The 71,244-nt window shown below is 43.4% G+C and overlaps 4 protein-coding genes and 1 long non-coding RNA gene across 6 annotated transcripts in view; 3 read left to right on the top strand and 2 right to left on the bottom strand.

Moving 5' to 3' along the window:
• The window catches only part of LOC114607229 (phthioceranic/hydroxyphthioceranic acid synthase-like), a 16,056-nt gene extending 13,157 nt beyond the window's left edge, over positions 1–2,899 (top strand). For both annotated transcript variants that reach the window (XM_077936823.1, XM_077936824.1), the window contains one exon: positions 1–2,899. This exon is cut by the window's left edge and continues 3,459 nt beyond it. In XM_077936823.1, the coding sequence (XP_077792949.1) occupies positions 1–2,085 (2,085 nt within the window). In that variant the 3' untranslated portion in view covers positions 2,086–2,899.
• A 10,477-nt stretch (positions 2,900–13,376) lies between these two features.
• On the top strand, positions 13,377–24,469 carry LOC144329303 (mycocerosic acid synthase-like polyketide synthase). The gene is made up of 6 exons (XM_077936822.1): positions 13,377–13,557; positions 14,513–14,666; positions 16,009–16,169; positions 17,000–17,203; positions 17,806–17,987; positions 18,880–24,469. The coding sequence occupies exons 1-6, from the start codon at positions 13,503–13,505 to the stop codon at positions 24,424–24,426; spliced, it is 6,303 nt and encodes a 2,100-aa protein (XP_077792948.1). The 5' UTR covers positions 13,377–13,502; the 3' UTR covers positions 24,427–24,469.
• A 1,815-nt stretch (positions 24,470–26,284) lies between these two features.
• On the bottom strand, positions 26,285–35,905 carry LOC114607410 (patched domain-containing protein 3-like). Its single transcript, XM_028750565.2, has 4 exons — positions 34,097–35,905; positions 30,902–31,023; positions 28,410–28,555; positions 26,285–28,183 (listed from the first exon to the last, which is right to left on the bottom strand). The coding sequence occupies exons 1-4, from the start codon at positions 34,874–34,876 to the stop codon at positions 26,598–26,600; spliced, it is 2,634 nt and encodes an 877-aa protein (XP_028606398.2). The 5' UTR covers positions 34,877–35,905; the 3' UTR covers positions 26,285–26,597.
• A 3,677-nt stretch (positions 35,906–39,582) lies between these two features.
• LOC144329304 (uncharacterized) lies at positions 39,583–41,296 on the top strand. The gene is made up of 2 exons (XR_013394792.1): positions 39,583–39,948; positions 41,013–41,296. It is a non-coding gene; the product is annotated as an uncharacterized LOC144329304 (long non-coding RNA).
• A 2,893-nt stretch (positions 41,297–44,189) lies between these two features.
• Positions 44,190–58,072, bottom strand: LOC114607649 (patched domain-containing protein 3-like). Its single transcript, XM_077936821.1, has 4 exons — positions 56,961–58,072; positions 47,681–47,802; positions 46,304–46,449; positions 44,190–46,083 (listed from the first exon to the last, which is right to left on the bottom strand). The coding sequence occupies exons 1-4, from the start codon at positions 57,741–57,743 to the stop codon at positions 44,498–44,500; spliced, it is 2,637 nt and encodes an 878-aa protein (XP_077792947.1). The 5' UTR covers positions 57,744–58,072; the 3' UTR covers positions 44,190–44,497.
• Between the last annotated feature and the right edge of the window lie 13,172 nt (positions 58,073–71,244).

Genomic DNA, 71,244 nt, shown 5'->3' with positions numbered 1-71,244 from the left:
GAGCCTCATGAAGTAAGAAATCTATTTGCTGAGCCAGCTGACCACATTGAGATTTCTCCTGATAATCACAATGTTGAAGTGCAAGTTGAGAAAATAAGTATCCATTCTGAAGACTATTATCCTGTTAGTGTTTCCAGCTGTAACTTTGGAAACACATTATACTGGAATTCACAGACCATTGATAAATACAGGTTCTTGGCTCTGGACTACAGTGGGTCGGTGGTTGCAACAGGCAGTGATGTAAAAAAGATCAAAGTGGGAGATCATATTGTTTCATGCTACCCAGTGGCTGCATCTTCAAGAATCAGGATTCCAGAAGCAGTGTGTTTCAAAACCCAGAAATTTCCATGTTTTCAAACTGTACCCTGTGTCTCCTTCTTCAGGATAGGATGGGAAATTTTGCACCAGATGTTACCAAAGATGAAACGGAATAGATTTTTAGGCATTATTTCTGATGAACCACAGTCGGTTTTGTGTAAAGTGCTTGCTTTGTCCGCTCAGGAACTGGGCTGGAACACCTTATGTACAGCACTTGACAGCAGCCTGGAAAAAAGAGTAGCTCAATGCAACGCCCTTGTCTTTCTGCCCTTCCTAGAAAGATTACCCAAAGACGTCTTAGCCCGTCTTTCACATCTTCAGGATGTTGTGGTAATCGATGGCAACCACCATTCTGAACACTTGCGATCTCTAATTGGAAGCGGTCATGAAAACTTTCAAATTCATATTCTCAGTCTTGCAACCATTTTCCAGAAATCATCGCTGAAACATTCCCACAAGCCTTTCAGTGACTGGTTGAAATCAATGCAACGCAGGCAATTCAAGGACTTGCCTTGTTCCGTTTTTCAGCCGACAGAAAACAGTGAGAGCATAGACACGATAACATCCTACTTTACCTGTAAGGCTGTCTCATTTGCTGTGCTGAAAAGCAATGGGCAGAACAGGTGTATTTCTGACATACCAGTGCGTGAAGCAAAGCGGAAGATGTTTAAGCAGAATGCTGTTTACATAGTCATAGGAGGACTCACTGGGCTTGGCTATGAAACTGTTAGATTTATTGCTCAAAATGGAGGAGGATGCATCGCGATCCTTTCAAGGAGAAAGCCCAGCATTGAAAAGCAGAAGGAAATAAGTGATTTGCAGATTCAGAACAAGTGGAGCAAGGTCATCAGTCTGCAGTGCAATGTGACTTTTTGGCCTGAGGTTGAGAAAACAATCAGTTCAATCAGCAAAATCTTTCCAAAGTGTCCAATCAAAGGTGTTTTCCACAGTGCTGTGGTTTTGCATGATGGGCGCATTGAAAATATGACGCTCTCTAGCTTTGAGAAAGTTTTAAGCCCAAAGGTTGCTGGTGCCATCAATCTGCACCACGCCACTCAGGGACAGGCTCTTGATTATTTTGTATGTTATTCATCTGTTGCTTCCTTAATTGGAAATCCATTGCAAGCAAACTATGCTGCTGCCAATTCCTTCCTGGACCTTTTCTGCCAATTCAGAAGAAACTGTGGACTGTCAGGACAATCCATCAACTGGGGTGCCTTGAATCTGGGGCTACTGGACGGTAAAAATCAACTTCAAAAATTGGTGGAATCAAAGGGTATATCAATTCTGCAAGTGGATGAGATCCATGAGAATCTTAAAGCAAGCTTAACTCTGAACCACCCTCAGCAAGCTGTCGTGAAGCTGAACTTCAAAACAATGCTCAACACTTACTATCGTCAAGTTCCAGCAATCAGAAGTCGCCTGCATACAATTATGATAGAACATTTTGGCAGTCAGGCTGAGGTTTTTGAACAAGTCATGTCCAAGGATTTGGCTGCACTAAACATTGAAGACTATATCATATCATTGGTGAGTCAGCTCATTAGTACAGATCCAAGTGACATTGCAATGAATACACCCCTTTTGTCCCTTGGTATAGATTCCATGTTGGCCATGACTCTGCGCAATCTCATTTATATAGAACATAAGGTTGATATACCACTTGTGAAAATTCTTGATCCTCATAGCACAGTGCTTAGTTTAGCACTGCTTTTAGAAGAATGTTCTAAGGAACCTGGGGAACCTACTGTATGTACTCGAGTATAAGCTGACCCGAATATAAGCCGAGGCACCAAATTTTAGCACAAAAAACTGGGGGAACTTATTGACTTGAGTATAAGCCGGTTCACTACACCACAAACCTGGTGGCGGCAGCAGCAGTGGAGGAAGAAAGGGCTGCTTTCGGACTGCTCGTTCCTCCTCCGCCGCCGCTACCAAGAGCCTCCCTATAAAACGAAAAGAAGATCCTATTATGGAAAAACTAATATTGAACCATCTTCAATAAAAGCATCCTGGGCCGCTCGTCCTTCTGCCACCGCCTTTGCCGCTCGCAAGAGCAGGCATAGGAGCCGCGGTTGGGAGAGGCACAGCACAGTTCCTGTGCCTGCCCTTGCGAGACATGGGCGGCGGCGGCGGCAGGACTGGCGGCGAGAAAGGGCTCCTTTCGGGCCGCTCGTCCCTCCGCCACTACTGCCTCACTCAAGTATAAACCGAGGGGGGCTTTTCCAGCATAAAAATATGTGCTGAAAAAGTTGGCTTATACTCGAGTATATACGGTAAGTGATTCCTGAGGGGAAAATGAACTGTGAAGTAGAAACCTGAAATATCTTTTCCTAGCTTCAGTGTTGATTTTATTTGCGTCATTAAAAAAAAATCTAATTTTTCTATTAATAGTGACCCTCAACAAGAACCATAATTTGGATTAACTAAATAGATGTAATTATAGTCTTAGTTAGTGCCAGCTGCTATTTCACCACAATCATTTAAATCTGCTGACAGTTAAGCTTTTCATGTGAGGACTTATCCATACTTACCTTGTGCCCCACAGGTTCGTGCTTTAAAGCTCTGTCTCCAAGCATGTGTGGTTTTTGCTCTGGAGCTTTCCCTGCAAAAAACCCACTCTTTAGCTCTCAGTAGGTGCAAATGTCAATTCAGGCTTTCAGTGGGTTGAAGTTTGCTCTGATTGAGTGCTAAAATGCAGGTTTTCATGGGGAAAGCTCCACAGCAAAAAAATAAAGGGGTGCTGGGACATGGAGCTTTAAAGTACAGCATGGAAAGAGCAGAGGAAAGGTTGATAAGCCCAGAGGCTCCTGAAACAGCTTACTCTGAACCATTTTGGGGCATTCTTGGTTTGCCCTTCCTAATGTTTTAGCATGCTTAAGACAAAGTGGTTTACGGGGATCACTTGCCCTTTATGAGAGGGTGCAGAGGCTGAGCTTGAGTTTGAACATTAAACACAGGATTTTAAAATGAATGTAAAATGTGTTTCTGATTGTTTTGTAATCTACAAGTCATTTGCTCCACTACAGTATGTTTTGTATGTTTATCCTTTCCCTTTTGAAAACTGATCAAGGAAATTCAAACAACCATTACAATACATAGCATTTTTCACTGTGATCTCACAGTTTCCAAGGGAGACACGACATAGAGCTTTGCTTCTGCCTCTCCTGGGTCTTTTAAAAAGTGAACTGAGCAAAGGGCTGTATTTGGAGTTCAGTCCTCACTGCCATTGGCTGCCTTCATTCCCAGGTCTGTATGCAGTATAATTAACATTACACTTTATATTTGCAGACTTTGGAGGTTAGTTAAGTACCATATTAGTTAACTTTGCATATCATGTTTAAAATTGTGAAGTACATATCCCCCCCCCCGATTTTTAATATGAAAGATGTTTTTACCTTCATTACTACTTTGTACTTGCATATTTTATAATTTTATGCTATACAGTGAAGTCTTTTTGCTTTATTACTACTTTGCATCAAAAATAACCATTATTACTCTTTGTGTTCAAATAAAGTACATTGTTTTTAATCAGTTAATAAAGGTGTACTTTTATGTGACTAAATGGAAAGTTTATTCTTAATACAAAAAGGGGGGGTGTTGTTTCAGATTTTTGTTGAAGGGGGACAAGACTCTCAGCATGTTTTAAAGATTCTTTGTAGGTATATTTAATATTACTTTAGTAAGAATTCTTGCATTAGAAAATATATTTCATTTTTTTCCAGCTGATACATATAGATTCTTATACATGTGAGTGTACAAGGAATAAATTTATGTTTAGTGCTGAACAGGGTTGGGAAACCTGCAGCTCTTCAGCTATTGCTGGACTCCAATTCTTAGAATCATAGAATCATAGAGTTGGAAAAGACCACAAGGGCCATCGAGTCCAACCCCCTGCCAAGCAGGAAACACCATCAGAGCACTCCTGACATATGGTTGTCAAGCCTCTGCTTAAAGACCTCCAAAGACGGAGACTCCACCACACTCCTTGGCAGCAAATTCCACTGTCGAACAGCTCTTACTGTCAGGAAGTTCTTCCTAATGTTTAGGTGGAATCTTCTTTCTTGTAGTTTGGATCCATTGCTCCGTGTCCGCTTCTCTGGAGCAGCAGAAAACAACCTTTCTCCCTCCTCTATGTGACATCCTTTTAGATATTTGAACATGGCTATCATATCACCCCTTAACCTCCTCTTCTCCAGGCTAAACATGCCCAGCTCCCTTAGCCGTTCCTCATAAGGCATCGTTTCCAGGCCTTTGACCATTTTGGTTGCCCTCCTCTTATCTGCTCCAGCCAGCAGGGTCAATGGTCAAGGCTGATGGGAGTTGAAGCTCAGCAATGCCAGGGTGGGAACCAGCTCCCCATCCTTGCTGTAGGACTTGTGAGCTGACCATGGCCCTAGCGGGGATTCCTTCTGCATCTCAGTCAGGGTACTCATTCCTGAGGGTGGCTCATACACTGAAGCCTCTTAACAGTGAGTATGTCTGTTCCATTACAGTGGATTTGATAATGGTTTACCAAGTTTGTAACATGCCCTGAGTCCTCCTTTATAATGGAGAAAGGCAGCCGTGAAATGGAAAAAGTCACATTGTGTCATTGATATGCCAAATGTGGGTGGAATAAGGCCTACTTACTGAGGACAGAGTGCAGCAGGGCTTATTCTAAACTACCCCCCCCCTGCAATAGTAGTTCCCCCTCCTCAAACTTTTAGTAAACAAAAGGAAGGGAAAGGAAGGGGTGGACAAATGAAAATTATCAGCAAAATAAAGGAAGAAATAGACTGCAAGGCTGAGGAAATCATTGGTGGCAAGGAAAAGATAGGTACATAAAAGAAGAATTCACTGGATGCGAAGATACAGGTTTGGGGCAAGTTCTCTTTGGTTCACTCATATGTTGAAGGAAGATGAGGACAGGTGACCTCACCTAGGCCCAAAGTCACCCCCCCACCAAAGCAGGCTCAAAGCTTCTCAAAGCTTTTCAAAATCATTTTCTCAGCATCAGAAACATTCTGCTCTGCTGTAACAAAGGTAGAGAACAGTCCATTGCTTCTCAGGCCTTTCTCATGCCTTCTGGCCTTGCTAAAGAACCACATTGCAACTTACTTTCTGTCCGGGAACCATGCCAGAACAAGAGATTGAAACATATCTGAACACTCTGAAACCCCCTTCCTGGGAAGAGTCCAATAGTCCCAAGACAGCTTTCTGTTCATGCTCAGAGGAACTCATGGGGCAGGACTCTGGGAGAAAGCAGGAGGGAACTGGAAAGGGGTATATATGCTTGTGCACATGACTGTGAACTCCGTGCATGCTTTTTGTGACTTATCACACTTGCTCCTTCTACCAGTTCATGGATGGTAGAAATAAAAACCTTTTTCTCCGAAACTATTCCTTGAGTGTCTGTTGACTCCCACTTCCCTTTCCCAGGCGCAATATTTTTCCCACCCGAGGGCAAAACCTACAATGTGACCTGCACAAAAAATTATTTCACACTCTTCCTCTTTTTCTTCTTCTACACAGCACAAAATGTGTCTAGCTGCATGTTAGAATAAATCATGCATAAGTTACAGCACACAGATGACTTGATCATGGCCAGATCAATGTTTTCTAAGACATGTTCCTTTAGATGTCTAATTAAGGCCCAGTCAACCAGTCATTTCTAGTAAAGTGGCTTGAAAACATGTAAACAATATGAATATACAGATAGTCTGTTCTGATATGACCATAGCTGTCAACTTTCAAATTTGAAAATAAGGGATCAGCAACCTCAAAAATAAGGCATCAGCAGCCTCACCTGTCCCGGGGACAGTCTACGGGATATCTAACAATCCGGGATAGCAGCGGGAAGCAGCAGGAAAGGGCACTGGAATAAGGGAATTTCCCGCAAAAAAAGGGAAGGTTGACAGCTATGGAGATGACTGACATTTTTTGTTCCACTGAACATCATAGGAGAGGTATGTTAGTGAACATTGGACTTATTAGTTAACTTTTATGTGCACAGAAATTCACCCCTAAATGCCAGACACTGAATAAAAACAACAGAGGATGTGCAGTGCCTATGTACTCTGTTCTTGATGTTACCAGAGAGATCTGTGCAGCTGCATAATTTTTGTGGTAGTATGAAGATTTATAAGAGTGGAGTGGGGGATATAACTTGTTTGTCTCCTTTTTTGCTATAAACCCATATCTCATCACATATTGCTCTAATTAATTTCTTAATTTTCTGACACCCTGAGTAAAGAATTACTTTAAAGTGTCAGTACTATTTGTAAACTGATAGGTTTATGGTACTTATGCAACCAAAAAGTCCCAAGTTCTCAGAAAAGTACTTTTATACAAAGCTAGTAAATGCATATTAATAATGGTGAATATAACAACAGACACAACGAAAGGGGGGGGGGTGCGCACTGTGGCCAACAGAAAATACCTGTATACAAACCTGACACTTAGATTTACGTGGACAGGCGGAGTCCCCCAAACCCTGGGCGGCCCCCGTGTGAAATAACGACTCAAAACAACGTGCTATGGGATTAAAATTGGCCACAACTTTATTATGTTTCAGATGAGTGTAGACCTTGGCTCAGGCATTGGGCATTTATCCCTCCCAGTCCCCCACCTGGGATCTGGGGAACATCAGGGTTATCCAGAGTGTGGTGGGGGGATAGGCTGGCTCTGGAGAACACATGTTCAAGCAGAGATAACCCACCCCCATTACGCCGCCATCGCAGGGGAGAGCAATGACGACATCTAGACGTACAGCCAAAGCCTCCCCTCAAAACAACTCCTTTAACGGAGAACCCTGGGATTGCCGCTGCAAAGAGAAGGGGGGGTCACCGCTACACGCCCACCCCCATTTAGGGAAGATAGACTAAAGGATTCCGCCCAAGGCCTGATACCGCCAGAGTTGTGACGTTTTGCCACAGGAAAGGCAAACCTGCCAATGCTGGAGAATTCCTTTCCGGCCCTTCAACAGTGACCTGGCCGTAGCAGCACCCGCGTACCTGTGGAGAAAAGGTTCGCCTGCAAAAGAAGTCTTAACTGAGGATGGGTAGGGTGGGAGCTCTGGAGCCAACTGACAATTCCCAGATAAGATCCTCCCCCTATTGTGTGGGCAGGGTGATCCCTCCCCCTACCTGGCCTCCCCAGACGGGATTGGGCAACTGGCTGAGGTAGGCGGAGACCTCCAGGTATCCCACCTGGGGAAGGCGAAGCCAAGCCCGTGCTAATGGTGTCCAGGGGGCTGCGCACGACCATGCAAAGGGCGCCCCCATTTAATGTGGGGAGCATTCATTCTGACAACAAGCAGAGACTGAAATGGAACCTATAGGTTTCTTTGTGCTGTTCCAAGAGACTGAGGCTATGTACACATTAGTGGCTTAGACTCATAGAATTATAGAGCTGAAAGGGCTCTTAGGGTCATCTAGTCCAACCCCCTGCAATGCAGGAATCTCAACTCAAGCATCCATAACAGATGGCCACCCAACCATAAAAGTTTGCCCCACCATCTCTGCATTTCAAGTGACGTTTGCATGTTTCTGTGCACACCAGAGACAGGGCAGAGATGTCTTTATCCAATGTGCATTACCTGTTTGGACTCCCCATGTCTGCAACCCCTCCCCCTCGCCACTTCTAATCATGAAGCTGTCATCTGCACATGCACAATGTTGGTCTCAAATGCGCACACCTCAGCTTAACTGCGAAGTAAATATGGTGTTTCAACTAGGTGGAAGCTAGTTTGAGGGAAAGCAGACCAAACTACAAAAGTGGCTGGGTGGGGTGGGGGGGAAGGAGGTGGCCTGTGTGTTTTTCTGTGCTTGTATGAATTGATGTTTGTGGGGTGTGGGGCAGAATGGATGACTAGGCTGGGAGTCACAGGGAGGAGGGTGGGGCAGGGAGAGGGAGGGAGAACAAGCAGGGGCGGAGGAAGGGGGCGCGACAGGGGCGGGTCGGCCCGGGTGTCACCACTGAGGGGATGACAAAATGCCGGGCGGCACTCAGCGCAGGGCCTGCAGTGCACCCGAGCCACACGTCTCCTGGGAGTGACGCAGTGGCTTGGGTGTCCACAGGATCAGTGCTGCCCCAAACAGTCCGCCCACCACCTCCCCCTCAGCTGTAGGGTGGCTGAGTGGGAGGAGGCAGACAGACTCCTTGGAGGCCCCGCAGGTGACTGTCCCCACCCCCATGGGCAACTGGCTCTATCCTGCGGTCATGAGCGCTGCCCCAGGCACCTGATCGGCTTGCTCCACCACTGAGAGCAAGCATGAGGAGGGAAATATAAATGGATAGCTGCTGACTACTATGTGAGTCCCACCACTAGGGGCAAAACTAGGCTTTATTTCACCCAGGTCAAAGACCCAGTTTGGCACCCCCCATACACACACACACACACACACACACACACACACACACACACACACACAGGCCAGGAGCCTCAATTGTGTCCCTCTGGAGGCTTCGCCTGGGGCAAACAACCTGGGTAGTCCCCCCTGTGGCTACAGCTCTGCCCACAACCACCACTTTCCCCCAAGGGATGCAACCCTCAACCCACAAAAAGTTGATTACTTCTTATTTTAAAAACAGGGACATGACTGGCAATTATACATTTAGCATCCTAACTAGTTTGACACTGAGGAATGCTTTCAGTTGGTCAGGGTGGAGATGACATATACTGACAACTGGCTCTCTTTCTGTAGCTCCCTTAACATATATGAGTTACAGCAACTGACCAGTAAAACCAATCTCTGCCTATTACAATATGGGACACTTATAATTATGGTAGTGTTATCCACTGTGCTAAAAAAGTAAGATTTATTTATCTTGCCTAGGATGTCATAATTCATTTGGTGGTCTGAGGCTGTTGCTTCTGCCACGGCAATTTTATCTTTCTAAATCTTATTCATGTTTCATTAGCTTCTGTGATCTCCGACTGTTGAAAGACAGTGTACAAAACCATGTGTTGTTTACTTGCCAATTAAGCATGATGCCTGTTCTGGTATAACCAGACAGCCTAGCCTGAATGCGTCTAGAAAATATGAAGAACAACTAAGGGAGCCATAGACTTTTGTACAGAGAGTAAGGACTGGGGATTCATTGACAGTGTAACTGATAACTGATCCTTATAAAGAGCACATGGAACCTGGGAAATCCATGCCTAAGGTAGGTGTTATTAAACAGAGGAAGTATTTGTTGCAGAAACAAACAAAATGGAGAAGTGCACTAAAAAAAAAAAGCATGGGCTTTATATATATGTGCTTGTGTTTGTTGTTGGTATATCTTAAATATGTAAACTGAATGCTTCCAAGTTGTTCTATATACTACTATTGTACATCTTTCAAGCTTTTGGTTTATGTGAGTATCCGCTTATAAAGTTTGGTGTGTATATGTGTGTATGTGTGTGTGTGTGTGTGTGTGTGTGTGCGTGTGTAATGTAGATTGAACAATTCAGCCTTTTCTCCTTGGAAAAGATAACATTCTGTTCTGTAGCTGATTAATTTGAACATAACTTTTATTGACAATGTTTTGGAGAAATGGGCACCCAGGACCAGTCTGCCCCCATCACACATAGGTGGTGTATACCGTATATCTCTAATGCATGCACACCTGAAGTTATCTGAAATCATAAAGTCGTTGAGCAGTTAATATTTTACTTGTGTGTTGCTAACTGCTTATAGAAACTTACAGAATGTGCTTTATTTACACCTACAAAGTTATTCAGCTGCTTTTTTTCAATGTGCCCAGGATGCTTCTATTGAAGATGGTTCAGTATTAGTTTTTCCATAATAAGATCTTCTTTTCGTTTTATAGTGAGGCATAACTGTTTCATAATTTCCATAAGGATATTGGGCATGAATCCAGCCAAACTGAGTACTGGTACCTTATTTTTCTTTAATAAAAGCACTGGTCTTAATGCTTAATGATATACTTAGGATAAATATGCATATTTGCCGGCATGTGTGTCCCAGAGAACATGAGTAGAGCAAGTGGAATTACCCCTTAGCTGAAGCGTGTTACTTCAGGAATTTCAAAGCCTGGTGCCTTTACGTATTTGTAGGTGCCAGGTGAAAACATCCCTCTTCACCCAGGCCCTTTGAACTGTGTGGGGCCAGAGCGCCAGCTCCTTGGGGTCAAGGCACTAGGGGGGGGGCGGATCTTTTTTTTAAGGAGCTGGGCCCCCTCACTGGTCAGATGACTTTCTCAATCCGCAAAAGGTGAGAGGCAGGGGTATTGCTTTGTTTGTTATTACATTATGTACTTTTGTGTTTTTATATTGTAAATTGCTCTGTGATCCCTGTAGGTATATACATTTAATCAATAAATCAATAAGTAGGTATATACATTTAATCAATAAATTATTCCGCACTTTCCAGTGCAATTGCCCATCAATCCCCTTATCCCAAAATTCTACCTTTTCTGGTGTGTGGGGAGGGGGGGAGTGGGTTTGTTGCGCAAGAGCACCCTATCAACTTTAATTGTGTAGCCTGAATTTTTTGGTATGTGACTGAAGCCTATCCAGAAATAGCAAATCTGGAATAACTCCTGGTACAGTTTTACAAAACTTTCCAGAGGCATCTGATTAGCCACAGTCAGAAACAAAATGCTGGTGTGCAAACAGGAGAGCTTCTGTGCTCTTCTGAAAACATCTTATTTGTGTGGGAGCTGGGAGGATCCTCAGGTTCATTACGCTGTGACTACATTGTTAGTCATCAGTTAATGGAAGAGACTCTGTGCGTTCCATCTCAAAGGGAGGATGCCTCCGTCCCCTGCTCTTGCCGTAGCAGAACTGCTGCATTCCTAAACTGTTGGTAGCTGTTTCTGCAAACTGGTTCCGATAATCATCTCACGCCTTAATGTACTGATACTCAATTACGATTTGTCATTATAGAAAAATTGTCCTGGGGAGTAAGGAATTAAAATTGTTGTTTTAAATGTCAATAGCACAATGCAGAAATAGACCAGGTTGAAATTTCTGCAAAGGGCAAAGTATAGGCGCTTACACAACAATTGCTTAACATTAACATAAACAGCCTGTTGCAAACAATGCAAGTGTGAAATACTTCACAGAGGGATGGGATGTGAGTGGGATATTTTTATTTTTATTGGACTTTCTTCGATAGCTCCTAATAAAAGAGAAAAGCTCATTTTACATAGGAACATCTTTTGCAAGGAGTAAAGTGAGTGCAGCTGCTCAGTTTATATATCTAGGCCAGCCAAAACAGGATGTTTATAAACAGAAGCTGGAAATAATTGGGGAGAAAACTCAAAAAGCTGGAGGCTTACTCCGTCTTATAAGAAGAAGTATGAAATCTAACCCCATAAAGACCAGATGACTACATTCCTACCCAAATGTAGCTTTCTGCCCTTCAAATAATTAGGACCACTTCATTGTCTCACTTGATGACAGCCAATGTCCACAACAGGATTCTCCTTTGCTGTGAAGACTTAGCCATCTCTGGCTTCCTGTTTATTAAAAATCCATCTTGATTTGTTTGAAGGGAGATTATGCACTGGCTTTTCATTGAGCTTCCATTGTGATTTGTTTGCAGGGAATAAATAAATGAGGATGGATCCTGGGGTGGGAAGCATATCAGTACAGTGGTACCTTGGTTCTCAAACTTAATCCGTCCCAGAAGTCCGTTCCAAAACCAAAGCATTCCAAAACCAAGGTGCGCTTTCCCATAGAAAGTAATGCAAAATGGATTAATCCGCTCCAGACTTTTAAAAACCCCTAAAACAGCAATTTAACATGAATTTCACTAACAATACAATTGATCCATAAAATGAAAGCAATAATCAACTGTACTATAAAATAAATAAGTTTTGTAGATGATAAAAATTAAAATTATTATTTTTTCTTACCTGCACTGATGGTTGTCATTGTTTGGATGGGTGTGGGTGTGTTATCCATTTCCGCAGTCACTCACTCACTCACTCACTCACTCACTCAATCAATCAGTAGCTGAACTGGGTTCCACACAGTCAGAAAAACAAATTAACCGAAAAAGCCTCATAAACAAAAACGCAAAAGAAATAGCGAAAACAAAAGTACCAAACTTAATCTGTTCCAGAAGTCCATTTGACTTCTCAAATGTTCAAAAACCAAGGCGCAGCTTCTGATTGGTGCAGGCGCCCCGGAAACAGCAGCCGACAGCCACATTGGACGTTCGGCTTCCCAAAAACACTTACTTCCGGGTTTTTCGGCATTTGGGAACCAAGGCGTTTGAGTACCAAGGCGTTTGAGAACTAAGGTACCACGGTAATAGAAACATTTTATTTTATTTTTAAAAGGTTAGATGTTATGTGAGAGGCACCAGGTCCCCCCCCCAAGACTGGTGTATGTGTGTCAGTGTGTGTTGCACCAGTCTCCCTCAACATTGGGGGGGGGGGGCGCTGGGTGCCTTCAAACAAATATTGAGGGGGCTGAAAACACCTAAACCCCCTAGAATTGGCATACCTGTAGTACGTCAAGTGTAAGTTACCTCACGCGCTCTAGAGCACTTTCCCCATTATACTCCTTATTAAAAAGAGAGGTAAGAGGGATTTATTGTTTCGCCGCACTGAGAGGTGTAGCGGCGTGAGGGGAATAAGGGTCTCTCGGCAAGCACTACTGACAGGATCCTTTGGGGGATGCTATGACTGTTTAATGGGGCAAGATTCTGCTTTAAATGTAAAGTGGAAGGTGGGGCCTTAGAATTCCCCTCAGTACTCGCAGTCTGGCCCTCAGGAGAGTCTGAAGTCTCGAAACATTGACTTCCTCTTCAGCAGCCAACTCATGTCTGCGTATCAATCTTTATGGAACTGCCTACTTTTCTTACACAGGATTTGGATGTCAGTCCTCTTTCTTTGACCTCCACAATATACCTTGAACTTTCCCTCCATCTGTGCTTGGTTGCCCAGGTGACCTGTAGGTTGCTGCCTGCTGTTCTGTTTGTTTATTGCAATAGGATCACATCTGAATCTCAATGTACCTCAGAGATTGGTACTGTATAGATATATAGTACACACACACACACACACATTTATGAACTGATCTGCTCTTCATCGAAGAATATTACTCTGCGGTCATCACAAAGGGTTGCTTATATTTCAAGGAGTAGGCACCAATTAAAAATAAATACTTACAACTCTGCCTTCTTTTCCACAGGACGATTGCCTTATTCAGTGACCAACACAAGTAGAAAAATAAAATAAAGATGGCATGTGAGAATGAAATAGCTATTGTGGGTATAGGATGCAACTTTCCTGGAGGTAAGTCTTTGAGGGGGGGGAGTGATATAAGAAAAGTTATCCATGTTTCTTTCACTCTTTTTATTGTTCTATGGCATAAAGCTTTCTCGTGATTTAAAGTAAGAGTAAACTAAGAACTCAGCACTAGTTATTGGGAGATACCAATACAGTGGTACCTCGGGTTACATACGCTTCAGGTAACATACGCTTCAGGTTACACACTCCGCTAACCCAGAAATAGTGCTTCAGGTTAAGAACTTTGCTTCAGGATAAGAACAGAAATCGTGCTCCGGCAGCGCAGCAGCAGCAGGAGGCCCCATTAGCTAAAGTGGTGCTTCAGGTTAAGAACAGTTTCAGGTTAAGAACGGACCTCCGGAACGACTTAAGTACTTAACCTGAGGTACCACTGTATTTAAATTCTTGCTAGAAATATTTTTAATATGTCCCTGTCATGAACATGGAGAAGTGAATGTCTGTGATATTATGAAGTCCACTGGAAATTCAGGTTTGTTACATGACAGATCTTGGAATTTTGCATCTCATCAATACTCTTTAAATGTCTGATCTAACTTCCACAACAAGCAGAATAGCACATATCAATTTAATTATGTATTTTGCCTTCCTGAACTTGGAATATGCTAACCTAAACCTTATGCCTTCACAACTAGATGGCTCTCATCTGTGAGATGCCATCCAAACAAATATGGTAACAGCTGAATGCAATTTTCATAAGAACATCATGCAGAAAAATTACAGACAGTATGATGAGATTGTGTGATTTAGGAAAGGTCCAATTTTCTATGAAATTTGAAATTTTGTAGCACTTGAAATGCAAATTTAATTTGTATCGCATTTTGAAAGTTGGATTTCTCATGTAAGTTCAGATAAACTGAACAAGGCAGGTTTGACATTTTGAAAACGAAAACAGTATATTTTAATACATCTAAAAATGTATATTTAAATCTTCATGCAACAGGTGAAGGAATTGACAGTTTCTGGAAAGTGTTAGAGAATGGCAGAAACTGCACTACAGAAATACCTCCAGAAAGATTTAACATTAGAGAGTGGTATGATCCAGGTGACCACAAACCAGGTAAAATACGTACAACTCGTGCTGCTCTTCTTGATGAGTAAGTCATATATTTTGCTAATAAATCCTTCAGACTTACGGGAGCTGCTTTGGGTGCAAATCTTATGCTGAAATTGTACACTATATGAACTTCACAAAAAAAGGTGATGTCATCATAATACTAATGTCCCTCCACATTCTGCTCATCAGCTACAATTTCGAGTGTGGGTATTAATCTCTTTTCCAACTACATGATCGGAAGGCCTTGAGGGCAGGACTCGTGCTGAGGTGGTGTTGGTGAGCAGCATGAGCAGAGGCACATTTTAAGCCTCTTTGAGTTCTTTTTTTCTGAAAAAGTGACTAGTTAATAATCGCCACAACAATAATAAATTCATTATTATCATTATTATTTCCTTACACTTTATACCCCTCCTTCCATCATGGAATCCAAGTTCCCAGGCAGTCACCAACCCAGGTACATCTGGACCTGCTTAGCTTCAGTAAGGAGATGTCCCTAAGTGCCTTCAGACCAGATGTTGTCTCTGTGCTCCTCCAAATGTCCCATAAATCACAGCCAGTGTGCCCAACAAATGCCTCATTTTTGCTTCAGATCATACCCTGGAACTAAGGCAGCTATAACCCATTTTAGGACTGTTGTCTCCCACATGAGAGTTATCCTCATGTGGATATTCCCAGAGCTCTTTTTCTAGAAAAAGAGGTGGTGGAACTCACAATGAACACCTCCCTTGTCCTCTTATAATGACAATGGTGCCCACCTGAGATGTGCCAAACTGAGTTCCAGTGAGTTCTGGTGAGGGAGGGGGAGCCCTGATTATACTGCAGTGCAGCTTTTCCTGGTGCAATAGTTTCAAGCCATGGTGTTTCACTGCTATTTCCACCAGCTTCATACAGTGGTACCTTGGTTTAAGAACAGCTTAGTTTATGAACAACTTGGATTTAGAATGCTGCAAACCTGGAAGGTGTTTTGGTTTGTGAACTTTGCCTTGGAAGCAGAACATGTTCCGCTTCCCGTTGAGTGTGTTTCATTTGTAAATTGAGTCCCTGCTGCTATGGGAAAGCACACCTTGGTTTAAGAACAGACTAAGGTACCACTGTGCTATGAAATGACATGGGCACAGTGTCCTATTTGCTGTGTCCTATCTTGACAATTTATGTGCTGGAAGCTGTACGCCGGCTCCCTTGGCCAATAAAGCGAGATGAGCGCCGCAACCCCAGAGTCGGTGACGACTGGACCTAATGGTCAGGGGTCCCTTTACCTTTAACTTACAACATGTAGTATTAGGCTTCAATGAATTTTAAGTATATCTTATCAGAGCATGTTGGATTAAGCAGTATGTGGATCACACCGTATATCATGTCATACCTCCATTTAATTTTTTTAGATTGAATGCATTCGATAACAAGCTGTTTGGCATCAGCAATGAGGAAGCTGAGCGTATGGATCCTCAGCAAAAGTTACTCATGGAATGTACCTACAGAGCGCTGGAAGATGCAGGAGTCACTCCTGAAAACATTAGTGGTACCAAAACAGGGGTTTTTGTTGGTAAGATAATAGCTATGATGCAGAAGATTTTGTATATTTACATTGCATACCATATATCTGCTTTAGAGGTGGCCACACGATTGGTAACATCACATCTATATGGGCGTTTACACGTGGCAATTCCAAATAAAATGATGTTGGAAGGCCCTAGATAATTGCTTTGTCAGAATTGACAATATTGGATAATATTGTTAGGCCTTTAAAATATGTCTTTCCAAGTGAGTTCCTAAATTCCTCTATTCCCCAGCATAGGAAAAGGCCATAAGTTTGGTAATTTAAAAATTGGTTTACTTACAAACTCATCAAATATCAGCTTCATGTGCTTTTCCATACGTTCATCAGAAAACATCGCACAGGCAGGAAAACTTAGCTTAGTTACAAAGTGGTAAAAGTTCCTAGATTTATTGGAATATGAACACAAGGGTGGCTGGTGAGAGCCATGTGGCTGAGCTAGAACAAGCATCTCAAACCTCCTCACACACTGAGTTTCTCAAGTACCATAGATGGGACAATAAGCCTGATTACCTATCTCATCCCAAGGACAGGGGAAGTGACATAGCTAAGCTTGGCAGGAGAGCTCACTCTGAGTTTTTAACCCCTTCATGCATTAATAAAACTTAAGCATGTTGGCTGTGCAAGGCTGGTTATCAGATTTACTGTGAAGGGAAACTGAGATGGGGAAACACATGCTGCTTAAGTGCCTTAGAAGAAACACAGAATAAAAGTGAAATAATAAATAATTGTAGGATAGGAGGTGAAGAATAAAAACCAGTACTAGATGTAGATTTGAGTGTAAATTGACCTTAAAAACAAATGTTCTGTATTTACAGGCCTGATGAATCGAGACTATGAATCTATAACCAGCAGGGCAGTTGCTGAAATAAACCATTATGATGCCACAGGGGCAGCAATGAGTACAGCTGCTCATCGGATTTCATACAGTTTTAATTTGACTGGACCATCAATTGCCATTGATACAGCTTGTTCATCTTTTCTCTCTGCTTTGGACCTTGGTTACAAAGCCATTAAACAAGGTATTCTTGGTTACTAGGTTTCTTATGCATACCATTAACCGTGATTCCCAAACTTCCCCCACCCTCCCAAAGACCACTTGAAAATTGCTGAGGGTCTTAGTGGATCACTAAATGATTTTTCTGTGTATTATATCAACTGTAATGCACTGTGCTAGGTGGTGCGTGGAACCTCGGTTGTCAAACACTTCGGAAGTTGAAGGTTGCGGCTTTCAAACGCTGACAACCCGGAAGTGAATGCTTCCATTTTTTAACGCGCCTTGGAAGTCGAATGGCTTCTGAGGTGCATTTCTCCATTTTTTCAGTGGATTTTGCCGACCAGCAATTGCGCCTCAGTTGTTGAACGTTTTGGAAGTCAAATGGTCTTCCAGAACAGATTACGTTCGACAACCAACGTTCCACTGCTTATGCCCTGCCTGACCCAGGAGAGGCTAGTTTAAAACTTGGAGATGAGAGACAAAGATATGCCCAACAAAGGATTTTGCAAGAGAAATCACCATGAAGACACCGATGGTATCAACACCTCGTGGCTATGTGAATGAAATATCCGTTTTTCCCCTTTCATGATTTCAGGCTCGTTCTGTTTTTCTGTACCTTTGCTATAGGAGACTGCGAATCTGCTATCTGTGGAGGAATAAATTGCATCATAGAGCCTTGGAAGTTTGTATCTCTGAGTAAAGCAAACCTTTTATCACCTGACGGAATTAGTAAACCCTTCTCTAAACATGCAGGTGGCTATGGAAGAGGAGAAGGATGTGGCGTTCTTCTATTAAAGCCACTGGTAAAGGTAGGGTGTTTATACTGAACTCTCAATTTCCAAATGTCCCAGGGATGTTCATTGGGTCTAGTGTGCTTTGGAAAGGAGAACACCAGAGACTTGCTGTCTTTGTAATATTTGCTTTTTTAAAAAATATGCTCAAGCAGAACCTAAGTGGAGGCAAACAGGCATTCCTTCAAGGTAGCACTGATGCTACTCTGTCTCAAATCTCCAGAAACAGTTCCAGAAAGATTCTCTGCCTATGTCACTAAGCTTTCAAAATGGCCATCTACCTTTGGCTGCTCTTTCTTGGCATGATCCCCTGAACTAGAGGTTTTAACCTCCAAATTTTGATTGATATCTAAATTAGAAGTTATTGGAGAGATTCCCAATTATCATGAGACTCTCTTCTAAACAGATACTATTTATTTATTATATTTATAGCCTGTCTTTCTTCAAAGGAACTCAAGGTGTCATACATACATTGTGCTCTACCCTGTTATCCAATGACTGAAAGATGGTCATTGATCTAAAGCCACACGATTAGATTAATGACTGAAAGCGGATTTGAAACTTGATCTTCCCAGTACTAGTCTCACATTCTGATTACACCAGACTGACCCCTTAATTTACTCACTAATGAAGTATTCTAAACTATTAACCAGAAAACAGTCCAACAAGAAATAGTTAGCCACTAAAAAATGCCTAACTGCCACATAATAATTACAAATTTCCCCAATATCCCTCGAAATAAATGGCTGGAATAACCTGCTGCTCTTGTACTGTAAGTAATGCTTAAGAGTAATACCATGGTGCAGAAAAAAAGTGAATTCAGGATAAAGCTGTTAAAACAAATCTAAATATAATCATGCTGCATTAGTTAATGTTTGATAACATTGTGTATTCCATTGTCCACAAATAGGCACAGGAAGAATTCAACAAAATATGGGGCATCATCAGCATCACGGCAATCAACCAGAATGGAAGTTCTGTTGCTCCAGGCATGCGATCATCTCAAGCAGCACAAGAGAAGTTGTTACTTAACATTTATCCAACGTATATTGATCCTTCAGCTGTTCAGTACATTGAAACAAATGGTCTAGGAATCCCTAATGAAGATGCCACTGAAGCAGAGAGCTTAGGCAATGTCATTGGCAGAAAAAGGCCTCCCGATTTGCCCCCTCTCAAGATTGGCTCCGTTAAAGGGAACATTGGGCACACAGAGTCAGCTGCTGGGGCAGCAGGCTTAATCAAAGTTCTTCTCATGATGCACCATGGGAAGATAGTCCCATCCTTGCACTTTTCAGAGAGCACCAGCAGCATAAATACAGGGAAACTGAATCTCTCCATCCCAACAACAGTGGAGAAGTGGGAGGAGCCTGGTGAATATGGCAGAGTTGCTGGGATCAACTGTTTTGGATTTGGGGGCACCAATGCCCATGTGGTTGTCAGACAGTTTAAACAAACCCAGGTTATTTCTCCAGTCCGAAGGCCCGTTGAATTATTTGTCATTTCGGCAGCTTTAAGGAGTTCTCTCAAACGGGCGATAGAAGACACAGCTAGGTACCTTAATACCAGTGAATCAGCGACACTCCCAAATCTGGCCTACACATCTGCTTGTAGAAGAAGTCACATAAACTACAAATACAGAAAAGCGTTTGTGGCATCCTCTCTCCAGCACTTACAGCAACAGCTTAATTCAACTGAAATGGAAACTGTGTCACGGAAAAAGCCTGCAGAATTGATCTTTGTGTTCTCCGGTAATGGTTTGCATTTCAAAGGGATATGTAGAATCCTGCTGAAATCTGAGCCTGTCTTCAGAGACAAATGTATTGAAATCAAGCAATTATTTCAACAGCTTTCACCCACTGGAATTTTGAATTTAACAGAAAGTGGGCACAATGATTTGCCCAGGCCTGAAGTTGCCCAGCCCTTACTCTTTACACTGCAGGTGGCCTTGGTTACACTCCTGCAACACTGGGGCGTTAAGCCAATTGCTGCTGTTGGCCATTCAGTTGGTGAAGTAGCTGCTGCCCATTGTGCTGGCTTGATTTCCCTGGAAGATGCTGTCAAAGTCATCTACCACAGGAGCAGGCTGCAGGCTAAAGTCACTGGAGGCAGAATGCTGGTGGTTGACAACATTCCCGTTGCAGAAGTGTCAGCAGCCCTTGGTGCATATTCAGGGAAAGTCTGCGTTGCAGCGTTTAACAGTCCTTTGTCTTGCACCTTATCAGGAGATGAAGCATCTATCCACGCCATTCATAAAGATTTAGCTGAGCACTTCAGTAAAAGAAACATATTTCTTCATACCTTAGATGGGCCAGCTGCATATCACAGCCACATGATAGAACCAGTACTAACAGAACTCTCAGAAAGCCTATCAGAATTAAAGAAAGGGAAGCCAGAGATTGAGCTAATTTCGACAGCAACAGGGAAGGCCATTTCAGATGGTGATTTTGTTACAGGCACCTACTGGGCCAGACAGGTTCGGGATCCTGTTTCTTTTGCAGAGGCCATAATGACATCAGTAAAAGGCAAGGACAACGTTGCATTTGTGGAAATAGGTCCTCAAAGAGCTTTGCAGAGATACATCGTTGAGACATTAGGGACGCAAACCAGAGTTTTTAATTCTTTGCAAACGGATAGGGAATATGTGACTCTTCTTAATCTAGTGAAAGATCTTTTTGAATTGGGATTGAATGTGAATTGGCAGCATTTTTATGAAGGTTATCAAAGTGTACCATCAGCTTATCCCAGGTATCACTTTGATCATCAGAAACTCATGCTGCATCAGAAAGCAAACAGCAGAGCTGTAAGCTCAAGCCATTCTTTAATTTGCAGTACAAATAAGGATAACTCAGAATTCATTTGTTCTATCTCTGAGGCTCTGAAACCACATTTATATGAGCACAAGAACTACTGTGCTGCATTAATTCCTGTAGCTGTTTTGGTGGAACTTGCTCTGGCAGCCGTGATGACGAGCTCAAGGCCAAAAGTACCCCTAAGTTATTGTCAAATGAATATATTTTTCCCTGCACCATGTGTTTTAAATGAAAATCTCCATGCTTTGAAGATAAAGGTTGAGCCACAACAAACAGTGTCAAAGTTCAGAATACAATCAGGTTCAGCTAATACAGTTTATGCTTCGGGACAAGTCAGAAAGAACCCTGAAACATCAATTGAAGAAAAGAAGATTTCTTTAAAAGACATTTTTCAGAGGTGTAGATCTGTTGTTAGCGAAGATGAGGTTTATGAAACATTGGCTCAGTCTGGATCCAACTATGATGCTACTTTCAGGCAGCTAAGTAATGTATTTTATTGTGAAGACTTGAAAGAAGCTGTGAGAACTGTTACAGTGAAGAGACAAACAGTAGAAGAAATGTACGAGTATTATATCCATCCAGTCCTTTTAGATTGTTTTCTGCAAATGGTAGGTATTCTGGCTGCAGTTACTTCCAATAACAAAGTAGTTTTACCTTCTGGTATAAGTAGTCTTGCAGTTGCTCGCTCATTGGAAGAGGAAATGATTATATATTTAAAAACAACCAAGTCCACTGACAATTTCTTAGAGTTTTGTGGATGCTTCACAGATAAACAAGGCTCCGTTCTGGTAGAACTGAGATGTGTTCGAATTAATTTGGTACAGGAAATTCCCAGGAAAGAAAATGAATTGTTGTTTGAAAATCAGTGGAAGGAAATAACTTCTGATCAAGCAATGCATAATCTGCCCAAAGCACCTCGAGTTGTGGTGTTTGCTGACAAATTTGGAATATCGCAGCAGCTCAAGAATTACTTACATAGCGAGTCTAGATTTGTTGCGTATCAGGAATGGGAGAAATTGTTGGCAGCTAAGAGAACAGATACCTATGCACAAAGTAAGATTAATATGGAACTGCAGGGATATGATGATGTTCTGTTTATGTGGGGCATCCAAAAACTGAACGAAAATTTGCCGGAGAAAGTGGTGAAACATTCAGTAAGATGCTGTGAGGCATTTCGCCAAGTTGTTACTGCATTAAAGGAGAAGAAGTCCCATTGCTCCATTACAGTAATCACTTACAGGACATCAGAAAGGAAAGTAGACCATATAAACACTGGCTTTGGTTTGTACGGCATGGCTCGAACATGTATGGTTGAAGTCCCGGAAATAACGTTTCAGATTATTGACATCAGCTCTACAAATGCAATAGATATCTCGGCCTTAGCTGATGTTTTAGTAAAATATAAAGCACAGGATTATCCAGAAGTCTGGATTGATGAGGGACGAATTTATAGTTCTGAAATTAGGCGCACACAGATTGAACCCACAGCCTTCAATACACCTTCCCACCCACTTCAGAACTCAGACTTCTGCATTTTGTATACAGGAGATCCATACTGTATGAATGATCTGTCAGTTAAAGTTGCCAACTCACGTACTCAACTTGGCAACCACAGTGTTGAAGTTCAACTTGAAAAAATAAGCATCCACTCAGAAGACTATTTCCCTGTTAGCGTGTCCAGCTGCAAGTTTGGGAAAACGTTGTATTGGAATTCAGATACTATAGATAAACACAAGCTATTAGCTCTAGACTTTACTGGCACTGTAACAGCAACAGGCAGTGAGGTGAAAAAGGTAAAAGTGGGAGATCATATTGCTTCATGTTATCCGGTTTCTGCAGCGTCAAGAATTAATATTCCAGAAACAGTTTGTTTCAGCACTCAAAAATTTCCATGTTTCAGAAATATACCATGCACTTCGTTCTTCTGGGTAGCAAGGGAGATTTTTCATCAAATGCTGCCAGTGCCAAAGCATAATGAAATATTAGGTATTGTTTGCACTGAGCCCGAGTCAGTTTTGTGCAAAGTGCTTACTTTTTCAGCTCAGGAATTAGGTTGGAAAATAATAGTTACAAACCATACAACTGGTCTATGGCAACGTGTTAATCAGTGCAATGCCCTTATTTTTCTACCTCCACTAAACGGACTATTTAAAGAGGGCCTAAGCTGTCTTTTCCATCTCCGAGATGTTGTACTGGTTTATGGCAATGAACAACCAGAATGTTTGAGGTATCTGGCTGGGAGTGATCATGAAAATATCCATATTCACACTGTCAGTCTTATCCGCATTTTCCAGAAAGCATATCTGATACGATCTCAGAAGGAGATGTATTGTTGGCTGAAGTCATTGAATATGAAACAATTAAAAGATATCGCATATTTCATTTTTCAGCAAGCAGGAAAGGATCTGAGGCCTGAGGTTGCCGCATCCTATTTCAACTGCAAGAATGTCCCAGTTGCAGTACTAAAAAGTGATGGGGAAGACAGCAAGATATCAGATATACCCGAGACTGAAACAGACAGGAGAATGTTTAAGCAGAATGCAGTTTATATAGTCGCAGATGAATTCACTAGGCTTGGCTTAGAAACTGTAAAATTTGTAGCTCAGAATGGAGGCAGGTGCATTGTGCTGCTTTCACAGAGGAATCCAAGCACTGAGGAGCAAAAAGAAATAAATGCTCTCCAGGATCACTGTGAAGGGAGCAGAATAGTCAACTTGCAGTCTAACATTGTTTGCAGTTCAGAGGTTGAGAAAGCTATCAAGTCGATCAGTAAATTTTTCCCAAACTCTCCTGTTAAAGGTGTATTCCACAGTGCTATGGCTTTACATGATGGGCTCCTTGAAACCCTCAACGTGTCAAACTTTGAGGAAGTTTTAAATCCAAAGGTAGCAGGGGTAATCAATCTTCATCGTGCCACGCAAGGCAGGGAGCTTGACCACTTTGTATGTTATTCTTCTATTTCATCGTTTCTTGGAAACGCAACACAGTCCAACTACGCAGCTGCCAATTCCTTCCTGGATCTCTTCTGTCATTACAGGAGAAACAGTGGCCTTCCAGCGCAGTCCATTAACTGGGGTGCTTTAAATCTCGGAGCCTTGCAAGATCAACAACACTATCAAAATTATAGGTTACAAACGAAAGGAATAGAGGATCTGCAAGTGAACGAGATTCATGAATATCTAAAAAGAAGCTTAATTCTGGATCAACCTCAGCAAGCTGTGTTAAAATTGAATTTTCAAACTTTAGCTGATCATGTTTTATCTCAAAATTTGTCATTGAAGAGTCGTTTTTATGAACTTGTTTCTGAAGAGACAGGTAGTAATCCTGAGCTTGCTGGTGAAGCTGGATTCAAAAACTACTCTCTAAATGAGCCTGTAGATTATGCAATCACACTTTTGAAAAGCCTGGCTAAAACAATCCCTGTTGATCTTTCAATGCATACGCCACTTTCATCATTGGGTGTAGACTCTACATTAGCCTTTACTCTACAGAATCGTATCTTTACGGAAAGGAGAGTGGAAATACCTCTCACGAAACTACTTGATCCTCAGTCCACTGTGTCAACTTTAATCTTATACTTGAAAGAAAATTCTGACACAACCGATTCTCATGGAGCTGAAGGTACTGATGTTGGAAGCTGGTTGTAGAAATGCATTTCCAGGCATTATACTAAATTAATTATCAGTAATGGCTTAGTGTTCAAGGTTTGTTTTTTGCAGTTCAAAACCTCAAAACCCCTTGATCGCCACGGTACTACTAGTCCCCAAAATGGAAACCTCTATACAGGACACGTTCTGGCCATGCCTATCACCACAGTCTGACGGGTAAGACGCAGGGACAGTAGGTGGCTTGTGGTAGAAGATATAAATGCATATGACAAATGGAGCAAGTCCAATGTCTTTTCAGTTCGGTGCACAATACAGAATTTCTGTTTAGCTACGAATTTCTGATTGTGCAAAACAGTTAGACGTATCTGTATGTAACACCGCAGGCCAACACAGACCTACCTGGCATGAAGCTCAGTTGGAAAAAAAATGGTGTTTATTTCTAAGTAGGCATGTAGAGTGTTGCTCTGGAGGTGTGCCTATGATTGCAGCCTTCAATTTCTAGCATTCAATTATTTAAGTACAATTGATTTTTATTTTTTTTTTACTGTTATTTGCTAGGTGGAATATGAATTATATGGAAAATGTATTGATCGTAACTTTAGTACAGATAATTAATTTGAATGAAGATTTATAATGGGGTCTTTATGCAAAACATATCCTAATTTGTATTAATAAACTCTTGTGTGGTTCTAATATTTGTATTGGCCTAGGAACAGGAACAGCAATGCTTGTGGATGTGTGGAAATCAAAAATAACTTCAGGGCACATGTATTGTGGGGGAATTCTGTATTCGGAATTATGGAGCTACTGTATGTACTTTCCTTACTTGAAAGATAAGAGAGGGAGGTCCAGCAGCAGCTGTTTTAACCAGCTGTTATTGAAAATCAAGCCTCCACATCATGTCAATTGACTGAATTCAAATTCAAACCACAGAAAAATTGTGTGTGTACACAAGACAGGAATTCAGAAGAGGCCAAGAAGACACCATAACGGCAACAAAATGGGACAAGGACCATTTTCAAAGATGCTACAAAGGTTAGAATCAGATTTTTAGATGATGAGACAGAAGGTAGACACAATATGCTTGGAGAACACAACCAAACTCTCCCTCCTCCACCCCAGCCGCAACATTCAAAAACACCCTCCCAACTCACACATGAACAGCCAATCACAAACAAGCAACCACACCCTAGGCAAACCCCAACTTCTCTCACCACCAAAGGAACACAAGTGGATAGAACCTGCACAAACAATGCTGACACAAAACCCCACACATGCATTAAGTAAAATAGAAACATCCCCACCCACCATGGCCCCCTCCACCTCTTCTCCCCTTTTCTTCCTAATGTAACACTAATGTCTCAGCAAATGAAATTGACCTGTAGAAAAGGTAACTCGAAAAAAGAGACAGTGCACATATTTTTGTAAACCAAGAAATCTTTAAAAAAATACATTAAAAAAATTTAAAAAAAGAAAAGAAAATATGACACAAGCAAAACTTGATATATTGTATATTTTGGGTGCTTATATCACAGCATCACAGAGAATGTAAGAGATACTACCTTAATAGGCCCCTACAGATCTGGGATAAGGAGGGGTACCCACTTCAATGGGTGGTATTTCCAGGCAGGTTTGAAACGTGGCTCAACTGAAAGGGGTTTTGAGGCGCTGCCAATCAGTGGAATGTTGGTGCCTGAAATATCCTAAGCAAACTGCTGTGTTCAGGGCTTTGCAACACCTGACAATCAGCTAATCATTGGGTCTTACGAAGCCCTATGAAAAGTGCTCTGTAAGACCCATGTGGGCAAAAGGGCCACCTGATGTAAACATGATGTCAGTGGTCCTGCTCACTTTCCAAAGTTGGCCCGCAAGTGGTGGGAGAGATAACACCGAGGAATAATAATAAAAATTTTTATTTATACCCTGCCCTCCCCAGCCAAAACCGGGCTCAGAGTGGCTAACATCAAATATATGACATATTACCATAAAATCAAGCAATCAATTAAAATACATCTTAGCTCCTAAAATCAAGTCAGAATCAAAGTAAAATCCAATCAGATGGCAGCCCGCAAAGTAAGGATGGGGACCTTAAATGCTCACCAGGAAGAGCCCACTCCTGTCCGCTAGGTAATTAGTTCCATTATCAAACTGCTCTCATTGTAATATTGTCATGTTTACATTAAGCGGTTTCATAATACAGTATTTGTATCTTAGAGAGGAACTCCTCCAGCACTGGAGCTCTGGGCACTGACTGGAAGCTGTCTATTTGGCATTTTACTACAAAAGCCGAAGAAAGTTAGGAACACAGGAATAAAAATGAGACCGTGAACAGCCCCAAACAAGATCACCAGAAACATGATCTTAAAAAAGGTTCTGAAGATGTAAGAGGATGCCATGGAGAGTACAATAACTCCCAAGATAGTGGAAATAGCTCCCTGTGTAACAGGGTAGCCAAGGTGGTACAAAGCATCCACAGCCTTGTCATTCACTTTGTGTTTCTCACTGGCAACAAAAGCATAAGAAATATGAGCAGAGAAGTCTACTGAAAACCCAATGCAGATAACAAGGTTGATCATGGATATGGAATCAAGATTCACATTCCAGAAGGACATGAAACCAGCTACACCGACAATAACAGAGGCAATAGCAAAGGTTACCCACAAAGAACAAAGAGGATTGGGAATGAGTAGTAAGGAAATGAGTAGCATGGCTCCAGCAGCAATCACAACATTTTGAACTGTGTTCTGAACGATCACAAGATATTGATCAAAGTAAATAAAAGCTGGATGATAAACCATTAATGGTACCTTGCAGTCCTTAGCAAGACCTCTCAGCTCATTTAAAAGACTCCTCTCATCCACTGCAGTAGTAACATTGACTGTCTGTATGAAAAAACGTGATGCTATTATTTCTGTAGCAATAACATAAACATCCCACTTGAAGTCTGGATTAATCCCAAAAAGGGTGGCTAAATTGTCAATGAAAAGCCTATGGTCATCTATATTGAAAGACATACGTTTAGCGACATCTTGGTAAGTTCTCAACCAGGACACTGATAAATTCTTGTTGACGTAGGATGAGCTTTCTAGTGCATTCATACAGTTTTCAACATCTGCACGGACAGATGAATCCCAATAAGCTTTGCTTTCAGTAACAACCACCATAACCCTTGGACCATATTCTGAAAAATATTCCTTTTCCCATTCATAATACTGGATGACATAAGAATTGTCACTAGCTAGATTTCGAAGATCTATACCTTCTTGGACTTGAGTGCAGGCAAAAATACTACTACCCAAGTACATGAGATAAAGGACTACCACAAGCACCTTGGTCCAGGCGTGCATAAGGAAGGGACCGTAATACTTTCTAAAGAATCCATTCATGGGGTGTTCAGTCTCTGCTCCAGTGGACTCATCAAAAGACCCTCCTACACAGCACATGTTATATGTGCAGCCCTGAGAGTCCTGAGGCTCATTGTTCACTTTCATGAATGTGAGCCAGTGTCTGTTGCTTTCTTCTCGTCTCCCATTTAAAGCAAGAATGGCCCCCAAGAATGTCAGGTTGTATAAGTAGCAGAACACAAAGGCTGTTCCTGTGTAGATGCAAAATGCCTGAACAGACTGGAATGAAGTTGCAATTCCAATGTAGAAGGCTAACACGTCTGTGAGGGTCGTGATGGTAATGGACACAGCTGCTTCTCTGTAGGTGTCAGCCATTCGATCTCTGACACTGTCTTTCACTTTAGTCTTCTGCCAGCAAGACACCAGGATGAACATGTCATCAACACCAACCCCTGAAGAATGGCAAGTATATATCATATTAGTTCCTATATGTCATGCGAGAAGAGAAATACAGTGATATCTTGAAACTCGAATGGCTTGGCTCCCGAAAAAAAAAGGCTCCTTAACACCGCAAACCCGTAGCTATGTAAGAGAATTTTCACCCATCATCATACTTAAATATATTAATGAAAAGCCCAATGGAGAAGTCAGGAGGAATGTGTACATTTGCTCACTTACCAAGGATAAGAAATGGTGAATTTGCAACTGTGACAACAAACGGCACCCCACAAAAGAGCAGCAATCCAAAGCTGCTGACGACAGATAAGCCTGCTGACAGCACCCCAAAAGCTGCAACCCACACTTTTGTCCGTACACAGTCCAGCCTGAAACAGAGATTAAGAAGATTCTAATTCGATTCAGAGTATCACGGTACACGTGCTAATCCCCCCTCCCACTTAACCAAGCTAAACCCGTTAGCACCAAATGGATCGGCTATGCATGCACTGAAGCTGTTTGAAGCTTTGTTTTGAAGCTCTAGTTGCACAAAATATCTCAAAAAAGGATGCAAGCTTCCAAGCTCCCCAGAATGCTTCATCAGCTAGACAGTAAACAAACCAAGGAGGCAAGAACAAAGTTGGCTGTTGGTAAGGCCACTGAGAAATATAGCAGACATTCAGATGAAGCGTGGGAAATATAGCAGACATTCAGATGAAGCTTGGTAGATCTACTACCTGCTCTTAAGCCTGCATACACATGATACCTAATAATAATAATAATAATAATAATAATAATAATAATAATTTATTATTTCTACCCTGCCCATTTGGCTGGCTTTCCCCAGCCACTCTGGGCAGTTTCCAACAGAAGGTTAAACATACATTAAAACATCAATCATTAAAAACTTCCCTAAACAGGCCTGCTTTCAGATGTCTTCTAAATGTCATATAGTTGTTTATTTCTTTGACATCTGATGGGAGGGCATTCCACAGGGCGGGCGCCAATACTGAGAAGGCCCTCTGCCTGGTTCCCTGTAACTTCGCTTCTTGCAGGGAGGGTACTTCCAGAAGGCCCTCGGCGCTGGACCTCAGTGTCCGGGCAGAGCAATGGGGGTGGAGACACTCCTTCAGATATACTGGACCGAGGCCATTTAGGACTTTAAAGGTCAACACCAACACTTTGAATTGTGCTCAGAAATGTACTGGGAGCCAATGGAGGTCTTTCAAGACCAGTGTTATGTGGTCTTGGCGGTTGCTCCCAGTCACCAGTCTAGTTGCCGCATTCTGGATTAGTTGTAGTTTCCGGGTCACCATCAAAGGTAGCCCCACGTAGAGCACATTGGAGTCTAAGCTGGAGAGAACTAGAGCATGCACCACTCTGGCGAGTAGGGTCTCAGCCTGCGTACCAGATGGAGCTGGTAGACAGCTGTCCTGGATACAGAATTGACCTGCACCTCCATGGATAGCTGTGAGTCCAAAATGACTCCCGGGCTGCACACCTGCTCCTTCAGGGGCACAGTTGCCCCATTCAAGACCAGGGAGTCCCCCTTACCCGCCCAGCCCCCGTCCCCCAAAAACAGTACTTCTGTCTTGTCAGGATTCTCCCTCAACTCGTTAGCCTCCATCCATCCTCCCACTGCCTCCAGGCACTCACACAGGACCTTCACCGCCTTCACTGGTTCCGATTTGAAAGAGAGGTAGAGCTGAGTATCATCTGCATACTAATGAACACCCAGCCCAAACCCGCTAATGATCTCTCCCAGCGGCTTCACGTAGATGTTAAAAAGCATGGGGGAGATGTCGGAATCCTGAGGCACCCCACAAGTGAGAGCCCAGGCGTCTGAACACTCACCCCCCCCCCCCCGCTTTCTGGACACATCCCAGGAGGAAAGAGAGGAACCACTGTATAACAGTGCCCCCAGCTCCCAGCTCCTTTAGCCCAGGGGTTAGCAACCTTTTTCAGTCGTGGGCTGGTCCACTGTCCTTCAGACCATGTGGTGGGCCAGACTTTTTTTTGGGGGTGTGTGAATGAATTCCTATGCCCCACAAATAACCCAGAGATGCATTTTAAATAAAAGGACACATTCTACTCTTGTAAAAACACACTGGTGCTACTACCGAGAAGGCCCTCTGCCTGGTTCCCTGTAACTTTGCTTCTCACAGTGAGGATACCGCCAGAAGGCCCTTGGCACTGGACCTCAGTGTCCGGACAGAGCAATGGGGGTGGAGACGCTCCTTCGGGTATCCGGGACCAAGGCCGTTTAGGGCTTTAAAGATCAGCACCAACACTTTGAATTGTGCTCAGAAATGTACTGGGGGCCAATGGAGGTCTTTCAAGACCAGTGTTATGTGGTCTTGGCGGCTGCTCCCAGTCACCAGTCTAGCTGCCACATTCTGGATTAGTTGGGAGTTTCTGGGTCACCTTCAAAGGTAGCCCCACATAGAACCCGTTGCAGTAGTCTAAGCAGGAGAGAACTAGAGCATGCACCACTTTGGCGAGACAGTCTGCGGGCAGGTAGGGTCTCAGCCTGTGTACCAGATGGAGCTGGTAGACAGCTGTCCTGGACTCAGAATTGACCTGCACCTCCATGCACAGCTGTGAGTCCAAAATGACTCCCAGGCTGTGCACCTGCTCCTTCAGGGGCACAGTTGCCCCATTCAAAACCAGGGAGTCCCCCATACACTCTCACAAAATGAAAAGATAAAAATTATTTCAGTTTCCTCAGCAATTACCTTGAGCATGAGATAATGGAGAAGGTTATTGTTAAGGTATACGTGATGGAAAACAAAGGGACCACTTCCTTAGTATTTTTTTCAAACTCTTCTTGTCTGGACAATGAAGTAAAATAAGCCACCTGCCATAGGGAGCGGAAGGTGGGGTGGGGGAGAAGAGAAGATCACATGTTAAATATTCTCTCTCTCTTAATATATAAATCTAAATGCTCACAAGAGTATAAAGACAGGGTGCAATTAGCAGAATATAAGTGGGACCTGAAATACATTTTGCAGCATGGAGTGTTCCTGTACAGGGGCCCAGGATAGCAAACAATAAAAACATCCTTAAAACAATTCCAATACTGATGTAGACTGGGAAAGATCTCTACTTGCTAAGAGCAAGGTTCTTCAGCAGGCACTTAAAAGACAGCCGATACAGCGTCTGTGTAATATTCAAGCAGTGGGGAGTAATTCCAAAGGACAGGTGTCACAGCACTAAAGGCCCAAGTCCTACATTGTGAGGAACAGACCTCCTGATCAGGTGGTATCTGCTGGAGGCCCTCAGTGACTTGACTTGCCATCTAAGGGGTGAGGTGGTCTTTCGAATAGCCCGTCCTAAACAGTGCAGGACTTCATACACCAAGGCTTCAAGTTAGCCAGCCATGCCCTCTTTCAGAATCATCTATTTCACCCCGCATCCCATTGGACACTCAACATTCTGAGGCCGCCCAGCAATTCTCAGTCTTCATTAAGCTGCTTGGTTGGGTTGGCTGGACAAAGTCTCTAATGTCTCAAGTCACCAATGTGTGCACAGCCTATGACTGGCAGAGGCCGCAGGTTAGCACCACTGTCTGGCTTCCAACTTCTAGAGACAGCCACGAGTTTACATAACTTTTAAAATGGGATTAGACAAATCCACGGAGGATAATAATACCGATGGCAACCAGTCATGATGCTATTCCATGTCTCCAGCTTCAGAGGCAGCATGCCTCCAAGTACCAGAGTACTAATTGCTGAGAAACAAGAGCAAAAGAGGGATACAATCCTCATGTCTTGTGTGTGGGTTTCCCATAAGTATCTGCTTGACCATTATGGGTGAAAACGTTGCTTTGGTCTAATCCAGCAGAGCTCTGAAATTATTGTGCTTAAAAGTTTATTGGAGCAGGAAGAAGAAAAAAGAATTCTGTGGGAAGCAGCATGGAACTGAACAATTGTCTCTTTATTTCCCCCTTTATCTGGGGGTGGGCAGGGCAGGGAACAGAAGCCGTTAGTCTTCCTGTTAGGCCTGCCAGTAAAACTAACCAAATATTGAGGATTGTGAGGGAGAAATCCCATTTCTGCTGAAAGATACATCTTCCATATATTGTTTAAATGTGCATATTATACCCCACCTGATATTTATAATAAAATAATTGTCCAAAGGAGGCAAGATAATTAACTTTAAAACAAAGATAGCCTTTCAATAAAATGTCAGGCATTGATGTCTGGTTGGATGCTACAACAGAAGGCGTAAGATCAAAGCAATGAGTTCTGTTTAATAGGGTGAGAGGGAAAACACATCCTAATTAATGAAAAGCTGCAACAGACTAACCCAAATGGAATAAAACTTACCTGTCTAGAGCAGTTTCTTTGCTTTCCTTCTGGATGCAAAGAGGCATATTAATAGCCTTACACTGAACAGTGTTACTGGCTCCAGTAGTCAAACCACTTAATTTAGAAATATTTTTTTAAGGGAGAGAAAGGTTATAAGAGAGAGAGAGAGAGAGAGAGAGAGGGAGGGAGAAAGGGAGAAACTATTCAGGCCTGGGTAGCACAGAGAAGCAGAATTAGTTGCACTAATAACAACCCTAGCTGAGAAAGCAGACATACTACAAATTTTGCTTGGGCTTGTTAGCTAACCCTCAGTTTTAGTAGCCAGTGAGGTTCTGCTTTCTGTTCTACAAAGGCTAAGTGAGCAAGTCCTTTTTTGTTTTCACTTTCGCAAAGAAGGGGGAGGGGTTCCTATGGGTGTGGAGCTGTGGGTCGGATGATATGCATTTCAAACAAATCAGCCCATCACATAATAATAATAATAATAATAATAATAATAATAATAACAACAACAACAACAATAACAATAATTTTATTATTTATACTTTGCCCATCTGGCTGGGCTTCCCCAGCCACTCTGGGTGGCTTCAAAAAAAATATTAAAATACTGTAATACATCAAACATTAAAAGTTTCCCTAAACAGGGCTGCTTTCAGATGTCTTCTAAAAGTCTGGTAGTTTTTGTTCTCTTTGACATCTGGTGGGAGGGTGTTCCACAGGTAGGGCGCCACTACTGAGAAGGCCCTCTGCCTGGTTCCCTGTAACTTGGTTTCTCGCATCGAGGGAACTGCCAGAAGGCCCTCGATGCTGGACCTCAGTGTCCGGGTAGAATGATGGGGGTGGAGACACTCCTTCAGATATACTGGACCGAGGCTGTTTAGGGCTTTAAAGGTCAGCACCAACACTTTGAATTGTGCTTGGAAACGTACTGGGAGCCAATGTAGGTCTTTCAAGACTGGTGTTATATGGTCTTGGCGGCCGCTCCCAGTCACCAGTCTACCTGCCATGTTCTGGATTAGTTGTAGTTTCTGGATCACCTTCAAAGGTAGCCCCACGTAGAGCGCATTGCAGTAGTCCAAGCGGGAGATAACCAGAGCATGTACCACTCTGGTGAGGCAGTCGAGGCAGATAGGGTCTCAGCCTGCGTACCAGATGGAGCTGGTAAACAGCTGCCCTGGACACGGATTTGACCTGTGCCTCCATGGACAGCTGTGAGTCCAAAATGACTCCCAGGCTGCACACCTGGTCCTTCAGGGGCACAAATACCCCATTCAGGACCAGGGAATCCTCCACACCTGCCCGCCCACTGTCTCCCAAAAACAGTACTTCTGGCGGTTCCCTCTCTGCGAGAAGCCAAGTTACAGGGAACCAGGCAGAGGGCCATCTCGGTAGTGGCATCCACCCTGTGGAACGCCCTCCCACCAGATGTCAAAGAGAAAAATAACTACCAAACTTTTAGAAGACATCTGAAGGCAGCCCTGTTTAGGGAAGCTTTTAAAGTTTAATAGGTTATTGTATTTTAGTGTTTTGTTGCAAGCTGCCCAGAGTGGCTGGGGAAACCCAGCCAGATGGGAGGGGTATAAATAATAAATTGTTGTTGTTGTTGTGCCAGGAGACGCTTACCTGGATGGTTGCGAGGTTCAAGGATTTCAGCACGCCCGGGATGCGCTCCAGAAACGTCCGGAGCCAGAGCGCGCTGTCGTTTCTGCGAGAAGCCTCATCCTCCTGCAAGTAGTAGAAGAGGCGCAGCGCTTTGGCCGCCCGGACGGGGCGCGCCGGCCCATCCCCGGGGCCCAAGTCGAGGCCTCCCAGAAAGGGGGGCAGGAAAAGGGGGTTGGCAGTGAGCGGAGGGACGTAGAGCGGGAAAGTGAGGTCGGGCAGCAGCGCCTCGATGCGCGACCCGCCTTGCACCAAGCTGAGCAGCGGGTTGGCGCTGCTGCAGTTGTGGCCGGGGCTGCTCCGCGCGCAGAGCTGGGCGAAGGAGAGCGCGGCGCCGTCGGGGCTGCGGAGCCCCCGCACCGCCTCGTCCAGCGCCAGCAGCTCGGCGAAGGCCTCCCGGGTGAGGAGCGAGCCTCCGCCGCGGGCCACGGCCAGGAGGGAGGCGAAGGAGCCCTCGGTGCTCAGCCTCTCGGCCGAGAAGCGCCGCGCGTCGTCGGTGGGGAAGTGCGCCTGCACGAAGCGCCGCTCGCCCTTGGCGGGGCCCCCGAGCGGCGTGAACTGGCCCTCGATGTCGTTGTCCTCCAGGCTGCTCAGGAACACGAAGCCGGCGCCCAAAGCGGCCGAGAGCGCCACGGGCACGAGCAGGAAGGGCCACGGGTGCGCGCCCACCTGGGCGCCCAGGGCCCGCAGCGCGCGCGACAGGGGCCTCTCCACGCAGTCCGTGTGACAGTCGAGGGGCGCCATCGCCTTTTCTCTTTTCTCCTCCTCCCAGCGGCGAAGAGAGTTCAGACCGTTATCCGAGTACGCGAGGCGTAGGGCAGCCCGGCCCCACTTAGCACGAGTTTCTGAAACATCTCGAAAAGGGGGAACTGAGCGGGAAATGATGGTAAATATGGCCGCTGGGCGGAGGTTCGCCCTTCGGGCAACGCCCACCCGTTAACCGCCTCAGAAGTCGGTTGGGGGGAGGGAGCGAGGCGATGCTGAGGGAAACTCCCTTCAGCGAAGGCATCAGTTTCTTGGCTGCAATCTGGCCGCTACGTCTGAGGGAAACTCCCGAGAAATTCCAGAACGAGAGGGCGCAGTGCCTTTTTAGCCAAGATGCAATGAAAGTGATCTTTTAACCAGTAGCCCGTCTAACTGGGAATTTCCTTCTTCTCGGCAGTCTTTTTTCCGCAAGGGTGGGCGACCTGCGGCCCCCCACTTCAGTTTACTGTACACTCACCGCATTTCCAGTGCAGAGTTTTTAATTCATGTTCCCATGACGTTATGTATTTTGTACTCCATTATAAAATACTGCTGACTGGAGTCCTTAAGCCACTCCTAATTTGTCTCTCCCCTGCCATCAGCACCCTCAAAGAGGAACAAATCTGACAGTAATGAAGCTGTCCTGATGAGAACAGTCGAAGGCAGAAAGAGGCATGAAACACACTGGCGGGGGGACGACGACGACGACAACAACAACTTAATAGCGCTCTGAGGCAGGAATGTGAACACACCCCAAGTATAAAAAAAATTGTATTTTACTTTCAGTTTTACTTCTTATGCACATGACCTGATTGTTTAAGGAACTTGCTTGCTGCTGCATCTGCTGTTTTGATAGTATTTAGCTCCTTCTGATAATAATAATAATAATAATAATAATAATAATAATAATAATAATAATAAGTGTGCCACGTATAAATATATATATATTAAAAGCTTGCTGAAGACCAGCTAGGATCCAGAAGAGCAAAAAGGCACTGTTCTTTAAAGCTAGCACTAAGAAGATTTCACCGAAGTTGAATGAAGCAGTTTTGGAATAAACTGGTGAGAAATTGCAGATTCACAAGAGATCATGAATGTAGAAATTATTATAATTATGTGATTGCCAAGCAAGTTCTTTTAAATGCCACGGTGAAAGGTTTTAGGTTTTTTATTGTACAGAATGATGCTTGTGCCGGATTTCAGATACCACAAGAATATAAATAGATTTCCTGCTCATATGACATACTAGTAGATATACTTAGGATGTGACATAGGCTCTGAACATACCAGATTTTTAATGTGCATGTGGCTTGCACAGCCCTGACTTTTAATTGCACTCTTTCTCAATGTTTTCCATCCACACTTGGGGATGCGCTGCTGTTCCCCCCCCCCCATGAATTCCAGAAACCTGTGGTCCATTGTGGGCATGCCTGCAGGTGTTTGTTTCCCTGTGCTTGCAGTCACTTTATATATATATGTATATGCACGTTTCCAAAATATCAGACATGTATTTTTTCCCTCCTTACTGTACTATCCACAGGTCAGTAAAATCTATTTACTCTTAATCGTATATCATTTATGAACAGGTTAAAAAGCACTGGTTCCAATACAGATTCTTGGGGAACCTCTCTTAGTACATGACTCTCTGGACCAGCCACAATATCTCAACCTGATTTATCTCACAGCATTTTTGTGAGGATAAAATGGAGAAGAGGGGGCGATGTATGCCACACGGAGTTCCTAGGAAGAAAGGTGAGATATAAATTTAGGAATGAATAAATCCCTCCATTGTGAGAATTGTCCATTTATTCCTCCTCTGTGCTTCCAGCTACCGTTGCACAACTACTAAAATTGCTCAGGAGCCTTGGGTGAGGGACTTTGTCAGAGGCTTTTTAAAAATCCCAAGCATACAATGCTTACTAGATAACCCTGAGGGATAGCTCAGTTGGTAGAGCATGCGGTTGTGGGTTTTAGGTTCAAGCCCCGCATTGGATGAAAGATTCCTGCATTGCAAGGGGTTTGGACTAGATCAGGCACGTCCAACAGGTAGATCGTGATCTACCGGTAGATCAGTGGACATCTGTGGGAGATCACTGGCTCCCCCCAAAGAAGCTCAACAAGTTTGGCTCCTCTAAAAAAAGCTCACCAACTTTGACCTGAACCGCAAGAAAATGGGGCTTTCCTCCTCCCTAAAAAAAGCTGAACAACTTTGACCTGAACCCCCCAAAAAGGGGGTAGATCACTGCCAGTTGTTAACTCTGTGAGTAGATTGCAGTCTCTTGGGAGTTGGCCACCTCTGGACTAGATGATCCTACTGATCCCTTCCAACTCTATGATCCAAGCTTCAAGCAAGCGCCATGCACAAGCTTATTGACATTCCCAAGGAACTGTGAAAGATTAATGAGACACAACTTACTTTGGCAGAAACCATGTTGATCCTGCTTTGGAAGATTTGAGCTTGCATATTTTTGATTAACTTTAATAATGCTTTCCACCCACCAATTTACCTAGAAAACACGTTAAACTGGCCTACAATTTCCTGGATTCCCTCTGGATCCATTGTTTAAATTGTGTGCTACATTGGTCACTTTCAAGTTCTTAGGAATGGAGGCCAATCTTAGGAACTCGTTACATATTTTTTGTTAGGTCAAACAGTTTCACGTGTGAGTTCTTTAAGAACGGTCACTGTTGGGCTAAAGTGGGGGACCCCCATTCACATCCCCTTCCGGTCATGAAGTTCATGGGGTAACTTTGGGCCAGTCAGTTTGTCAGCCCAACCTACATCAGAGGGTAGGCTGGAAAGATAAAACAGCAATGTGGTGGAAATAACCATGCACACCACAATGAGGAAATGTAGGTGTTGTTTTGGAAAAAATGCCCCCAAAGGTATAAAAGTAAAAAGCAAGGGAAACTAGTCATATACCAAAATTAAATGGTATCAGTAGGGTTCATGTGGAGGACAGCAAGGCTCACTTTAGATCCCCACCCTTGAGCAATGCCTACAAGTAATTACAGTGGTACCTTGGTTCTTGAACTCAATCCGTTCTGGAAGTCCGTTCGACTTCCAAAACGTTCGCAAACCAAGGTGCGGCTTCTGATTGGCCCCAGAAACAATGCTGGCAGCTGAAATGGACATTTGGCTTCCAAAAAACATTCACAAGCCAGAACACTTACTTCCGGGTTTGCGGCGTTCAGGAGCCAAGCCATTTGGCAGCCAAGGTACCACTGTAATCCTTGCATGGACATTGGGGTGGGACTCACTGACAAGAGGTGTGGTTTTGCTCTGCTCCACGTATTAGCTCTATGAAGGTCATGCAATTTTCTGATGAGGGCTACAGTCTGCAGTGGGGTAGCCAACATGGTGCCCTCCATGTGCTGCACTTCAACTCCCATCAGCCTCCAATTCCCATCACCCCCAGCCAGCATAGCCACTGGTCAGGGATGATGGGAACTGTAGTCCAACAAACATTGTGACTGCACTATGTTGGCTGCCCTTGGTCTCCAGAATGTGTAAAATGTCAGTGGATGAAATATTGCTTCATATGATCTATAGAGACAAAGATGTTCTCACTCGTGCTTCTCTTTGTATCATACAGTTGAAGAAAGATTCGGAGAATATCATAGGCATCAGTGCAGTTCTTACTCCATTGGCCGATTTATAAGCGTTGCTGTGCAATGGATTCTGGCGATCAGGAGCCCTTCACCGTCACAACGAGCATGCACAAATACGTGGAACAATGTTTGCTGGGACTGGGACAGATTCGTCTGCAAGTCCAACATGGTGGCTATGGGGGACGGCTATGGTTCAGTGGGAGAATGTGTATGTTGCATGCAGAATGTCCTGGGTTCAATCCCCAGCTGGGAGAAAACTGTGTCTGAAATTTTGGGAAGCCGCTGTCAATCAAGGTAGACAGTACTGAGACAGATGGGCCAATGGTCTGACTCAGTAAAAGGCAGCTCCCTGTGTTCCTATGACCGATGTTTTTCATATGTACATTCAATGGTTTTACTTATAATTACAGTATTATATATTTATTTATACCCCACCATTTTTCCTGATGGGACTCAAGGCTGCTTACATGTAAAAAGGAAACACTAAAGAAAACAATTAAACATTGTTAGAAGTAAAACTACACACATATGTAAAATCTATTAAAACCACACAAATAATTACAATAAAAACAGCATGGCACCAGCCCTCTCATTAAAAGTTCCCAAAAGCCTTTTGGAACAGAAGCTTTCACCTGCTGGCGGAAGGACAACAAGGAGGGAGCCAGTCTTACATCTCTAGGGAAGGAGTTCCAAAGTCTGGGAACAGCCACCGAGAAGACCCTCTCCCTACCAAGTGTGCCTGGGAAGGTGGCAGGACTCAGAGAAGGGCCTCTCCCAAAGATGTCAACATCCAGGCAGGTTTGTATGAGGGAATACGGTCTTTCAGATAGCTTGGACTAAAGCTGCGTAGGGCTTTAAAAGTCATAACCAGTACTTTGAACTGTGCAAAGAAGTCAACGATCTGGCTGCAGCTTTTCGAGCCAGTTGAGGTTTCTGAGCACTTTTCAAAGACACCCCGCATAAAGTGAGTTACGGCGTTTTCATTTAAATGCTAAATAGCATGGGGGCAGAATAGAACCCTGAAGGACCCCATAGGCCAGGCATGGCCAAACTTGGCCCTCCAGATGTTTTGAGACTACAATTCCCATCGTCCCTAGCTAACAGGACCAGTGGTCAGGGATGATGGGAATTGTAGTCCCAAAACCTCTGGAGGGCCAAGTTTGGCCATGCCTGCCACAGGCCAACAGCCAAGATGTTGAACAGGAGTCCCCCAGGACCACCTCCTGGGTTTACCCATCCAGGAAGGACAGTGCCACTGTAAAGCAGGACCTCCAAGTCCCAGCACAGAGAGATACCATAGTCCAGATCTTTCCAAACTTTTCACGTTGGTGACACTTTTTGGACATGCATCAATTTGCAACACAGTCATTCAGTTTTACTAGCAGACCGTAGGTTAAACTAACCCCTTTCCAGCCCTGGCATCCCGCTTCTTTGGAAACCTCAAATACTGACGCTGAATAGTATGTTCTTAACATATCTTCCCTAGCTAATTGCTCCATGTGGACTTGGACGTGTTCAATCTTGCGGCTTGAGGTCCCTTGAAATGCTGCAGGATTTACAGGTTGCAGAGGGGATGACATCTCCATTTAGTCTTAATTCCATGGGCAGTTTATAAAACCATCACTCATCAGTTAGAAAAAAAACCCCACAGATTTTATTTAGCAGGTCACATAAGACTACAGGAAGCTGGGAACTGGCATTGCTGTAACAGAGCTGCTCCCTGCCCCTCATTGGTCTTCTTATAAATGCCAGGGTGTTGGAATCCTGGAGCACAATAACTGGTCAAAGAAATAATAGGGTTTTCTGTTTGGATGCCTTTAGATCACATGACGGGGGGGGGGGAACGGAGTGGAATTGTAACAGCTATGAAGAATTGCACTGCCTCTTTGGAGTCAGTTGGGAGTACATTTCAAGTTTAGTTTAAGTGGTATGGGGGTGTAACTGCATTGCTCTGAAAGGTGCTGTCCTGTTGGATTTTTAAAAATGAGATCGTGTACAGCTGTTTTGAGAGCTCCATCAATTTTCTTAGATGCCCGTATTGAATCAGTCAGAGAGTAGTTTAGATTCCTCTTTTTGTTCCTTTTAAATCAGTCCATTTCCCCCAATAAAAATACAATTTTTTTATTTGAAATCTTGAAGTCCTTCAACCCAGGTTATGAGCACATAGTACCCAAACAGTAAAATGTGTTCAGTTATCTTCTGAAATGTTAGGAGTTGGGCTAGGGTGGAATGAGAAACAATTGCTAGTAATACTAGTGTTTTCTGGGAGGATGGGCAATGGGTGGGTTATTCTCACAACTTTAACCCCTACATTCAAAACAGGCATTTAAAACAGAAAAGGTTTTGTGTCAGTCAGTGGGGGGAATGGAAGAAAGTTGGCAGTGAACTTTCAAACTAGTGCTAACATGACGTTGCTGTGAATACAACTTGACAGTGTACTTACTTTTGAATTGGTTTAAGAATTCTTTCATTCAGCAAATCCAGTACTTCAGTGCAACTTTCTTTTTTTGCTTTTCCCATTCAGCTAATCTAGTAACACATGGAGGGACCTCAAGACCCTGTCTTAAAGCAGAATACCAAGCTGCTATGCTGACACATTACAAATATACTCTTTGCAGTGACTTACAGTGAAAGATGTGCAAATAAGGCATGCGTGGCACCTTTTTAAAAGACAATAAAGGTTTGTTTTAATTATGCAGAAAGCTTTTCCTCATTGTAAATTGCTTTATCTCTGGTTTCCCTCTTATGTAAATTGAGGTGTACAAAACATATCTTAAACCTGTAAATAAATTTGAGAGTTAACCGAAATGTGGAATTTTTTTAGTGAATTGGATTTCCAAATAATCTTTCGTTCGTTTCCTTCCTTCCTTCAAAATTGATTTGTTTGCTGTTACTTCAGCACGTTAGAGAAAAATAATGCAAGTGGGGAGACAGGAGAGGAAAACATCCCAACATTCCCTGGCTTCCCATCAGCTGGAAAATGTACCCATGGAAAGTTCCCTATTACCCAACAGATTCTGCTCCATCTCAGCAAATTAATATCATATGCCTTTCATGCTATAAATTTGAACTGCATCTGCACACCTAGCTACCATATATGCTAATAATATAAAATTTTAATTAGCAATAGTTCTTACTGATTATCCAGATTTAATACTATTCCTCACAAAAACTGGGATTCTGAAGTGAGATATCCACACAACAGAAGTTGCCTTGAGTTCCAGTCACAACAGAGAGACAGCTTAAGGTCCAAAGAGTTTGACTGCTGCAGAAGATCAGGCTTCAGTAATACAGTTCGGGACTTGATATATTCATACACTTTGTAGGCTTTGCAGATAAAGATATGTACAAGTAGAAAGTATTTCTGTTGCTCCAGCAATTCAAGACGTAACACAGTTTCCGACAGCACTCACTGACTGACTCTCAGGACAAGACACCGGACAGCTGAGCAGAGATGCCTCCATCACCTATATCAGGCATCCCCAAACTCGGCCCTTCAGATGGTTTGGGGCCACAACTCCCATCACCCCTAGGTAACAGGACCAGTTGTCAGGGATGATGGGAACTGTAGTCCCAAAACATCTGGAGGGCCGAGTTTGGGGATGCCTGACCTATACAGGTGGCACTGGACTGTTGCCATAGCAACTGGCTTGGCTGACTCTGACCCTATTGCCTTATCCTCATACATGGGATGATTTGAGCTCATCAAGGAAATTATCCCTTTCCTCCATGTCTGATTCCTCCAAAAACAAATTCCACAATACTTCAAACTCATAAGATGTGGAACCGTAGGTAGACAAATGCATACTACTACAACATCCCACGAACCCCCTAGACGTAATAATTTAAAAAAAACAATGAGAGGACGACATAGGCTATGAGATTAACCCCACTCAGTGGACCAGAATGTGGTCTAAACCCCCCTTTAAATCCATATCAACGAAAAGGAAAGAACTCACTCTGAAACTCACCTACAGGTGGTACCTAACACCAAGGAAATTAGCGCTAATATGCCCAGGAACCTCACCAAAATGCTGGAGAGGGTGCACCTCCACAGGCACATACCTCCACATGCGGTGGGAATGCCCCCAAATCCAACTATTCTGGACAACAGCCATACGAGAAATATGTAAAATAATAAAGAATTAGAAATCACCCCAGAACTGGGCCTACTAAACATCTTCCAAGACAATAATGCCCACTCACATCACAAAGAACTCATAACCCACCTACTCTCAGCAGCCAGAAACATAACCAGACAGTGGAGAGGCCTGTCAGGAGTAAGCATGGACCAATGGTACCAAATAGTATGGAAAACAGCCTTACTAGAAAAATTAACCAATAAACTGAAACTGACATAGAAGCATGATCAATAGAATATGGCTATCCTGATTCAAAAAACACCCACCCAACTCACACATGAAAACAAGGTTCACCACAGCCAATCACAAACAAGCAACCACACCCCAACTTCTCTCTCCACCAAAGGAACACAAGCGAATAGCAAAGAGAACCTGCACAAACGACGCTGACACAAAACCCTACACATACATTAAGTAAAAAAGAAACCTCCCCACCCCACCCACCATGGCCCCTCCACCTTTTCTTCCCTTTTCTTCCTAATGTAACACTAATGTCTCAACAAATGAAACTGACCTGTAGAAAAGGTAAATTGAAAAAAGAGGCATTGCACATACTTTTATAAACCAAGAAATCTTGAAAAAAACATTAAAAAAAAGAAATTTTAAAAAAAAATATGACACAAGCGAAACTTGCTATATTGTATATTTTGGGTGCTGATACCACAGCATCTTTGGTTTAACAGAGAACATAAGATATACTACCTTAGGCCCCTACAGATCTGGGATAAGGAGGGGTTCCCACTTCAATAGGTGGTATTTCCAAGCAGCTTTGAACTTTGGCACCAAATTTCTTTTTAAAAAGGCACTGATTATGTATTCCTTTCTCTAAAGCAACCTCCCCCAACCTGGTATCCTCCAGTTTTGCACTACAATTCCCATCAGCCTCTGCTGGCACTGTCAATGGTCTGGGATGGTGGGAGTTGTAGGCCAACAACATCTGAAGGACACTAGGTTAGTTAAAAGCTCTAAAGGCACCTTGGGTGACAAAGATGTACCGGTAACAGCACAGGTTGAAAATTCTCAACATTTCTTCCAGTACATCACCAGTCTCTAACCCAACCCAAATGGAGGCCCATAGTTTACAGCAGGTGTGGAGAACTTCTGGTCCGTAAGCATAATTAGCAGGGGTGAATTTTTGTAAACCACTTTGAGGTGGTTTTTTTGTTTGTTTTTTACATTCAATCAGTATAGAATTTTAATGAAATAAATAATAAGGTCTGTGAGGCCTCATTTGGCCCACAAGACTATTTCAGCCAAGCCATGTCTGCCCGCCCTACATCAAGTGTTGACCAGGTAAAAACATGGCTCAACTGAAAGGGGTTTTGAGGCACTGTCAATCAGTGGAATGGTAGTACCTGAAATATCCTAAGCAAACAGCTGTGTTTGCTTTGCAACACCTGACAATCAGCTAATCATTGGGTCTTACGAAGCCCTATGAAAAGTGCTCTGCAAGACCCATGTGGGCAAAAGGGCCACCTGATGTAATCGTGATGTCAGTGGTCCTGCTCACTTTCCAAAGTTGGCCCGCAAGTGGTGGGAGAGAGAACACTGAGGAACAATAATAATAATAATAAATTTTATTTATTATCTGAGGCAAAACTGGGCTCATAGAGGCTAACATCAAATATATGACATATTACCATAAAATCAAGCAATCAATTAAAATACATCCTACATCCTAAAATCAAGTCAGAATCAAAGTAAAACCCAATCAGATGGCAGCCTGCAAGGTAGGGATGGGGACCTTAAATGCTCACCAGGAAGAGTCCACTCCTGTCCGCTAGGTAATTAGTTCCATTATGAAACTGCTCTCATTGTAATATTGTCATGTTTACATTAGGCGGTTTCATAATACAGTATTTGTATCTTAGAGAGGAACTCCTCCAGCACTGGAGCTCTGGGCACTGACTGGAAGCTGTCTATTTGGCATTTTACTACAAAAGCCGAAGAAAGTTAGGAACACAGGAATAAAAATGAGACCGTGAACAGCCCCAAACAAGATCACCAGAAACATGATCTTAAAAAAGGTTCTGAAGATGTAAGAGGATGCCATGGAGAGTACAATAACTCCCAAGATAGTGGAAATAGCTCCCTGTGTAACAGGATAGCCAAGGATGTACAAAGCATCCACAGCCTTGTCATTCACTTTGTGTTTCTCACTGGCAACAAAATTATAAGAAATATGGGCTGAGAAGTCTACTGAAAACCCTATGCAAATTACAAGGTTGATCATGGATATGGAATCAAGATTCACACTCCAGAAGGACATGAAACCAGCTACACCGACAATAACAGAGGCAATAGCAAAGGTTACCCACAAAGAACAAAGAGGATTGGGAATGAGTAGTAAGGAAATGAGTAGCATGGCTCCAGCAGCAATCACAATAGCTTGAACCGTGTCCTGAGCGATCACAAGATATTGATCAAAGTATATAAAAGCTGGATGATAAACCATTAACGGTACCTTGCAGTCCTTAGCAAGACCTCTCAGCTCATTTAAAAGACTCCTCTCATCCACTGCAGTAGTAACATTGACTGTCTGTATGAAAAAACGTGATGCTATTATTTCTGTAGCAATAACATAAACATCCCACTTGAAGTCTGGATTAATCCCAAAAAGGGTGGCTAAATTGTCAATGAAAAGCCTACGGTCATCTATATTGAAAGACATACGTTTAGCGACATCTTGGTAAGTTCTCAACCAGGACACTGATAAATTCTTGTTGACGTAGGATGAGCTTTCTAGTGCGTTCATACAGTTTTCAACATCTGCACGGACAGATGAATCCCAATAAGCTTTGCTTTCAGTAACAACCACCATAACCCTTGGGCCGTATTCTGAAAAATATTCCTTTTCCCATTCATAATACTGGATGACATAAGAATTGTCACTAGCTAGATTTCGAAGATCTATACCTTCTTGGACTTGAGTGCAGCCAAAAATACTAATACCCAAGTAGATGAGATAAAGGACTACCACAAGCACCTTGGTCCAGCTGTGCATAAGGAAGGGACCGTAATACTTTCTAAAGAATCCATTCATGGGGTGTTCAGTCTCTGCTCCAGTGGACTCATCAAAAGACCCTCCTACACAGCACATGTTATATGTGCAGCCCTGAGAGTCCTGAGGCTCATTGTTCACTTTCATGAATGTGAGCCAGTGTCTGTTGCTTTCTTCTCGTCTCCCATTTAAAGCAAGAATGGCCCCCAAGAATGTCAGGTTGTATAAGTAGCAGAACACAAAGGCTGTTCCTGTGTAGATGCAAAATGCCTGAACGGACTGGAATGGAGTTGCAATTCCAATGTAAAAGGCTAACACGTCTGTGAGGGTTGTGATGGTAATGGATACAGCTGCTTTTCCATAGGTGTCAGCCATTCGCTCTCTGACACTGTCCTTCACTTTAGTCTGCTGCCAGCAAGACACCAGGATGAACATGTCATCAACACCAACCCCTGAAGAACGGCAAATATATAACATATTAGTTCCTATATGTCATGCGAGAAGAGAAATACAGTGGTACCTTGATACTTGAATGGCTTGGCTCCCCAAAAAAACGGCTCCTTAATGCCGCAAACCCGTAGATATGTAATTTTCACCCATCATGATTCTTAAATATATTAATGAAAAGCCCAATGGAGAAGTCAGGAGGAATGTGTACATTTGCTAACTTACCAAGGATAAGAAATGGCGAATTTGCAACTGTGACAACAAACGGCTCCCCACAAAAGAGCAGCAATCCAAAGCTGCTGACGACAGATAAGCCTGCTGACAGCACCCCAAAAGCTGCAACCCACACTTTTGTCCGTACACAGTCCAGCCTGAAACAGAGATTAAGAAGATTCTAATTCGATTCAGAGTATCACGGTCCATGTACTAATCCCCCCTCCCACTGAACCAAGCTAAACCCGTTAGCACCACATGGATCGGCTATGCATGCACTGAAGCTGTGTGAAGCTTTGTTTTGAAGCCCTAGTTGCACAAAATATCTCAAAAAAGGATGCAAGCTTCCAAGCTCCCCAGAATGCTTCATCAGCTAGACAGTAAACAAACTAAGGAGGGGGGAGAACAAAGTTGGCTGTTGGTAAGGCCATTGAGTCTGCATTCTTCGATGGAATGTGGGAAAGATGGCAGACATTCAGATGAAGCTTGGTAGATCTACTACCTCCTCCTAATACATAATAATAATAATAATAATAATAGTAATAATAATAATAGTAATAATAGTAATAATTTATTATTTCTACCCTGCCCATCTGGCTGGGTTTCCCCAGCCACTCTGGGCGGCTTCCAACAGAAGGTTAAACATACATTAAAACATCAATCATTAAAAACTTCCCTAAACAGGGCTGATTTCAGATGGCTTCTAAATGTCATATAGTTGTTTATTTCTTTGACATCTGATGGGAGGGCATTCCACAGGGCGGGTGCTACTACCGAGAAGGCCCTCTGCCTGGTTCCCTGTAACTTCGCTTCTCACAGTGAGGATACCGCCAGAAGGCCCTCAGCGCTGGATTTAAGTGTCCGGACAGAGCAATGGGGGTGGAGACGCTCCTTCAGGTATCCAGGACCAAGGCCGTTTAGGGCTTTAAAGATCAGCACCAACACTTTGAATTGTGCTCAGAAATGTACTGGGGGCCAATGTAGGTCTTTCAAGACCAGTGTTATGTGGTCTTGGCCGCTGCTCCCAGTCACCAGTCTAGCTGCCACATTCTGGATTAGTTGGGAGTTTCTGGGTCACCTTCAAAGGTAGCCCCACACAGAACGCGTTGCAGTAGTCCAAGCGGGAGATAACTAGAGCATGCACCACTTTGGCGAGACAGTCTGCGGGCAGGTAGGGTCTCAGCCTGTGTACCAGATGGAGCTGGTAGACAGCTGTCCTGGACTCAGAATTGACCTGCACCTCCATGCACAGCTGTGAGTCCAAAATGACTCCCAGGCTGTGCACCTGCTCCTTCACAGACACAGTTGCCCCATTCAGAACCAGGGAGTCCCCCATACACTCTCACAAAATGAAAAGATAAAAATTACTTCCCTTTTCTCAGCAATTACCTTGAGCATGAGATAATTGAGAAGGTTATTGTTAAGGTATACGTGATGGAAAACAAAGGGACCACTTCCTTAGTATTTTTTTCAAACTCTTCTTGTCTGGACAATGAAGTAAAATAAGCCACCTGCCATAGGGAGCGGTGGGGGGGGGGAGAGAGAAAAGGTCACATGTTAAATATTTTCTCTCTCTTAATATATAAATCTATTTTTTTTAAATAATATTTATTATTTTTCCAAAAACACTGGGGAAAAAGAAAAAAAGAAAAAGAAAAACAATACAACACATCAAATTAACAAAACAAGACAAAGACAATAAAATAAATCAAACAATTTCATTATCCCATCTTTCATTCACTTATTTCCACGACCTCCTCACACCTCCCTTTTTGTATTCCACTTCTGTTAATTATTTCAGCAATTCCTTTCCATCTTCCTCTGTTTTCTATCCTATAATTATCTTAACTCATTCTAACCTTATTTTTTCCTTTAATACTCTATTAACCTATCTGTACTTAATTCCTTATAATATTTCTACTAAAGCCATATAACTTCATTTCAACATTTTTCTAACATTAATTAATTTTACAATATTTCTGTAGATAGTCTTTAAACTTTTTCCAATCTTCTTCCACCAACTCCTCTCCCTGGTCTCGGATTCTGCCAGTCATTTCCGCCAGTTCCATGTAGTCCATCAGCTTCATCTGCCATTCTTCCCGGATGGGCAAATCTTGTGTCTTCCAATACTTCGCGATGAGTATTCTTGCTGCTGTTGTTGCATACATAAAAAAAGTTCTATCCTTCTTTGGCACCAATTGGCCGACCATGCCCAGGAGAAAGGCCTCTGGTTTCTTCAAGAAGGTATATTTAAATACCTTTTTCATTTCATTATAAATCATCTCCCAGAATGTCTTAATCCTTGGGCACGTCCACCAAAGGTGAAAGAATGTGCCTTCAGTCTCATTACATTTCCAACATTTATTTTCAGGCAAATGGTAAATTTTTGCAAGCTTGATTGGTGTCATGTACCACCTATAAATCATTTTCATTAAGTTTTCTCTTAGGGCATTACATGCCGTAAATTTCATACCTGTGGTCCATAACTGTTCCCAGTCAGCCATCATTATATTCTGTCCAACATCTTGTGCCCATTTAATCATAGCTGATTTCACCATTTTATCCTGAGTGTTCCATTTCAACAGCAAGTTATACATTCTTGACAAATTCTTAATTTTAGAATCTAGCAATTCTGTTTCCAATTTTGATTTTTCCACCTGGAAACCAACTTTTTTGTCCAAATTATATGCCTCCATTATTTGATAATAATGGAGCCAATCTCGCACTTTATTTTTCAATTTTTCAAAGCTCTGCAATTTTAGTCTGTCTCCCTCTTGTTCCAGAATTTCCCAATATTTCGGCCATTTGGCCTCCATATTGAGTTTTTTCTGTGCCTTCGCTTCCATTGGTGACAACCATCTTGGGGTTTTCTTTTCTAACAAATCTTTCTATCTTATCCATACATTAAACAATGCTTTTCTGACAATATGATTTTTAAACGCTTTATGTGCTTTTACCTTATCGTACCACAAATATGCATGCCAACCAAATACATTATTAAAACCTTCTAGGTCCAACACATCAGTGTTTTCAAGTAGCAGCCAACAAAAGGCAGCTGATTCATAGTAGAGTTTTAAGTCTGGCAGGGCAAATCCACCTCTTTCTTTAGCATCAGTTAATATCTTAAATTTTATTCGGGACTTCTTGCCCTGCCAAACAAATCTGGAAATATCTTTCTGCCACTTCTTGAAACAATCCATCTTGTCCAAAACAAGAACAACATCCTTGGCAGCACATTCATTTTTATCACAGCAATTCGGCCTAACAATGATAACTTCAAGTTTGACCATATTTCTAAGTCCTTTTTCACTTCAATCCAACTTTTTTCATAATTATCCTTAAATAGATTTACATTTTTAGCAGTCATATTAACCCCTAAATATTTCACTTTCTTAACCAATGTTAGTCCTGTCTCTTCCTGAAATTTCTCTCTCTCATTTACAGTTAAATTTTTCTCTAAAACCTGAGTTTTCATCTTATTCAGCTTAAAACCTGCTACTTGCCCAAATTCTTGAATCAGTTCCAATACCCTTTTTGTACTAGATTCTGGTTCCTGTAGGGTCAATACTAAATCATCAGCAAATGCTTTCAGTTTATACTGTTTAACTCCCACTTGTATACCTTTGACCTCTTGGTCCTTTCTTATCATGTTTAACAAAACCTCAAGGACCGATATAAAAAGCAGTGGAGAAATTGGGCAACCTTGTCGTGTCCCTTTCTCAATCTTAAACTCTTCTGTCACTACATTATTCACAATTAATTTTGCCTTTTGTTCTGAATAAATTGCACCTATACCATTTTCAAAACCTTGGCCTACCCCCATCCCCTGTAGATTCTTCTTCATAAAACTCCAAGAAATGTTGTCAAAGGATTTCTCCGCGTCCACAAATATCAAGACAGCCTTAGTATTAATATTCACTTGAAGTTTTTCTAAAATATTAATTATATTCCTCATATTGTCAGACAAATGTCTGCCCGCTTGATCTTTATGAATTTCTTCTACTAACACCTTTTTTAATCTTTTGGCCAAAATGTCTGCAAAAATTTTATAATCCACATTTAGCAACGATATGGGGCGGTAGTTTTTGAGCTGTGTCTTTTCAGTCTGTTTTCGGTATAAGTGTAATGTAAGCTTCCTTCCACGACTCTGGTGCCTTTCTTCCTTCCAATATTTCATTACAGACTTCCATCAATGGTTGTATTAACCAATCTATCAAAGATCTGTAATATCTTGGAGATTTACCTAATTGCATGTTCTGAATAGCCCCTTCCACCTCCTGGTCCGTTATTTTGTAGTTCAACATTAGTTGTTTTTCCTGTGAGATTTTGTGTAGTCCATTTATTTTCAAGAATCGATCAATGTCCATTTCGTTTTGCTTCTCCTGTGTATAAAGTTGTTTGAAATACCTCTGGAAACACTTCCTAATCTCCACTGGGTTCTGTATATTTTTTCTTTCCACTTCCAAATTCGTGATAGTATTGAGTTTTTGTCTTTTTTTCATTTGCCAGGCCAACAATTTCCCACATTTATTTACCGATTCAAATGTCTTTTGCCTCATCTGTTTAATCTTCCATTCTATTTCCTGATTCATCAGCTTCGCATATTGTACCTGGTATAACTTTATCTCTTTCAGAATCTCCTGTGACTTTGGTTTTGCTCTCAGTTTCTTCTCTCCTTCCCCTATCTTTCCCAGGATTTTATCCTTTTTTTCATTCTGAGTTCTCTTCTTAATTGCATTCTGTTGTATTAGGAATCCTCTCATAACCGCTTTGCTTGCATCCCAAATTACTCTTTTTTCCACTGTAGTGTTCATGTTTATCTCAAAATAATCTCAGAGTTTTTTTGGCCTTCTTGGTCACCTCTTCATTCCTAAACAAGGTGTCATTCATCCTCCATCTGAAGGAGCCGCTTGGCATTAATTTCATTTCCATCTTCACCGCATTATGGTCCGAACAAGTTTTGGGGCAGATCTCCACTTTGCTAGTCTTCGGAGCCAGTCCCCTGGTTACCCAGATTTGGTCAATTCTTGTCCACATCATTTTAGCCTCAGAGAAGAAAGTTCCCTCTCTTCCCAGAGGGTTCTTCATTCTCCAAATATCAACTAAATCCATATTTTCAGTCATGTCAAAAAGGGTTTTTGGTAGTCTACCATCTTTGGTGACTACCTGTCTCTGTGCCTTATCCATATTTGTAGACACCACTCCATTCATATCTCCCATCAAAATCATATTATAATCCATCAGGGTCTCATGTAACTTCTTAAAGAATTCCGATTTTCCTTCATTTGGTGCATATATACCTAGAATCAAAAATTTCTCTCCTTGTGATTGAATTTCAATTGCTACAAATCTTCCTTGGTCGTCTTTAAATAAGAATTTCGGTGATAGGCTCTCCTTTGCATAGAGGACCACTCCTCTTTTTTTAATTTTGTCTGATGAAATGAATTCTTGGCCCAATCTTTTATTACTCATTATTTTCCTGTGTAGCCTTATCACATGTGTTTCTTGTAAACAAATTAAGTCCAAATGTTCTTTTTTCAATAAATGAAAGACTTTCCGCCTCTTTTCAGGGGAATTTAGTCCATTCACATTCCAGCTCAAAACCTGCAACACCATCATGTAATTACGCTAATGTTCCTCCAACTGCACCCAATGCTTGCTCTTCTTCTGTTGGTAGTAATGGTAGCACGTTCACTGGGGAGTCCAGTCCAAAAGACAATGTTGATATGTCCAATGTTCCCCTGTTTGGTGATCTTCTGTCCGATGCTCTCTGCTCTGGTGCTCTATCTGGTGATCTTCTGTCCGATGCTCTTGGCTCTTTTCCAAGTCCCTTCTGCAAATCTTCCTCGTACTTGTACAAAAACTTCACTTTATCCTCTACTGATCTTATTTTTATTTTCCTACCTTTGAAACTGAAAGATAGGCCTTGGGGAAACTCCCACCTAAAGATAATTTTATTCTTTCTCAGCAGGGCAACAATATCTCCGTAGTCAGGCCTAAGATCCAAAAGATATTTCGGGACATCTTTAAAAATTACCACTCTTGACTGTTGTACTTCTAGGTTCTTCTGGTAGTGCCAACCCAAGATTCTATCTCTCTCTTCTTTAGATCGAAGAGTAATCAAGCAGTCTCTTATTATATTCTTCTCTTCCCCCCCTCCTCTTCCAAGTCTGAAGGCCCTCACTATTCTAAACTCTTCTTGTCCCAAGTCCAGGTCCCAAAAATCAGCAAATTCCTGTGTAATAAAGTCTATCAAACTTTCCTTCTCAAATTCAGGTAGGCCTCTGATCCTCAAATTTGTCTGTTTTTCTTTAAGTTCAATCATAGCAAGCGTCAGCTTATGTTCATCAAGTTGCCTCTGTAGGGCTGGGACTCTCTCTTTCACCAATTGTGTTACTTTACATTCAGCAGCTGCAGCCTTTTCCCTAGCTTCCTCCGCAGTCTGCTGTGTATCAATTTCTGAATCGTTTCTGTATTGGTATTCACCTTTAGTCCCAAATTGTTTATGCTTTTCGTATTTAAATCAATTTTATTAGTTGCCGCGTCCACTTTCTTATTAAGCTGTTCCAATGAGTCATTTATCTTACTTAACGCAACCGCTAGTACCTCTTCTGATAGCATTCCTTTTGATTTTGGTTGTGCTGATATAGACACAGCAGCAGCCGGAGGGAGGGGATCTGGTATTGAACTTCTCCTAGGTTGCTGCCTAATCTTCCCAGACCTTAATGTTTTTTCAGCAGTTGGCAAATCTATTTTTTCCTTTCCATTTGCCATAACACTTAAACGATTCAAGGTCAGTCCCAGAGTCTCACAGTTTCTTATCTTACAGCTGGAAATTCCCCTAGCTCCACACTTGTAGAACTCTTGTAAAACAACCAGTTTCAAAAACTTCCACTAGGGGGAAACAGTTTCAATTTATGTTACTTGTATTGATCAATAATGTCCTCTTTTAAACACAGTTCAAACATCCAAAGTTAGTTTCCATTTTCTGTTACTATTTATTCCTTTTTAGAAACAACCAGAGACTGTAGAAACAATGTAGAAACAATGTATTTGTCTTACTTAGCTAGCTGTCAGTGAACGTTCTATAAGCTGTCAATGGACATTCCAAAAGACGTCAATCCAGCTAGCAGCCCGTTTCCAGGGTCAGAGCGGCAGTATTCTGACTCTCTTCACTCTCTCCTGCAGGTCTACTCAGTCCACAACTTCCCCCCTCTTCTCCTGCCCCCGAGGGGGGATTAAATGTTCTTTACCGTTGAAATTTTAGTCTTTTGCAAAGGGCTTTCCAAGGCTTCAGCTTACAGCCTTTTTGCTTCAGTCTATTTACAAAAAGGGGAGGCGGACTTCCTGTATTGAACCTCTCCGCTTCGATACCAAATTATACGTTTAGAAATCTAATTCTCCCGTTGCAGCTCTACTCACGGGTAATTGCTTTAGATTCAAATTGTCCACAGGAAAAAGTCAGCGCTCTCCGGCAACAGCTATGCGGCTTCGCTCCGTGGAAGAAGCAGACGACTCGAAGCACCGCACCACTCACCGCACGTCGCTCCGGAACCCCGAAATCGGGTTTCCCCGCGAGTAGGGGAGGCGCAAAAGGTGCCCGCCGAATCCCACGTTCACAGGTTTCTCCTGCCTGTGATTTTTTGCGGGTCTCTGCCTTCGCCGTAGCGGCCAGACCCAATTTTCCACGGGGCAAATTCCTCCCGGTCAGAGGAATTCAGCCATTGCCGATGGCGCCAACCCGGAAGTCCTTGATATATAAATCTAAATGCTCACAAGAGTATAAAGACAGGGTGCAATTAGCAGAATATAAGTGGGACCTGAAATACATTTTGCAGCATGGAGTGTTCCTGCTTAGGGGCCCAGGATAGCAAACAATAAAAACATCCTTAAAACAATTCCAATACTGATGTAGACTGGGAAAGATCTCTACTTGCTAAGAGCAAGGTTCTTCAGGAGGCACTTAAAAGACAGTCGATACAGCGTCTGTGTAATATTCAAGCAGTGGGGAGTAATTCCAAAGGACAGGTGTCACAGCACTAAAGGCCCAAGTCCTACATTGTGCGGAACAGACCTCCTGATCAGGTGGTATCTGCTGGAGGCCCTCAGTGACTTGATTTGCCATATAAGGGGTGAGGTGGTCTTTCAGATAGCCCTTCCTAAACAGTGCACGACTTCATACACCAAGGGTTCAAGTTAGGCAGCCCTGCCCTCTTTGAGAATAATTCATTTCACTCCGCATCCCATTGGACACTCAACATTCTGAGGCCGCCCAGCAATTCTCAGTCTTCATTAAGCTGCTTGGTTGGGTTGGCTGAACAAAGTCTCTAATGCCTCAAGTCACCAATGTGTGCACAGCCTATGACTGGCAGAGGCCGCAGGTTAGCACCACTGTCTGGCTTCCAACTTCTAGAGACAGCCACGAGTTTACATAACTTTTAAAATGGGATTAGACAAATCCACGGAGGATAATAATACCGATGGCAACCAGCCATGATGCTATTCCATGTCTCCAGCTTCAGAAGCAGCATGCCTCTAAGTAATGTAAAGGATCCCTGACCATTAGGTCCAGTCGTGGATGACTCTGGGGATGTGGCACTCATCTTGCTTTACTGGCTCAGGGATGTGGCGTACGGCCAGCATGACTAAGCCGCTTCTGGTGAACCAGAGTAGCGCACGGAAACGCCGTTTACCTTTCCGCCGGAGTGGTACCTATTTATCTACTTGCACTTTGACGTGCTTTCGAACTGCTAGGTGGGCAGGAGCAGGGACCAAACAACGGGAGCTCACCCTGTCGCGGGGATTCAAACTGCTCGGAAAGCCCTAGGCTCTGTGGTTTAGACCACAATGCCACCCATGTCCCTTATGCCTCTAAGTACCAGAGTGAGTTCTGTTTAATAGCGTGAGAGGGGAAATACATGCTAATGAATGAAAAGCTGCAACAGACTAACCCAAATGGAATAAAACTTACTGTCTGGAGCAGTTCCTATACTTTTCTTCTGGATGCAAAGAGGCATATTAATAGCCTTACACTGAACAGTGTTACTGGCTCCAGTACTCAAACCACATAGTGGTGGGGGGAGGGGGGAGGGAGAGAGAGAGAGAGAGAGAAAGGGTGGAACTATTCAGGCCTGGGTAGCACAGATAAGCAGAACTAGTTGCACTAATAACCACCCTAGCTGAGAAAACAGATACAGTACAAATTTTGCTTGGGCTTGTTAGCCAACCCTCATTTTTAGCAGCCAGTGAGGTTCTGCTTTCTGTTCTACAAATGCTAAGGGAGCAGGTCCTTTTTTGTTTTCATTTTCGCAAAGAAGGGGGAGGGGTTCCTATGGGTGAGGAGCTGTGGGTCGAATGATATGCATTTCGAACAAATCAGCCCATCACACTGACATAATCTGGCGGAGGTGTTGCTAAAGGTTAATTCAGGGCACCAAGCTTTTTGCAGTGGGGCCCAAATCTCAATCCCCTTGCTCCCCCTATTTAAAAATATTTTGAAAACTTTATTTATAGTGCAGTTGGAAGTCCTGCAAAGAATATTACTGTATTCTCCAAATCCCAGTCAACCACCATATTAATTTTCTAGAGGCATCTATAGTGGTGCCCTGCAAGACGAATGCCTCGCAAGACGAAAAACTCGCTAGACGAAAGAGTTTTCCGTTTTTTGAGTCGTTCCGCAAGACGAATTTCCCTATGGGCTTGCTTCGCAAGATGAAACGTCTTGTGAGTTCTTGCGAGTTTGTTTCCTTTTTCTTAAAGCCGCTAAGCCGTTAATAGCCGATAAGCCGCGCTTCGCAAGACGAAAAAACCGCAAGACGAAGAGACTCGCGGAACAGATTAATTTCGTCTTGCGAGGCACCACTGTATGCACATCAATTACATATGCAAATTATATGAAAAATTATGTGCTGGGCCTAGGCTCTGGATCATTTAAGTATTCATTTATTTATCTACATAATTTATTAATCATTTTATATCAAGGGTGGGGAACCTTTTTGACCATATCTCTCCCCATCCGACAGTCCAACTTTGACATGTGCGTAGAGGCAATTGACAGATAAGGTGGTCCTGTCAAAGTTGGCCCACGGGAACGGGGGAAGATGGTGCCCAAGCAGAACTGAAGTCCCAATGCATCAGCTGATGGGTGGTCCCTTCTGCTGGGATTGGTTGTATGTGCAGCTGATCTAGCCCTATCTCTGCCTGCCCTGTGCCTGACATCACATGTGACATCAGATGTAGGGCAGGTGGGTATGGTTTGGGCAAAATGGCCTTATGGGCCAAATGGTGAAGCATGGCAGGCCAAATTTGGCCCATGGGCTCAAGGTTTTCTGCCCCTGATTTACATCCAAGCATGTCCAAGCTGTGCAAAAGAAGTAATTCAGGAAACAGCATAAAAGCATAAAATGTGCATTATTTTGAAAGAGGCACTCCTTGGCATTCTTGCGTTGCCAGAGATGCTGCAATAGCTTGTTTTCTAATTACTTACTAAAATTAAATGTTTGGCCGCCACTGAATGCCTCCACTTGCTGATGCAGGTGCGTTAGGCATGGGGAACCTCTGACCCTAGTGGTTTGACTTCAGATCCTGTTCGCTCCAGTAAGCATGGCAGCATGCATCAGGCAGACACAGAGAGTCATATCGCGGCTCTATCGTGCCAGGAGACGCTTACCTGGATGGTTGCGAGGTTCAAAGATTTCAGCACGCCCGGGATGCGCTCCAGAAACGTCCGGAGCCAGAGCGCGCTGTCGTTTCTGCGAGAAGCCTCATCCTCCTGCAAGTAGTAGAAGAGGCGCAGCGCTTTGGCCGCCCGGACGGGGCGCGCCGGCCCATCCCCGGGGCCCAAGTCGAGGCCTCCCAGAAAGGGGGGCAGGAAAAGGGGGTTGGCAGTGAGCGGAGGGACGTAGAGCGGGAAAGTGAGGTCGGGCAGCAGCGCCTGTATCCCGGCCGGGTCGCCTTGCACCAAGCTGAGCAGCGGGTTGGCGCTGCTGCAGTTGTGGCCGGGGCTGCTCCGCGCGCAGAGCTGGGCGAAGGAGAGCGCGGCGCCGTCGGGGCTGCGGAGCCCCCGCACCGCCTGGTCCAGCGCCAGCAGCTCGGCGAAGGCCTCCCGGGTGAGGAGCGAGCCTCCGCCGCGGGCCACGGCCAGGAGGGAGGCGAAGGAGCCCTCGGTGCTCAGCCTCTCGGCCGAGAAGCGCCGCGCGTCGTCGGTGAGGAAGTGCGCCTGCACGAAGCGCCGCTCGCCCTTGGCGGGGCCCCCGAGCGGCGTGAACTGGCCCTCGATGTCGTTGTCCTCCAGGCTGCTCAGGAACACGAAGCCGGCGCCCAAAGCGGCCGAGAGCGCCACGGGCACGAGCAGGAAGGGCCACGGGTGCGCGCCCACCAAGCCGCCTAAGTCCCGCAGCGCGCGCGACAGGGGCCTCTCCACGCAGTCCGTGTGGCAGTTTTGAGGCGCCATCGCCTTTTCTCTTTCTCCTCCTACCAGCGGCGAAGAGAGCAGGAGCTCAGACCGTTATCTGAGGAAGTCAGGCGTAGGGCAGCCCGGCCCCACTTAGCACGAGTGTGCTGGGAAGTTTCTAAAACATCTCGAAAAGGGGGAATTGAGCGGGGAAAGAGGTAAAAATGGCCGCTGGGCGAGGTTCGCCGGGAAACGCCCACCCGTTAACCGCCTCCGAAGTCGGTTGGGGGGGATTCTGAGGGAAACCCCGTTCAGCGAAGGCATCAGTTTCTTGGCTGCAATCTGGCTGCTACGTCTGAGGGAAACTCCGGAGAAAATCCAGAACGAGAGGGCGCAGTGCCTTTTTATTTTTTATTTTTTAAATATTTTTTATTGCTTTGTTTTCCAGGGTCAAAGTACAACATTGATACATCGTCAGTAACACAACAAAAGCTTTTCTTTTTTTTTTTTACAAAGTAGAGAAACAAGAAAAAAAAAGATTCACTTTTTCAAATCCTTTTTCAACATCTACTGGACTTCCCCACATCCTCCATCCCTGCATTCTTTACAATAAAAATCAACAGCAAATTAAAACCTTGTTTCATGTGTATTTGTATTTTCATCTAATTATTTACTCTAAAAGTTAAACTTTTCTCAAACATAACTTAGTTTCAATCATTTCCGAATCTCAATACTGAAGCATGTTTTTCTCAAAACTTAGCAAATTCTCAACATTCATATAACTTAAAATGTTTTTGTAAATAGTCCTTAAATTTCCTTCGTCTCGGCAGTCTTTTTTCCGCAAGGGTGGGCGACCTGCGGCTCTCCAGATCTGCTTGATGACTGGCCGTTCTGGAGAGGGAGTCCTAACATCTGGAGGGCCACTGGTTCCCCACAGTTAATCTAGGTTCTGTTTAGAAAAACAGATGCATATATACCATATTTTTCGCCCCATAGGATGCACTTTCCCCCCTCCAAATTTGAAGGGGAAATGTGTGTGCGTCCTATGGGGCGAATGCAGGCTTTCACTGAAGCCTGGAGAGCGAGAGGGATTGGTGCGTACACCGACCCCTCTCACTCTCCAGGCTTCGCGCACTGGGCTCCCACGGCTTGCGGAGAAGTTGCCTGCATGCTGAAGCCTGGGCGCACTGAGCCCAGACTTCGCGCAGCACTCCGCAAGGCGCGGGAGCCCAGCGCTGGCCTCCCGCAGCTTGCGGAGAGTTGCCTGCATGCCAAAGGCTGGGCGCGCTGAGCTCAGCGCGCCCAGGCTTTGCGCAGGTCTCCGCAAGGCGCGGGAGCCCGGCGCCAGGCTCCCATGGCTTGCGGAGAGTTGCCTGTTCTGGGGTCGGGGGAAGCTCGGGCTTCCCCCACGCCTGGGGGGGAAATAAAATTGTTTTCTTTTATTTCCCCCCCCAAAAAAACTAGGTGCGCCTATGGGACGGTGCGTCCTATAGGGCGAAAAATACGGTACTATATTGTTACAGACCGGAACCATTTGTTATCCTCAGCAAACTTAGCCGCTTCCCTGTTCACCCCCAACTCCAGATCAGTGTGAACTGGTTAATTTATTTTTCCTCACTTCACATAAGCTTTCCTGCTTACAAGGAGGAGCAAGTACTTATTCAGGACATTGAAATTCTGCTACCTATACACATCCTTCGGAGTCCTGTGGCATTAGAGGCATCACCAGAGATCATCCACACATTTTCAAGCCTGTCTTTGCAACCCTAACGACTGGAACATTTCCAGGGAAAAAAGAAGCTGAAAATATAAAGGCGCCAAGTAATGCATTTGCATTTTTTGTGTTTGCACGGCACAATCGCACTACTAGCCAGATTCCCTTGATTTGCTAGCTCATCATCATTTGGATGAGCTCCAGCCTAATGAAATGCTGGATCAGGGAGAAAGTTGGGTTACTCTTTCGGTCCTTCCAAGAATTTTACTATGCAAGCTGGTGTATCTTTCAAAGACTGTGTTCACACTTCTGCTTACTGTACACTTGCCGCATTTCCAGTGCGGAGTTTTTAATTCATGTTCCCATGACATGTTATGTATTTTGTACTCCATTATAAAATACTGCTGAGTCCTTAAGCCACTCCTAATTTGTCTCTCTCCTGCCATCAGCACCCTCAAAGAGAAACAAATCTGACAGTAATGAAGCTGTCCTGATGAGAACAGCCGAAGGCAGAAAGAGGCATGAAACACACTGGCGGGGGGCGGGGGGGGGGCGGACGACAACAACAACTTACCCGTATTTTTCGCTCTATAACACGCACCCGACCATAACACGCACGTAGTTTTTAGAGGAGGAAAACAAGGGAAAAAATATTCTAAACGAAACAGTGGATGTATGATTTTTGTGGTTCATGCTGTGGCCACAGACAAGTGATCTGACAGTGAGTTTGGAGTAGCCCAATGCAAAAATCCTGAGGATCCATGTGGATCCATGCTTTGTAACCACATTTTTGCACCACTGCGCCCCAGGCAAAAGTGGGTGCGTGATTTTTTGGGTGCAAGATGTAGCCATGGACATGCTATGTGATCTGATGGTGAATTTGGGGTGACCCAGTGCAAAAATCCTGAGGATCCATGTGGATCCGTGCTTTGAAACCACGTTTTAAGTGGGGAGGGAAGGAAAAGCACTCAAGGGACAAGGAGCACGCATGGAGTGTGTGGAGAAGGATGCTGCTAATAATGCAGAAGAGGGGTTTAAGGGGAGAAGAAGCACGCGTGGGATGGGTGGAGAAGGATGCTGCTAATTATGAAGAAGAGGGGTATAAGGAGAGAAGGCTCCTCTCCTCTCCCGCTTTGCTCCTTTAAAGCAAGCAGGCTCTGCTTTTCTCCCTCCTCCCCGCTCACCCCCAGCTTAGCGAGCTGAAAAACTTTGCTGCTATTTAGCGAGCTGAGTGGGGAGGAGAGAGGGACAGAGAGCCTGCTTGCTTTAAAGGAATCAACCGGACAGGAGCCGCTTACACTCGTGTAAGCGGCTCCTCTCCTCTCCCACTTTGCTCCTTTAAAGAAGCAGGCTCTCTGTCCCTCTCTCCTCCCCACTCAGCGGCTCTTCTCCCGCTTTGCTGTTTCAAAGCAAGCCACAGAGGAGGGAAGGAAGGGGAGCCATGGATCCTCTGCTCACGACTGCAGCAGATCCCCCCCGCCACCCATAGGCATTCCCTCCATAACACGCACAGACATTTCCCCTTACTTTCTAGGAGGAAAAAAGTGAGTGTTATGGTGCAAAAAATATGGTAATAGCACTCTGAGGCAGGAATGTGAACACACCCCAAGTATTAAAAAAATTGTATTTTACTTTCAGTTTTACTTCTTATGCACATGACCTGATTGTTTAAGGAACTTGCTTGCTGCTGCATCTGCTGTTTTGATAGTATTTAGCTCCTTCTGATAAAAAAAATTAATGATGGGTGTCCCACGTATAAATATATATATTTTAAAAGCTTGCTGAAGACCAGCTAGGATCCAGAAGAGCAAAAAGGCACAGTTCTTTAAAGCTAGCACTAAGAAGATTTCACAGAGGTTGAATGAAGCAGTTTCGGAATAAACTGTGGTGAGAAACTGCAGATTCACAAGAGTTCATGAATCTAGAAATGATTATAATTATGTGATTGCCAAGCAAGTTCTGTTCAATGCCACAGTGAAGGGTTTTTGGGTGAAACGTAATTTGGGACACAGGTAAGGCTTATATGAGGGGCTTCAGGATACAACAAATAAATGGCATGGAAAATTAAAAGAAAGGAAAATAATATTCAAGAAATAATAAGACAGATAAGAGACAAAATGAAATGATCAAAAACCCAAAAAATGAAAAAGTAAGCCAAAAATAAAGATCTTACAATCACATATTTCCAACTTAATAAAATAAGGAAGTAGAAAGTAAAATAAATGCATGAGACAAAAGATATTTTGAATTGGCCAATAAAGCCAGCAGGATGCTGGCTTGGTTAATAAAAGAAAAACAGATAGAATCATAAACAAAATAATAGATCAAGGAGAAGAAACTACTGACCCGAAAAAAATTAAACAAAGTTTTATAAATTACTACAAAAAGCTGTATAAAACAGAGTTTAAAGATTAAAACAAAATAAAAAGAGTATTTGTTACAGAATAATTTACTGTCAATATTAGAAGAAGAATATAAATATTTAAATGCCGACATAGAAATAGAAGAAACTGCCCAAGTAATTAAAAAGATGTCAAACGGGAAATCGCCAGGTTCTGGCAAAATTTCAATGAGAATCATGTATGTATAGAAATAATGTATGGATCACACAATTTTACATGTACCACCTGCTTCCCCTAAAATATTGCAAAGAATCATGGCAACAGCACAATGATGAACAAATGTGAGTGATCCAGGAGACCACCCAGAAACTTATTAAGAGGTGTAGAAATCACCTAAGTAAATACATAAATCTATATTTTAACTGGGGCTGCATTATCTTTCTCTCATGTGCTAAAGAAAGCAAGTAAGGACACAGAGGAGAACAAAATTTCCAAACATTCCTTGGCTTCCCATCAGCTGGAAAATGTAGCCACGGAAATTTCCTTATTATGCAACAGACTGCCCCAGCTTGACATACTAAAATCATATGCCTTTCATGCTATAAATATAAATGAACCGCATCTGCGCACCTAGTTACCATATACGCTAACAATCAATATAAAATGTTGATTAGCAATAGCTCTTACTGATTCTCCAGATTTAATTCTATTTAATTCTTGTCACCTAGGCAGTCCAGGGCCCCTATGCACACTGCCCAGGCATTCGCCCTGGGGAGATCACTAGGTGGTGTGACTTCAGACCCAGAGGTGCACTTGATAGTCTCTGGAGACAGATAGATGCCAACAACAGTTCCTCCAACAATAAATTCCACAATGCTTTGAAGTTGTAAAAGATATGGAACAGTAGGTAGAGAAATAAATGCCGTGACAAAATCAGTCCCATATTTCTGCTGTAGTTGGTTAAGATAATTAAATAGCAACTATAATTCTCTGTGTGCTTGTTTTTTAAAATAAAAACCATGTTTAGGACTCTCTAAGATGATGTACTTTCAACACATATGGAAAAATCTGCAGGCCTCACTAAAGCTGAAAAGGAAAAAAAAGGGGGTTTGTTTTTTGCCAAAATCCAGAGGAAGAAAAATAAAAGCCAAAGCCTTAAAACGGTTCAGAAAATAAATCTTCCTGAAATCTTTAGTCTCAAAGTCTCTGACAATCTTTAAATGAAGCGAGGTACCAGACTTTGTACAATGAAAGACAAGCTGTGAAGTTTCGTGTATTCAGCAAATATGATGTCCAACACTGAACAGTGATTCCGGATATAATGACTACTGTTACGTAGAATTCTTCGTCAGCGTGGTTGGTAGCACATTGTTAGTAGCACGTTGTTAGTAGCAGTGACTACATTATTACATGTACAACTCCCATAAGCCCCGTTGCCCCGTGTGTCATAACCATGCTGGATGGGCTGATGGTGTAGCCCAGTGTTTCCCAACCACTGTTCCATGGCACACTAGTGTGCCGCGAGATGTTGCCTGGTGTGCCGCGGGAAAAATTAAAAAATTGAAAGATTTTTTTTAAGTCAAATTTTCGATTGGGGCGCCGTCACTAGATGACCCCTGGGGTTCCCTCTCTCCCTCCCGCTCTGCGCCTCCTTCCTCCTCCTCCTCCTCCGGGGAGGCCCTTCCTGGCTCTTGGCCAAGGCTTGGCGGCTGCCACTCACTCACTCACTCACTCACTCGCCCACCCGTCCCTCCATCCCTGCACCTGGCCTCTCCCCCTCTGTCCCCGGCGCGGGGGCTGCCGGGATCCGTAGTCCCCTCGCCCTTGGGCTCCGCTCCCGTGCGGGGTGCGCAAACTACGTTTCCCAGCGTGGCCTGGCGGGCCGGGCGTTTTGTTTGAAGTGCTCTTCTCCCGGCCATGGAATGAGTGCGGCGGCGGCCGGGCGGGCAGGGGCTCTTCCGCGCAGACCCCGCGCAGCCTGCCTGCACCCCCGCGGAGATCGGGCCGCAGGATGGAGGCCGGGGATCCTCGCGGAGGCGGAGCGGCGGAGGCGGAGGCTGCCCCCCAGGTAGGGCTGCGTCGGGGTTTTTTAATTTTTGCAATGCTGCATCCGCGCCAGAGGGGACGCATCGGACCGCGGGGAGACCCCTTGGCGGGCGTGCAAGGCAATGCATGCGTGCAGGCGTTGCATGGAGTGCAGTGCAATGCAATGGCAATGCGGCGCCCTGCATGCATGCATGCAACTTCCACCGGCGCTCCGGACTTGGCAGGTGAGGGGGGTCCCCAGTGGGCGGCAGAGAGAGCCGGGAGGGCAAAGGGGAGCCGGGGGGAGCGGCGCTGCTCCCCGAGCCGAGCCCGGGGGGAAACTTCGGCGTCGTTGCGCCGGGTGTTGGAAGCGGAGGCTGGCGGGGGCCCCTCACCTGCAAAACCTGGTCGCCTCTCATATATTTCGTGCATTGCATTCATCGCCCGCTTTCTCCTCCTCTCCCGGGGGCGCGCGTGGTTCTCCCCGTGTTATCCTCGCAACAACAGCCCTGCGAGGTGGGTCAGGCGAGTGGCCCAAGGGAGCACCCAGGGATTGTCCTGGCCAGGTGGGGTGATTTGAACCCTGCTCTCTGCCCGGTCTTCGTCCCCATTTAGCCCCCACATGTGCATGACTGTGCATGACTGAGGTTTTCCCCCCTCGTCTTGGCTATGGTGTGAGTCTGTGCTGTTAATTAATGGGGTTCTGCCTTCGGAGAAGATGAGCCAGCCCTCAAGGAGGTGATTATGTAATTTGCTAGCAATTCATGTCCCTCCCGGCGTGACGCTGCGCGCTGACGTCACGGGGCTGTAATGGTGGTGTGCCTCGAGATTTTTTTCATGAAACAAGTGTGCCTTTGCCCAAAAAAGGTTGGGAAACACTGGTGTAGCCTTATGAGGCTTTGCCCTCGGGTGGGAAAAATATTGCACCTGGGAAAGGGAAGTGGGAGTCAACAGACACTCAAGGAATAGTTTCGGAGAAAAGGGTTTTTATTTCTACCATTCATGAACTGGTAGAAGGAGCAAGTGTAATAGTTCACAAAAAGCATGCACGAGTTCACAGTCATGTGCACAAGCATATATACCCATTTCCAGTTCCCTCCCCCTTTCTCCTCCCTCAGGAGTCCTGCCCATGAGTTCCTCTGAGCATGAACAGAAAGCTGTCTTGGGACTATTGGACTCTTCCCAGGAAAGGAGAATGAGAGTGGTTCAGCATGTCCAAGCATGCCCAAGAAGTTGCAACTAGGATGAGATAAGATTCATTTCCCAGGCCTGCTATGAACAGAGCCTATTCATTGGCCTTTAAAAGTAACATTTTGCCTTTTGCCACAGCATCTTGTGAGAAGAGCAGAAAAGAGCAGAGAAAAGCTGTTTTGGATTTTTAGAAGACAAAAGGAGTTTTGGACAGTTTTGAGGCCTGGTGTGATTATTGAAGCCTGGGGTGGTTTCACAGACAGGATTTGGGTATTCTGTCCCTTCATTCCCCCCTGTTTGTTTTTGGACAGCCGCCAGGCCTGTCCCAAATGGACCACTATCCTTTCTTGAGGCCACTGATGATTGCCCCAAGTTTGGGAGCTGGGAGCTGCCCGCAACTGTTGCTAGGTCAGCTGAGCGTCTCCTTTGATGGGGTGCAGTGGCTACTTGCTCAGGAATCCACATGGTAGGAATTAGGTAGGCTAGGAAGCACACTCCATACCATCCCTGTGGGTGGATATGAGAAGCCTGCCTGACACACGTCTGTGAGCAGAGACACTACCTTCCCCTTCTGAAGGCCACACCAAGCCAGAAAGAGTTCCTGGCGTGGACTCAGGTGTAACGGTTTGGGCTGGGAACGTACATGTCAGATTGTCACTGGCGCTCTTTGACACTGGCGCTCTTTGATTTATTGACCCAAAGCCAGCCAGTAATACGGTGATGGAATGATTGAGGTTGTAACTGATGATTGATTCCATTTGTGCACAGGGTCATTACCAAGTCGGTGCTGTGGTTCAAAGGGGGCTTTAGTTGAGTTCTGGACGCTCTGGGTGGAGCTCTGTCAGGTGGAAGCGGGCTGGGGTGTAATGTCCAAGCATGCCCAAGAAGTTGCAACTAGGATGAGATAAGATTCATTTCCCAGGCCTGCTATGAACAGAGCCTATTCATTGGCCTTTAAAAGTAACATTTTGCCTTTTGCCACGACATCTTGTGAGAAAAGCAGAAAAGAGCAGAGAAAAGCTGTTTTGGATTTTTAGAAGACAAAAGGAGTTTTGGACAGTTTTGAGGCCTGGTGTGATTATTGAAGCCTGGGGTGATTTCACAGACAGGATTTGGGTATTCTGTCCCTTCAATGGGAGTTGTAGTCCCAAACATCTGGAAGGCACCAGGTTCAGAAAGGCTGGTCTAAAGTGCTGTTTCATTTCCTAATTAGGTAAACTTACTTCATAGGGGCATAGAAAAGGGAATATGTCACATGCAAAATCATCCAAGCTTTTGTAATATGCCACTTCTAATTTTGTTTTGTTTCCTAAGAAAAGATCCTTGCTTGTTTCATTAGTATAGCAGCAGTATGGGATTTTATCACTTCCTATGTATTATATTTTTATCCTACTTCTCCATTTTAAACATTTGTTGCAAAATAATAAAATGCCCCTTTTGATTTGGTTCCTCATCTTGTGTCTTTGAGGTGCATCACCAACCAAAGCATGTTGGCATGTTATTATTTTACAAAGATCAATGATTTCATGAGGATTTAGTTTTATGAACCATTTTGAATCACCTTCTTTTGCTTCTTTTGTTTTTGGTGTTTTCCCTTTTACTTTTGCAGCTGTACCTGGAGTGGCTGGTTTTTCCATGTGTGATGGAAGTATATCACCTTAGAAAGTCATGAACATGGTTATTAAAAACAAGCACACATAGAATTATAGTTCCTATTTAATAATTTGAGCCAACTTCAGCAGAAACATGGGACTGATTTTCATCACGGATACCGGTATGTATTTCTCTACCTATGGTTCCACATCTTATTTTAAAACTTTGAAGTACAGTATTGTGGAATTTGTTTTTGGAGGAATCGGACATGGAGGAAGGGGTCAATTACCTTCATCTTCATCTGTCCTCATCTTGGTATAAGGAAACATTTTTTCTATTTACAGATTTATTCTAGGCATAACCAAATTTTGCTTGTTGAACCTTGTCTCATTAGATAAGTGTTAAAGCATTCCCACTCCTTTTGAACTACATCAATTGGTTTATTCCTTAATGATTCGGTCATTTTTGCGAGTTCCAAGTACTTGCTTAACTTTACTTCCCATTCTTCTCTAGTAGGGATCTGTTCACTTTTCCAGTACAGTACTTGGCTACCAGTACCCCAGCTGCCGTCACTACGTATAGAAATAATTTTGTTCTTTCTTTTGGGATATCCTTGGTTAAAATCACAGCAAGGAATGCTTCTGGTTTTCTGGGAAATGTGAATTTTAATAGTTTTTCCATTTCTTCATAGATCATGCCCCAGAATTTTTTAATTCCTGGGCACAACCACCACACATGAAAGAAGGTTGCCACTTGTGATTTACATCTCCAACATTTGTTATTGTGGCTTCTGTTGATTTTTGCCAGTTTTACCAGGGTTAAATACCACATGAACTGCATTTTCATTAAGTTTTCTTTAATTTGGTGACATGCCGTGAATTTTAATTTTATCTTCCATAGCTTCCCCCATTTTTCTAATTCTATCAGATGACATAGGTCTTGTGCCCACTTTTTCATTACATCTTTTATTTTTTTGTCTTTTAAATTCCAATTTAAGAGTAGCCTATACATTTTTGAAAGTTTTTATTATTATTTTGTAATCATTCTTTCTCTAAATTTGAGGTTTTGTTATTGAATCCTTTCATTTTTTGTCTTTTTCTAGGACTGCATATAGCTGGTGGTATTCTAGCCAGGTTATTCCTAACTTTTTTAACTCTTCATGTTTCTTCAATTTAGGGCAGTTGTTTTGTTCTTCTACTAAGTCCCTATAAACTGGCCAGTTATTCCTCGTGTGTTTTGTGTGTGTGTATTGCTGTTGTTTCAATAGATGAGAGCCACCATGGGGTTTTCAGTTCCAGTAGTGGTAGATATCTTTCCCATACAGCGTACAGGGCTTTCCTCACTATATGATTTAGGAATCCTCTATGGTTCCTAACTTTGTCATGTCCTAAATAACTATGCCAACCATAGACATTGTCCCAGCCCTCTATGTCCAATATTTCCGTATTTTTTTAACAATATCCAATCTTGGATCTAAGTCAGACTTGACGCTTCGTAATATAATTTAAAATCCGGGACTGCAAAGCCTCCTCTATCCATAGTCTTCGTTAATAGTTTGAATTTTATTCGTGGCTTTCCCCCCTGCCAGATAAATTTTGCAAGGTATTTCTGCCAGTCTCTAAAACATTTAACCCCATTAATGATTGGTATAGTTTAAAATAAAAATAACATCTTTGGAAGTATTGTCATTTTGATTATCGACATCCAAGACAAATTTAGCCTCCCCCAGGTCTCCAAATCTTTTTTTATTTATTTGTATAAGTTTATATTTTTGTTTGTAATCCAAACGCCCAAATAATTCACTTGGTTATTTTTAATCCTGTTAATCATTCTAGTACTTTCTGCTCTTTTTTGTTCACATTTTCCACTAATAATTTGGATTTCTCTTTATTTAGTTTGAACCCCGAGACTTTCCCAAATTCATTCATTTTTAAAATGGTTTCCTGTATACTCTCCGCCGGATTTTCAGTGGTTATGATGACATTGTCTGCAAAGGTGTTAAGCTTGTGCCTGTTATTTTTGGTTCATTCTTTATGGCTGTTAATAAAGTTTCTTGTATAGTAATAAACAAAAGCGATGACAGAGGGCATCCTTGTCTTGTTCCTTTTTAAATGTTGAACTCTTCCGTAATTTCATTATCTATCATTAATGTTGCTTTCAGATTGGCGTATATAGCTTTGATTCCATTAATTATCTTGTTTCCTAGTCTCATTCCTTTGAAAGTTTTCAATAGGGAATCCCATGAAGCACTATCAAAGGCCTTTTCAGCATGTAATATTTTGTGATCCATACATTATGTCCCTGCTTTCCCTAAAATATTACAAAGAATCATGGCTACAGCACAATGATGAACAAATGTGAGTGATCCAGGAGCACCACCCAGAGAATTATTAAGAGGTGTAGAAATCACCTTAGTAAATACATAAATCTGTATTTTAACTGGGGCTGCATTATCTTTCTCTCATGTGCTAAAGAAAGCAAATAAGGACACAGAGGAGAGCAAAATTTCCAAACATTCCTTGGCTTCCCATCAGCTGGAAAATGTAGCCACGGAAATTTCCTTATTATGCAACAGACTCTGCCCCAGCTCGACATACTAAAATCATATGCCTTTCATGCTATAAATATAAATGAACTGCGTCTTCACACCTAGTTCCCATATATGCTAACAATCAATATTCTACTAAATCCCTATAAACTGGCCAGTTATTCCTCATGTGTTTTACATGTAATAATGTACTCACTGCTACTAACAATATTTTTTGAACAACATATAAAGTCAATGTGATGGGATGATGAGCTGCTTGTGCGTAAAATGCAAGTCCCTCAGAGTTTGATCAGGTTTTCAAACCTCTGCCTGTGACGGAGCCCCTCCGGCATGGCTGCGTCAATCGCTAGCAGAATCCGAAAGTGGTTGCTTTCGAAATCGTTTCCAACATAAAAGCTCCTTTACGGAAACACGTCTCCTGGACTCTCGGCGTGACAGTTTCCGGCGAGGAGTGGGTGTCCCTATAGGAGGTCCTGAGACCTCCCCACTGTTTTCGCTGGAAGCGTCTCTGAGCCATCCCTCCGACTCACTTTCCCTTGGAGTTCCTGTTCTCCCCCTACTGGTTCCCTCTTCAGCTGCTACGTCTCTCTCAACCTCAGTGAGCCTTTGCACCTCCTGTCCTTCCGATGGCAGTTCCCTGACATCCACCTCCCCTCCAGGGCCCCCTTCACCCCCTCCCGTCTCCTCCCCTACGGTCTGTGAGGAGGTAAAACCCCTGAAAGAACCTTCCTCATCGTCCGAAGTTTCAAACACTTCCCTCCACTTGTTGCTGTCCCTGGTCTCTCTTTTTTTTTTTTTTTGAAATAAGTTTTTATTAGTTTTTCACAAGTAAAAAAGAAACAAAGCAAAAACATAAACAAACACAAAATCGACTTCCCCATACCACCCCTTTTCTGCATTCTTGTTTCAAGATTTTTCAGCAACCCTTTCGTAATAAACTTGTTTATATTTCATAAATTTAACTTCCATAAGTTATTAATACAACTGTAGTTCTTTATCTCTTATTGCCCTGAGCCCCTAATTTTCCAAATTACAACAGTTTTTCAGATAAACTTTGAATTTGTTCCAATCTTCATCCACCGCCTCTTTCCCCCGGTCTCGAATTCTGCCAGTCATCTCTGCCAGTCCCATATAGTCAATCACCTTCGTCTGCCATTCTTCCAACGTGGGTAAATCTTGCGTCTTCCAATACTTTGCTAGAAGGATTCTTGCTGCTGTTGTGGCATACATAAAAAATGTCCTATCCTTCTTTGGCACCATTTGGCCCACCATGCCCAAGAGAAAGGCTTCTGGTTTTTTAATAAAGGTTCTCTTCAGAACTTTTTAAATTTCATTATAGATCATTTCCCAGAAAGCCTTAATCTTCGGGCAGGTCCACCAAAGGTGATAGAAGGTTCCCTCCATTTCATTACATTTCCAACACTTGTTATTGGGCAAATGATATATCTTTGCTAACTTAGCCGGAGTCATGTACCACCTGTAGATCATTTTCATAATGTTTTCTCTTAAGGCATTACATGCCGTGAATTTAACACCAGTGGTCCATAACTGCTCCCAGTCAGCAAGCTCAATGTCATGCCCCATATCCTGTGCCCATTTAATCATGCTAGATTTCACCATTTCATCTTGGGTATTCCATTTCAACAGCAAGTTGTACATTCTTGACAAATTTTTAGTATTGGGTTCTAACAGTTCTGTCTCTAGTTTTGACTTCTCCACTTGGAAGCCTTTCTTTCTGTCCTGTTTAAATACTTCATTTATCTGTCGGTAATGTAGCCAATCTCTCACCTTAAACTTCAGCTTCTCGAAACTCTGCAATTTTACTTTTTCACCATCTTGTTCTATGATTTCAGAATATTTAGGCCAATTAGAACCCATATTCAGTTTTTTCACCTCTTTTGCCTCCATTGGTGACAGCCACCTAGGGGTTCTACTTTCAAACAAATCTTTATACCTTATCCAAACATTATACAAAACTTTCCTCACCATATGGTTCTTAAAACCTTTGTGCACTTTTACCTTGTCATACCATATATATGCATGCCAACCAAATCTGTTATCAAATCCTTCAAGATCCAAAATGTCTGTATTCTCGAGGAGCAGCCAGTCTTTCAACCAGCAAAACGCTGCTGATTCATAGTAAAGTCT

The sequence above is a fragment of the Podarcis muralis genome, chromosome 12, assembly GCF_964188315.1.
Source record: "Podarcis muralis chromosome 12, rPodMur119.hap1.1, whole genome shotgun sequence".
Taxonomy (NCBI): Eukaryota; Metazoa; Chordata; class Lepidosauria; order Squamata; family Lacertidae; genus Podarcis; species Podarcis muralis.
This window is presented reverse-complemented; position numbering and strand designations above follow the sequence as displayed.

Coding starts and splice junctions, on each gene's coding strand:
- LOC144329303 (XM_077936822.1), top strand. CDS start 13,503: ATGGCATGTGAGAATGAAATAGCTATTGTGGGTATAGGATGCAACTTT. Junction 16,170..16,999: donor CAAAACAGGGGTTTTTGTTG/GTAAGATAATAG, acceptor CTGTATTTACAG/GCCTGATGAATCGAGACTAT. Junction 17,204..17,805: donor TTACAAAGCCATTAAACAAG/GTATTCTTGGTT, acceptor CCTTTGCTATAG/GAGACTGCGAATCTGCTATC.
- LOC114607410 (XM_028750565.2), bottom strand. CDS start 34,876: ATGGCGCCCCTCGACTGTCACACGGACTGCGTGGAGAGGCCCCTGTCG. Junction 31,024..34,096: donor TGAACCTCGCAACCATCCAG/GTAAGCGTCTCC, acceptor TCCCTATGGCAG/GTGGCTTATTTTACTTCATT. Junction 28,184..28,409: donor TTCACCATTTCTTATCCTTG/GTAAGTGAGCAA, acceptor GCCATTCTTCAG/GGGTTGGTGTTGATGACATG.
- LOC114607649 (XM_077936821.1), bottom strand. CDS start 57,743: ATGGCGCCTCAAAACTGCCACACGGACTGCGTGGAGAGGCCCCTGTCG. Junction 47,803..56,960: donor TGAACCTCGCAACCATCCAG/GTAAGCGTCTCC, acceptor TCCCTATGGCAG/GTGGCTTATTTTACTTCATT. Junction 46,084..46,303: donor TTCGCCATTTCTTATCCTTG/GTAAGTTAGCAA, acceptor GCCGTTCTTCAG/GGGTTGGTGTTGATGACATG.